At 41.6% G+C, this 62302-nt stretch overlaps 1 protein-coding gene and 1 non-coding gene across 2 annotated transcripts; one reads left to right on the top strand and one right to left on the bottom strand.

Moving 5' to 3' along the window:
• The first annotated feature begins 10625 nt into the window (after window positions 1-10625).
• Window positions 10626-60366, top strand: Gch1 (GTP cyclohydrolase 1). The gene is made up of 6 exons (XM_070033045.1): window positions 10626-11082; window positions 36308-36417; window positions 40597-40652; window positions 54856-54887; window positions 56824-56908; window positions 58380-60366. Exons 1-6 carry the CDS (start codon window positions 10740-10742, stop codon window positions 58504-58506), a joined length of 753 nt encoding a protein of 250 aa, XP_069889146.1. The 5' UTR covers window positions 10626-10739; the 3' UTR covers window positions 58507-60366.
• LOC138834719 (U6 spliceosomal RNA) lies at window positions 30701-30807 on the bottom strand. Its single transcript, XR_011374242.1, has one exon. It is a non-coding gene; the product is annotated as a U6 spliceosomal RNA (small nuclear RNA).
• Window positions 60367-62302: the final 1936 nt, after the last annotated feature.

The following is a 62302-nucleotide window of genomic DNA, read 5'->3' on the forward strand; positions in this document are numbered from 1 at the left end:
TATGTATATACATGGCCATTGTAGCTGTGAAAATTGAAAATGTTTAGTTCTCAGTGAAGTCCAGGCACATTGCCTCTCTAAATAAATTTGAAGATCTTTTAACAAAGGAAGAAGAGGTGAAAAGTATTGGAGTAGGCATCTAGCAGAGACTGCCAGAGACCAGCAGTGTATCTAGTACATGGCTTCATCTCGCTATATGATGAGGCATCATGGCTGACCATTACTCTGCAAAGAGCAAGTCACAGTCTTAGAAACATCAGATTATTACAGATTCACATGGATCTTCCTAGAAACTTCCGGGAACAAAGCTATTTCCATTTATATAGGATTTGTTCTCTGGTTATTTAACAAGTTAGCAAGATTTAAAGAATACTAAAACTGCTTCAGAGCCTCCTTCACTGTCATGAGTGATATTGCCATAAGCCAAACACTTGAACAGCTTTAACCAAGGCATCAGATAAACTACAATTACATTCAGGAATGAACGGCTTGATGTGTGACATTAAAATGCAGTTCCCTCGGCAACCGAGAGGGAGACACATTCAATAACAACAGAGTTTCCATGAATTGCTGAAATCTTACAGAATCTGCAGCACCTTTTATTCATTTTTCATTGACAGCTAAATTACCTCTTGAAAGCATCTGTTGACTAGAAAACAAATCCTCTACTCTGAGTAAACTAGACAGTCTCCCCAAATAGCAACCACCTAAAAGAGACTAGGGGAAGGGATATGCAGTGGAAATGTACAAATGGGCTGTATGGCCCAGCCATCAGACCCAGGTGGGCTGGAGATGACACTATAGACAGATACTGATTGATGTCCAGATCATCCTGCCCCAGGTGACAGAAGTTAGACCATCTTTCTTGGTGCATTGTGACATTTAACAACACTAGGAAAGCAGTATATGGATATTTAATAATAATGTTACTAATGAAGTGCATTTGTACCTTCTGAAGTATAATTCCTTATATCCACACTTTTACAAAGTGCATTAAAACAAACTCATAGTGCCTACAGTACAGTCTTACCTCACTCCTTACCATCATTACTGAGAATCTTGAAGCAAGTACATCCCACTAACTTACATAGTCATATCAGAAGAGTTTTAATTTCTGATCTTTGGTTCCTAAGAAAGAGTATATTAAAACTCTCTGCCTATATGCAGGCTCAATCTTAAGGAAAACATCAGCATTTAAATATTCATTTTTCCAAGAGGTTTTTTGGGGTTTTTTTTGGTTGTGGGGCCTGAACTCTGGGTCTGGGCTCTGTCCCTCAGCTCTTCAGCTCAAGGCTAGAACTCTATATTTGAGCCACAGTGCCACTTCTGGCTTTTTCTGCTTATGTGGTGCTGAGGAATTAAACCCAGGGCCTCATGCATGTAAGGCAAGCACTCTACCACTGAGCCACCTTCCCAGCCCCTCCAAAAGGTTTTTAAGAATTAAAACCTGGTAACTTTGAGAACTTGCTGCCAAACAGAGCTGAGAGCTTGGCACACAGAACCAGAGCTCACACAGCATCCCTTGGCCCCAGCCTTCCCACAGGGTGACTAGCTGCTGCACAGATTCTGAAAGAACGAGGGTCTGCAGGCAGAGCACCGGACTCCCTCAAATCTCCACCACTTGTGAAAACAGGGAGTTATTTGGTTCCCCACTCCCCACAATCAGGCACATTGGAAAAACACCACACGGGTAACTTGTTACCAACCCAAGGGCACAAATAGGGCAGCCTGTGCAGCAAGTGAGAGTTTAACTGGCCCACAGACTTAAAACAGCAGTGGCTTCCAATATGCAAGAAGGGAAGTTTCCAAGTTGGAAGCAGTGCCCAAGTGGACAGGAGGCTCTTAACCAATCCCTCCCTCAACTCATGTATAACACCAACACGCTTATGTGAGCTGTATGTGTTTATGTAGATGTTTATCTTTTAGGTCTAGAATCCACATGGGAGAATAAACATTCAGCCTTTGCCCTTCTAAACCTGACTTACTTTGTTTAACATGAGGTTCTCCAGTTCCATTCATTTCCTTAAAAATGACATCATTTCCTGCTTCTTCATCACTGAATAACACTTCATTGTGTGTATGCATCACATTTTCTTTTTCCATCCATCGGAAGGTATCTGAGCTGTTTCTACAGCTTGGCTATTATGAATAGCGAGGGATGAAAACGCATTAGTAAGTGACTCTATTATAGCTAGACTTACATTCCTCCAGGTATGCTCAAGAGTAGAGTTGCTGGAGTATATGGTAGTTCTGGTTTTGTTTTTATTTTGTTATTTTTGTATTGGCACTGGTGTTTGAATTCCAGAACTTGAAATCTTGCTTGTGTTTTTCACTTGTCTGGCATTTCAGCACTGGAGCCATTTTACAACCTCTGCTTCTGGCTTTTTGCTGGTTAGAGATAAGAGTCCCTCAGACTTTTCTGCCTCGGCTGGCTTTGAACCACTTGAGTGTGTGTGTGCACCCATGGCTTGAACTCAGGGTCTTAAATGATCTCATATGGCTTCCTTGCTCATGGCTAGACTCTACCACTTGACTCATGCCTCTAGCCCAGCATTTTGCTGGTTAATTGGAGATGGAGTCTTGTAGGCCTTTCTGCCTGGGGTTGCTTTGAACTATAATCCTATTATCTCAGCCTCTAGAGCATCTAGTAGTACAGACATGTCACTGATGTCCAGCTTTTACTAAACTGCTTCTAAAGGTATCGAATATTGCATATTCCACCAGAAGTATATTCTAGTTTCCACAGTGAATACTAACTTCTTCACTTCCTCATCAACCCTCCTTAGGCCGTTTTGAATGTAACTGTACTAATGGATATCAAATACTTTTCACTGGGGTTTTGACTTGAGCTTTCCTCATGGCTAATGATGTTGAACATTTATCATGTGCTTGTGGGCCAGAAACATTAATCTAAATCTTTTTCCAAAAAAAATTGGTTGTCAGTCTTTTTATTATTGAGTTGCAAAAGTGTTTCTTTACTTATGCTGTACTGAGGAGTTAAGCAAGGCCGTTCACTTACAAGGCCTATGCTCTACCACTGAGCCAGCCCCTGTAAAAAAATCTTCCTATGTTCTGAATTATAGTCGCTTTTCAAAAATATGATTTACAAGTGTTTTCTCTTATTCTGTGGGTGTTTCTTCCCATTTTACTGTTTGCTTTGTTTTTGAGACAGTGCCTCATTGTGTAGCCCAGCCTTGCCTTAATCTTGCAATCTTCTTGCCTTAATCTTGCAATCATCTTGCCTCTTGATTGCTGGGATTACAGGCATGCACACCACACCCATTTTCAAGTAGCTTCCATATCATCTTTGTCCTGCAGTTTTATTATCATGCTTTTCCTCATGTCAATAACTAAACTTTCAACAACGTCTACTTCATTCACTTTTTAATAATGCATTTCATAATAAGGATGGTGCTCAATGAATCACCTTCAATCTGATGTTCTTTTCAGTCCTAATATTTTATTATTTTGGCTTTTGTCTTGCTCTGTATCAAAAACCACTTGTGAGAACTTTTTTTTCTGTTACATGAGTTTCGTTTTCTCCTCGGTTGCCTTCTTTGCCTTCATGCAGCCTATATCAACAGTTTGAACATCCCTAATGGGATGTCAAGAATCCCTTGCCTTTGCTGTAGTTTGGGATTTGAGGGGCTTGTGTCTACATCCTTTGTTCTATGTGTGATTGTTAAGATTGGAACAGATTCAATCTGTGTAAGTTCTTCTCTTCATCATTAGATCCCTTTCTGCTCATTCTTCTGAGATATTATCAAAGATGCCCTACAAGGACCAGCAAGAGTTTGGTTTAAGTGTACACTTCCTCTGTGAAAGGCCTTAATGGTTTCCTTAAGCCCTTGAACTTTCCCTTCACGTGTTCTCCTACTTTCCCTCCAAAAGGTGCTTTACTCCTTCCTAGTTAGAAGAGAACAAAGTTTCATCTTGCTTCTCCCTCTTCTTGGTGGATTTACAAAGACACTTAGGATTAAACGAATTTTTTGTTGTTGTTGTTGTTGGTCATGGGGCTTGAACTCTGGGCCTGGGCGCTGTCCCTCAGCTCTTCAGCTCAAGGCAAGCGCTCTACCACTTGAGCTACAGTGCCACTTCTGTTTTCTGGTGGTTTATTGGAGATAGGAGTCTCACGGTCTTTCCTGCCCGGGCTGGCTTTGAACCGCGATCCTCAGATCTCAGCCTCCTGGGTAGCTAGGATTACAGGCGTGAGCCACCAGCGCCCGGCTTAAACGAATTTTTTTATTGTTATTAGAAAGGTGATGTACAGAGGGGTTACAGTTACATAAGTTTGCTAAAGGGTACATTTCTTCTTGGACAATGTCACCTCTTTCCTTGCTCTCTCCCAACACTTAAGACTCCCTAGTCCTGCTCCTGGGAGCTGAGGATTCTTGGACAATACCTGTGTGTTTCTCTACCTATGTCTAGAATCTCCTCCACACTGAATCTCTAATATACAATCTCCATTAAGTTCACCTAAACAAATTTCTGCCACCAGCTGCCAAATGTTAGTTTATCTGTGTGACAGATAGATGTGACTGTGTAAATTTTGATGGCCCTGGTGGCAATTGGCCTTTCATGGCTTATATCTCTCTCATCTGCCTCTTTGTTCTGCCACTACCCTAGAAAATGAGAGAATTACAAAACAATTTTCTTGTCTTTGTGGGGGAAGGAAACTCCCAGACTAGTGCAAGCTGAAAATGGGTCGCCTACTGGGTTAGAAATATTGATGTTGTTACAATTTCTAGATGCAAGTGCCCATGGTGTTTTGTGCTCATCAATTATGTGGAATTAACTTTATTCCTCCTTTTTTCTCTTGTATCTACTTATAAGCAACTCTGCCAACTGTCTATATTTTGCTATTAAACTGTTTATGTAATGTTGATGACTTGAAAGCTTCCTTATATTACGTGTGGGCATTTGCTGTTGCCAAATGAGGCCTGTTTTACCCTTTAATAATATGCCAATAACTAAAATAATATGTTTGGCAAAAGAGCTTACTCATGAATATCAAAGGTGAGGAGGTTTAAATCCCAAATTCATTTGGATAAAGATTAGGTTTAGGAGCATTTTGGGATAAGGAAACAAGGTGGTCTGAGGTGAGAGTGAAGTGATTGGAGATGAGGAGAAGTGAATCATTGGTGGTCTTCATGTATGTAATCAAACTTCACAGCTTTTCATAAAATGTATATTTGGCAAATGGTTAATAAGTACTCTGATGGTGGAGGTTTGGGTACTCTGATGTCAAATGTCACTTTCTACACACTCATACAGGCCGGGGGGAGGGGGTGGGTGTTGGTGGTTTTTGCCAGTTTGAGCTACCTCTAAGTAGCAACTTTAGGCAATTATTACCATTGTAACTCATACTTCAGAGTTTGCAATACTGCATTTCAGACTTTTCATTGCTGCATCCAAAATACCTGAGAGAACAATTTAAAGACAGAGTGATTTATTTTTTCAGAGGGTTCAGTTCATGGTCACGTGATCCTATGGTCTTGTTAGAACATCATGGTGGCAGGAATGTGTGGTAGAGCTTCTTCACCTCATGGTGGACAGGAAGCAGAAGTCTAGGAAGGGCCTGGGGATCAGATATCACCTTCAAAGGTGATTTACTTTCTCCAGGTAGGACCTACCCCCCAAAGTTTCCATCATCTTTCTAAGTAGCTTCAGAAGCTAGGGACCAAATGCTCCACATATGAGCCAGTGGGAATGTTGAAATCAAAGCAGATATTATCTATAGTAATGATAATGGCAGTATTTTGCTTAGCTACACCATCTCTAAAATTGATGATAAGAACAAATGACTAAAAACAAGTGAAGTAAAGGGTTTATTTAGGTTTACCTTGGTTCCATTGCCTTCATTTTCCAAGTAAATATATAGCAGGAATCTAGAGATTATAGTGGGAATTGACAATAAAAGCAAATAGACTCCAAGACATGGATGGTCACAAGAGGTTTGTCTTTGTTGTTGTTGTTTTTAATGTACTAAATGATTTATTTTTTCTTTTGTGTTTTTCCCCATATGTTTTATCCCCTGTTGTCACTGTATTTGATGTTGGTACCTTGGGTATTGTATATATGTTTATCTGGATTAGGGAAGGGAAGGGGAACAACAAAATGGAAAGTAAAGGACAAGGAAGAACCAATGCAACAGCAATACTCACCAGACAATATGTCAGAAATCATCTGTACAACTTGGGGAGGGGCTAAGGGGGAGGGAAAGAGGGAGAAAAATGAGTGAGGGGGTAACAAGTTAGACAAGAAATGTACTCACTGCCTTACTTATGTAACTGTAACCACCCTGTACATCACATTGACAATAATATTAAAATAAAAAAGCATTTGAAACAAAAAGTTCATTTTCAGAGAAAAAGTTTTATTAGAAACTTTCTTTGAGGAGTAAGCATATGTTCTCTTTTCTTTTCTTTTCTTTTTGTCAGTTGTGGGGCCTGAATCTGGGCCTGGGCACTATCCCTGGGCTAGTGCTTTACTACCTGAGCCACAATGCCACTTCCAGCTTTTTCTGCTTATGTGGTACTGAGGAATCGAACCCAGGGCCTCATGCATGCAAGGCAAGCACTCTACCACTGAGCTACCTTCCCAGCCCAAGAAACATTTTCTTTTTGTTGTTGTTGGTCATGAGGCTTGAAATCAGGGTCTGGGTGCTGTCCCTGAGCTTTTTCGCTTAAGGCTAATGCTACTACTTTGAGCCACAGCATCACTTCTGATTTTCTGGTGGTTAATTGGAAATAAGAATCTCACAGACTTTCCTGCCTGGGCTGGCTTTGAACTGCAGTTCTCAGATTTCCACCTCCTGAGTAGCTAGGATTACAGGTGTGAGCTATTGGTACCTGGCTCAAACAAATGGTTTTTAAAGGAAGGCAACAATGTTGCTACAAAATGTGTGTATGTAGCCGGGCGCTGGTGGCTCACACCTGTAATCCTAGCTACTCAGGAGGCTGAGATCTGAGGATCGCGGTTCAAAGCCAGCCCAGGCAGGAGAGACCGTGAGACTCCTATCTCCAATAAACCACCAGAAAACTGGAAGTGGCGCTGTCGCTCAAGTGGTAGAGTGCTCGCCTTGAGCTGAAGAACTGAGGGACAGCACCCAGGCCCAGAGTTCAAACCCCACAACCGACCAAAAAAAAAAACCAACAAAATGTGTGTATGTGTGTTTGTGTGTGTGTTTGCGTGTGAGCATGAGTGCTGGTTCTGGAGCTTGAACTCAAGGCCTGGGCATTGTCCATGAGCTTTTTATTTTATTTTATTATTTTTTTTTTTTTGGGTACAGTCGTGGGGCCTGAACTCTGGGCCTGAGCGTTGTTCCTCAGCTCTTCAGCTCAAGGCTAGCGCTCTACCACTTGAGCCACAGCACCACTTCTGGCTTTTTTTTCCTGCTTATGTGGTGCTGAAGAATCGAACCCAGGGCCTCATGCATGCAAGGCAAGCGCTGTACCACTGAGCCACCTTCCCAGCCCCTCCATGAGCTTTTTAATTCAAAGCTAGCACTCTACCACTTGAGCCACAGCTTCACTTCTGGCTTTTTGGTAGTTAATTGGAGATAAGAGTCTCACAGACTTTCCTGCCTGGGCTGTCTTTGAATCCTGGTCCTCAGATCTCAGCCTCTTGAGTAGCTAGGATTACAAACATAAGCTACTGGTACTCAGCTCCTTCATTTTTATTTTTATTGTTTTGTTTTTGGTAAAGCTAGAGTTTAAACTCAAGGCCTCACATGCATTTTACCACTAGAGCCACATTCTCAGCCCTTTTGCTTCAGTTATTTTTCAGAGAGGGTCATCTGTTTTTCCTGTGGCCAGCTTTGGTCATGATTCTCCTAGCCATACCTCCTATGTAGCTCAGATCATAGGCATGAACCTCCGTATCTGGCTTGTTGACTGAGAGGCCAACAAATCCAACTGATCTCTGTCTCCAAATACCATTACTTGCCCTTGATTTCTTCATTTTAAAAGTATCTCCCTTGCTATCTTTATTTTCATTTGCTAAATGTACAAAGCCATACCTTGAATGTTGTTTCCAGCTATGCTTGTAACAGTTTGAGACCGATGGTTAATTCTGATCAGTGAACCACTTGGTCAGAACAATTAGATGAAAGAGTATTATAGGTCTTGTCAATGGAGGAAAATAACAAATATTAGGAAAGTGGCACAGAACCTTGCAAAAGAATACTTATATTAATGTATGTAATTTTGTATCTCATGTGCATATTCATTTAATTAACTTTTAAAAAACACATTGACGGGCGCTGGTGGCTCACGCCTATAATCCTAGCTACTCAGGAGGCTGAGATCTGAGGATCGCGGTTCAAAGCCAGCCAGGGCAAGAAAGACCATGAAACTCCTATCTCCAATAAACCACCAGAAAACCGGAAGTGGCGCTGTAGCTCAAGTGGTAGAGCGCTCGCCTTGAGCTGAAGAGCTGAGGGACAGCGCCCAGGCCCAGAGTTCAAGCCCCACGACCGACAAAAAAAAAATAAAAATAAAAATAAAAAACACATTGACATTAATATGCTTCATATATATTGGTGCTGAGAATTAATACCAGGGATTGGAGGAGGCTTGGCTCACGTGGTAGAGTAACAGCCAATGAGTAAAAGCAAGCATCATATACTGAGTTTGAATCTGGTTTGAGACCAAAAACAACAACAACAACAAAAAACAGGCTTTGAACATAGGTAGGTACTCTATATTTCTTTTTTGTATGAAATTTGTTTCAGTTGTACTCAGGATTGAACTCCAGATCTTCCACATGCTAGCCCAGTGCCCTACCACTTGAGCCATCCCCCTAACTCAGCTAATTTCTTTTGTTTTAGACTTGTGGGGACTATGCTGCCAGATAATGTTCATATTTCTTTCCTGAATGTTTAAAACAGAGTTATGCATGGAGCAGATATCCAATAAATATGAATTACAAATTACAATGACAGAGCTGCTTTACTAGTTTAGAATAATTCCAGGAGCTTCTTTCTTCCCTGGCTTGTTTGATCTTAAGCCTATTACTACTTGTTTATGTCAGAACCCTCTGACATATAATATAATATTAATTTGCTACACATTTAAAAACACATTTAGAACTATTACATGATCCCTCAAGTGAGCAAAAATGCCTATTTTTTGTAATCTCAGAGAAAACAAAAGAGTATCACTAATTGAGTATAGTTGTACAATTTGTACTAACTCCTGGAGAAGGGAATGTCACACGTCACTTTAAATTGATTGAATCCTGAATTTCCACAAAACCCAAAGTTGGTTCCTTGTGAATCAGCTTTTCTAGGGTCAAAGTTCTGGCCAGCACAAACATCAGCATGTAAAAGACTCTGCTTGCTTTAGTGGAGAGGAAAGGCAAGGAGTAGTAGAGAAATAAACTGGCTGATGTAAGGTATAAGGGATTATTTCCCTAAAGAACCATCTTTCCTGGAAGCTGATCTAGAGGTGGTTTATGTAGTAGCGGAGTGGTCACAAACTGGGGCTCTTTTGTGCTTACCTGTGGAGGTTTGTGGCCCAAAGACATACATCAATCCTAATCCCTCATCAGGAGACAAGGGATTAGTTTCTCAGTTTTCCAAATCTGAAGAACAAGGATCATTATTTCCTTGACTATTCTTGTCATATTAGTTTTCTCCCATGCAGCTCCTTATATGGAGGGAGTAGTAGCTGCCCCCAGATATTCTTGTGACCACCAATAATGAAAGAAAACATTCTTTACCAGCTTTTTGTTAAAGACAAAGGTCACAAGCGGTTAACTAGGGAGTCAGGCCCACATGTATTAACAAATACTATCCTACACATTAGGGTTGCTTAATGTGACACAGGCCAGACAATGGCCAAATGACTCCCTATGGTATCAGGTTCTTTTATCTTTCTGCTTATGTGGTGCTGAGGAATCGAACCCAGGGTGTGTGTGTGAGTGTGTGTGTGTGTGTGTGTGTGTGTGTGTGTGTGTGTGTGTGTGTGTGTGTGTGCCAGTCCTGGGACTTGAACTCAGGGGCTGGGTGCTGTCCCTGAGCTTCTTTTGTTCAAGACTAGCTCTCTACCATATGCGTCTCACAGACTTTCCGGCTAGTTTTGAACTGTGATCTCAGCCTCGAGAGTAGCTAGGCGTGAGCCACCAGCGCCCCACTTCTCCTGCTTTTAAAACCCAGGAACTCACCTGGAGTCCTAGCTACTCAGGTGGCTGAGATCTGAGAACTGCCATTCAAAGTCAGCCCGGCTTTGACTGATTATCTTATCAGGGCTTTACAGGGTCCCTTCTCCAGCAAAGGTCATCTGTTTGCCCATCTTTCACGTGGCTTGGGATCAGGCACTTCATTTACAGTAAGAGAAGTGCGGTTCCAGGCCCCAGATGCCTTCCTCTTTTATTTTTGTTGTTTTTATCTGTTTAACTCGGTGCATCTCACAATAAGCTGAGCCCGCAGGTCTTCAGCCAAGGCCAGAGTTTAGGGGCCACCGCCGAGGGCGGGGCCAGGGGGCGGAGCGAGGGCCAGTGACGCAAAAGGCTCTGACCAATAAGAACACCCGCGGCGCCCGCGGCTCCGCGCGCCTATAAGTAGGCAGCGCTCCCAGGCTCGCCGGCTGGCGGCTGCTTGGCGCGTCCCGGCGGCTGGGCTGCCTACCCTAGAGGACTCGGGCCGTAGGTCTCTGTCGCCCGCGGTATCGCCAGCCAGATTCAGCCGCAGGCCTTGGAACGCCCCTGGGTGTCTCGCGAAGTGCAGCTCGAGGTCCATGGAGAAGGGCCCGGTACCGCAAGAGAAGCCGCGGGGCACCAGGTGCACCAATGGGTTCCGGGAGCGGGAGCCGTCGCGGCCTGGGTCCAGCCGGCCGCCGGCCGAGAGCTCCCCGCGGATCCCCGCCACCAAGAGTCCCCAGCCGGCCGACGACTGGAAGAGGGAGCGGCCCCGCAGCGAGGAGGATAACGAGCTGAACCTCCCCGGCCTGGCGGCCGCCTACTCGTCCATCCTGCGCTCGCTGGGCGAGGACCCCCAGCGGCAGGGGCTGCTCAAGACGCCCTGGAGGGCGGCCACCGCCATGCAGTTCTTCACCAAGGGCTACCAAGAGACCATCTCCGGTGGGTGCGCGGGCGCCGGGGAAGGGGAGGCGGCGGCGGGGAGCGCGGGGCGGGGCGCTCCAGGAAGTTTTCCCGAGTTGCTTCACTTTTGGCCGCGGGATCGAATGCTGTCACCTTGCGAACCCCGCCCTCGGCCCTGGCCCGCGCCGGGCCCAGGCAAGGTCCGAGGTGGCGGCGCGCGCTGCGGGCGCCCGTGGGGTGGGGGTGGGGGGCAGCCGCCTCCCCACCCGGAGATCAGCCGCAGCAGCTTTTCTATCTTGGTGTGTGTGTGTGGGGGGGTGCCCCCCTTCTCGCTCTAGGCACGTGCCATCTCCTCTAGAGGATGGGGTCGCATGGGTGGAATCACCCTGTCCCGTCCCTCCAGGTGGGCATCTGGGATCCCGTTCGCCCGAGCGCTTCCGGGACCCACCTTGGCCGTCCATACGTGAGCACCTGTTGGAGTGCCAGTTTCTGGGTCGGTGGGTTTTTCGGAGATCCCCTGATTTCTTTTACAGACCTAGGTGTGTGGGAGGTGTGTGTTGGTGAAGCCCAGCCTGTCCTAAGCCACCTGGTCGGGGACGGGTACTCTTGATCTGCCACGGGGCTGGGATCCTGGGGAGAGTTGTCATTCTTTTTTAATCCACCTGGTTAACTCTGGCTAGGAACTTCCCCCAAATTTGGCACCATTCCGGGCCTGGGCTTCCGTGGAGTTTGAGGTGTGGGGTTTCTTGGGCTAGTTTGCCTCCTAAAAACCACCTTCCTCTTCCTTTCTCCAAGGAAATAAAGCGACTCCCCGCCACTGCATCGGGAGTGGAGTCCAGGAGGCATGTTGGGCGGGCCTGGGATTCCTGCCCTCCGCCTCCCTTCCCTCAAATCTTCAGGATTGACCTAGTGCTGGGGGCAGCCAGCGTATTGGGCTTTCTCACTTAGCAGGTCGGCCGGCCGTGCGGGTGGTGGTGTGAAGGGGAAGTGGAAAAATGCCTGCTTGTCTGAGTAGTGTAGGTTGTTGGTGTTATTATTATTGTCTGTCATGGGGCTTGAAGTCAGGGTCTGGGTTCTGTCCCTGAGTTTTTATGCTCAAGGCTAGTGCTCTACCACTGTCTCATAGACTTTTCTTGTCTAGGCTGGCTTTGAACCACAATCCTCAGATCTCAGCCTCTGAGTAATTAGGATTACAGGAGTGAGCCACCAGCTCCTGGCAACAGCTTCTTCCTCTTCTTCCTCTTCTTCTTCTTCCTCTTCTTCCTCTTCTCCTTCTTCCTCCTCCTCCTCCTCCTCCTCCTCCTCCTCCTCCTCCTCCTCCTCCTCCTCCTCCTCCTCCTCCTCCTCCTCCTCCTCCTCCTCTTCTTCTTCTTCTTCTTCTTCTTCCTCCTCTTCTTCCTCTTCTTATTATTATTCTAATTCTTCTTCCTCTTCTTCTTCTTCCTCCTCTTCCTCCTCCTCCTCCTCCTCCTCCTCTTCTTCTTCTTCTTCTTCTTCCTCCTCCTCCTCCTCCTCCTCCTCCTCCTCCTCCTCCTCCTCCTCCTCCTCCTCCTCCTCCTCCTCCTCCTCCTCCTCCTCCTCCTCCTCCTCCTCCTCCTCCTCCTCCTCCTCCTCCTCCTCCTCCTCTTCTTCTTCTTCTTCTTCTTCTTCTTCTTCTTCTTCTTCTTCTTCTTCTTCTTCTTCTTCTTCTTCTTCTTCTTCCTAAATTGTGCACCTGGGTGACCTTTCTTTCTTTGGCTGAAGAAGAAACCTACTGCTTTCTCCTAGAAAAACAATGCTGCTTTGAAAGCTGCCTCCCCAGCCTGTCCCTGTCATTTCCCTGAAAGAATGTGGAGCAACTCAGAACACATCCTGAAAAGAATAAAGTCATTTCTGCCCAGTTTTCCCCACCCCCAAGGAAGGGTGGGAAATTAGAGTGTGGGAAGGGTGGGGTCCCCAAAGGAAATGATACTACCACATCTAAAGCCAAGATATGGACCTCTCATTTTGTTTTGGGTTCTGTTGGTTTTTACTCCTGGATGGCAAAGTTTGGGGAGGAGGGTCTCAGAAATCAATTTCAAGATGCAAAGACTGAAGAACAACCATTTGGTTTTCTGGGAGTTCAACTTTGGGGAAAGTTGGTTAGTGTACTGTTTCAGGATGTTCTGAGGAAGGATTTTTTTTTCTTTTTAGTGCAGGTACTGGGGTTTGAATTCAGGACCTGGGCATTGTCCTTTAGGTTCTTTTTTTTTTTTTTTTTTTTTTGGTCGGTCGTGAGGCTTGAACTCTGGGCCTGGGCGTTGTCCCTCAGCTCTTCAGCTCAAGGCGAGCGCTCTACCACTTGAGCTACAGCGCCACTTCTGGTTTTCTGGTGGTTTATTGGAGATAGGAGTCTCACAGTCTCTCCTGCCCGGGCTGGCTTTGAACCGCGATCCTCAGATCTCAGCCTCCTGAGTAGCTAGGATTACAGGCGTGAGCCACCAGCGCCCGGCTTGTCCTTTAGGTTCTTACTCAAAGTTATCGCTGTACCACTTGAGCCATAGCTCCATTTCTGGCCGTTTGGTAGTCAATTGGAGATAAGAGTCTCAGATTTTCCTGGTTTCAAACCTCGGGTGTCAGATCCCAGCTTCCTGAGTAGCTTGGATTACAAATGTGAAGCACTGGCACCCAACAGAAAGGATCTTACTGGGGCTTTGATCAATCTGTCTGCCTCCTGCAAACACAGAAGGTGGTTTTCTCTGTGGTGTTGCTCAAGAAAGTGATAATCTTTCTATAACCTAGCATGGGTCTCACTGCCCCAAGGGGGAGGGGTTTCTTGCCCTGACACTGGTCACAGAATTATTTACTGATGTGCCTGTTTATTTGAGAAATGGTTAACAGAAGCTTGTCTCATGAGCCAAGATTCAGCTAAAGAGGACTAGGGACTCAAAAGGACCTCATTTCACCTTAGAAAACATTTTAAATTGTTAATTTATTAATAAGAAGTTCACAGGTATAGAGACAGAAAGAAGATTAGTTTCTGTCCACTGGGAAAAGGGTGGAATGGGGAATGGATATGAAGTTTCCAATTGCACACTTCAGAATGGTGAAAATGAAGTCTTTTTTTTTTTTTTTTTTTTTTTGGTTAGTCATGGGGCTTGAACTCTGGGCCTGGGCACTGTCCCTCAGCTCTTCAGCTCAAGGCTAGCGCTCTACCACTTGAGCCACAGTGCCACTTCTGGTTTTCTGGTGGTTTATTGGAGTTAGGAGTCTCGTGGAGTTTCCTGCTTGAACTGGCTTTGAACGGTGATCCTCAGATCTCAGCCTCCTGAGTATCTTGGATTACAGGCGTGAGCTACCGGCACTCAGCAGTGAAGTCTTTTTATGGGTATTTTACCATAGCAAAAAGTTTGCAGATCCTTTAAGATTAAGATTGATAGCTATTAACTGAATTGTTTAATATACTAAGTGCTTTATGTGAATCATCTTGTGTAATCCTCAACTTTGAGGTAAGCACTATTTCCTTATCTCCTGAAAGGATATGGAGGGAGCAGGGTGGACAGCTTCAATGTCACAGGCAGCATATCTGCTCAGCTCTTAGGTACTTCCTTCCTTAGCATGAAACACAGTGAGATGGATCCATGTATCCTACCTACCAAGTATTTCTGTGAGCTGGATCACTAGCATTAAAAACAAAAAGTAGCACCGGGCCATGGTGGCTCATGCCTGTAATCCTAGCTACTCAGGAGGCTGAGATCTGAGGATCGAGGTTCAAAGCCAGCCCGGGCAGGAGAGACCATGAGACTCCTATCTCCAATAAACCACCAGAAAACCGGAAGTGGCTCTGTAGCTCAAGTGGTAGAGCGCTTGTCTTGAGCTGAAGAGCTGAGGGACAGCGCCCAGGCCCAGAGTTCAAGCCCCATGACCGACAAAAAAAAACAAAAAAACAAAAAGTGGTTATTCTTAGCACATGCAAAAATTAATCCTTTCCTACCCACCCTTCCCCATTTCCTTTCCATCTTCTTCATAACAGAATCTCGCCCATCAGAAAGTTAAGTGCTTGGAAATGTAGCCTGGGATGATTTCTATAATTTTCTTCATAGGGCTGGTAGCCTTTAGATTGTGAATCACTGTCTGCTTACTCTGGTGAAATATGATGTCACTGAGGAAGGTCTGTTGATTTAGCCAAGGAAATCTCCCTGTGTTGTTTTCCTGGGCTTGCTTCTTCCAAGGAACTCCACTGATGATGGTTTGGTGAGAGAGGCCTGGTTTTTGGTCTTCTTTCCTGCCTTAACTTCACTTAATGACCTTAGGAAAGTGGCTTAACTTCTCTGGGCTTCAATTGCTCCTTTGTAAAGTTAGTTTAGATTCCAAAGGAGGAAAAGCAAATATGTAGTAGAAAGGGGCTTCCCCTTCTGTGGTATGGCCATGACAGACATTACTAATTAATCTCTACTTTCCTGTGGCTGGAACAGATCTTACTAATTAAACCAACTAAACCTTAGAATCAGCTGGTCTCACATTGGTTTCAGTACTGCTGCTCAAGTGAATTAATGATGTAGTAACTCTTTGGTGATGTAAGAAATAGGAATTTTGACAAAGGGTGATCAAACGCAGTAGTGGTACTCATTAGACTCTGTGTGGAAAATTAACTATACAATTTGTGGATAGGAATGGGAAAGAAAAACTGGGAGAGAGTGAGGAGGGGGTGACATTGTTCAAAAAGAAATGTACACTTTACCTTACTTTACCTCAGTACCACATAAACAGAAAAAGCCAGAAGTAGCACTGTGGCTCAAGTGATAGAGTACTAGCCTTGAGCAAAAGAAGCTTAAGGACAGTGCCCAGGCCCTGAGTTCAAGCCCCAGGACTGGAAAAAGGGAAAAAAAAGTGGAGCAGAATGGATTAGATCACTTTATCACATGTGAAGACATTGTGAGAATGTTTTAAGAAACTTCTATGTAGGATTGTGTGTGAGTATATATGTGTGTGTGTGTGTTCATGTTCATGGGTATATGTACCTTTCTTCTTTTTTTAAATTGTGAAAATACTGTACAGAGGGGTTACAATTACATGGGCAAGATAATGAGTACATTTCTTATCAAGCATTGTAGCCTCCTCCTTTGTTTCCCCTTCCCATCCCACCCTCCCCCTCCCCCCAACCCTCCTCTCCTCCCCCCACCAAAGTTGTAAAGTTCGTTTTCAACATAATGACTTGTACGTCTTATTGTTGCAATGGGTCCACCTGTATCCCTAGTTCAACGGTTTGTTTTTTCCCTTCCCCTCCACAAATTATACCAACATCAAATACAGTGAAAGCAGGGGTGATACCGTGGGGCAGGGACATACAAAGCAACAAAGAAATAATCTTATAAATGTGTTAGAAGTACCTTTCTTCTTGAAGGTTACAGTCAAAACTTTGAAAGCCTCAATAGGGGGGTCATGTTTAAAAGGTTCATATTGGTTTTTATTTTTTAGATGCATAATTAAAAAGAGGACAGTGAGGGAACAGGAAAAACTATGCAGAAATGGATCTGAAGTGGTAGTAGTCCTTGTCTTGGATGGGAGAGAGAAGGAAGGCTTCTGGGAGTCAGTGACACATCTTTACATCTGTAGAAAATATGGAAGAGTGATAGGGAAAATCTGAACAATCCCAATTTTCAATTTATTTTGAAACATCAAGTCAATGACTACCATAGCTTGTTTCTAAATAGGAATAAACTTTGCAACTCATTGTTTTTTGGCAGTACTGGGATTGAAGTCAGGATTTAAAGCTTGCAACCCCTTTTGACTAGCTTATTTTCAAGGCAGAGTCTTGATTTATGTTTGATCTTCCTACTTGTGAGCACCACTGTGCCCAGCCATTGGGCGAGAAGCACCCAATGGTTGGTTGAAATGAATCTCAAGAACCTTTATGTCCAGGCTGGCCACAAACTATGATCCTCCAATCTCTTCCTAAGTAGCTAAGTTTCTTAGGGATAGGGAATATCTGGCTTGATGACTGTATAAATCATCTAGTTTGGTCCTGTCAGAGATTACCACAAGTAGCACTTAAAATTCAATAAGGAGCTTTTTTCATAGCAGTATCAATGCCAGCCAACATCAATACTCCAAATGGACATTGCTCATTCTAGGCAAGGTTTCTTACCTGTAAGTCATTTCTCCTGTCCCAGTAATCCTTTTTTTTTTCTTTTCTAGTACTGGGGCTTGAACTCAGTGCCTGTGCACTAACCTTAGCCTTTTCCCACTTAAGGCTGGTACTCTACCACTTGAGCCATAGTTCCACTACTGATTTTTTGGTATTTAATTGGAGATAAGAGTCTCATGGACATTTCTATCCCACTGGCTTTGAACCACTATTCTCTGGCTTGCTGCAGGTATGAAGCACCAAGTCCCTAGTCCACCTTACACTAATAATTACATTTACCACACTGTTTCTAGTAAGATCAAGTTAGAAGGTACTTGAGGTTTAGTACGTCAACATAATTTTGTTTGGAGGGGGGAACAATTTGACTCATTCCAGTACTAAATACTAAGACTTACTGGGAATTTTACTATAGTTTTGTTTTTTAAAAGAAGTATTGAAGGGGGCTGGGAACATGGCTCAGTGGTAAAGTGCTTGCTTTGCATGCATGAGGCCCTGGGTTTGATTCCTCAGCACCACATAAGCAAAAAGAAAAAAGCCAGAAGTGGTGCTGTGACTCAAGTGGTAGAGCACTAGCCTTGAGCTGAAGAGCTGAGGGACAGTGCTCAGGCCCAGAGTTCAGGCCCCACGACTGGACCCACTCCCACCCAAATAAAAAAAGACAAAAAAGAAGTATTGAGTGCTAGGTACTAAATGCTGAAAACAGAATGAACAAAGCTGAGTATGGTTTCTCTCTTTAATGGAACTTTAAACTTCTCAGAGGAAAGGGACATTAGAGAATCACAGGAAAGAGAAACGTGATGACAGAATCACAACTCAGTGAGAGCATTTAGCATAGGAACTTGATCTGCTGGGAGCTTGAGCTGAGTGAGGTCTGAATAACTAATATTCTAATTATTCAGTAGCTATTAGGTCACATTTTGATCTTTCTTGATCTTCTCAGCTGCCTTGTAGAGCAGCTAATGTTGCAGTTGTATAAACAAGGAAACTGAGGAACAGAAGAACTTCCTGCAAATACTTTCCTGAAAATAATGGAGTTGAAATGATGATCATGAGAGTTATCATGATCTCTGACTTCATGTTTCATTTGTCCATAATGTTTTATTAAGCTATTAGAATCTCCTCTTTTTTTTTTTTTTTTTTGCATTTTTCTGCTGTTTTCTTTACTCAGTTTTACAAAGTTCATATTCTGGCATCCTTCCTCTCCCCAGGACTCATTTGCAGGAGATCCTTTGTCATCTAAGTACAGCATTTTTGAGCCAGTCTGCAGTATTAAAATTCACCAGGAGAGGGCCAATGTCTAATCATTGGATTATATGAGAAATTCTTCATTCCAGGTGATATAAATGTTTTCTAGTCAGGTATAAGTTCTCCATCAAGTTTATGGTAATTAGGTTAGGGGATAATATAAACCAATCTTAACTTAGCATCATGTTAGGATTGCAAGTTTTCACTCTGTTGTACAAAGGTTCAAATGTGCCCAAAATACATAAAGAGCTTTTGGGTCCCCATTGTACAGCCTCAGTGGTAATTCCCCTAACCCTCGGGTCTGTCTGCTTTGTCTTTCCTACCCATAACCCTCCTCACAGAAATAAATCACATTGTCAATTACAGATTTTCCCACCAGTATTTTACCTATTTTATTTTATTTTTGCAGCTATTAGTGGTTGTCTAAATTTGGTATTTATTAGAAAGGCAAACTAATTATGTATCTTTAATTTTTAAGTTATTAGCTAGAGTTTTTGGTTTTGGTTTTGGTTTTGGTTTGTGCTGGCACCAAGGCTTGAACTCAGGGTCTTGGTGCTGTCCCTGAGCTTCTTTTGTTCAAAGCTAGCACTGTACTACTTGAGCCACAGTGCTAATTCTGGCTTTTTCTGAATAGTTTTATTGAAGATAAGAATCTCATAGACTTTCCTGCCTGGACTGGCTTTGAACCATGATCCTCAACTCTCAGCCTCCTGAGCAGCTATGATTACAGGCATGAGCCACCAGTGCCTGGAGCTAGCGTTCTTTAAAGAAGGTGTAAAAGGACTTTGGGCTGCTCTTGTAAGTCTTTGATAAGTTCTGAAGTATTTAAAGGCTTAAATTTTCTGCCTAGGCTAGGTTTGAACAATATTACTCAGATCTCAGCTTCCTGAGTAGCTAGGATTATAGGTGTGAACCACCAGTACCCAGACAGGTTGAAGATTTAAATTTGTGACAGTTGAAGCTGACAAAGTAACTGAATTCTTTTTTTTTTTTTTTTGGCTATATCTTCTTTTTTATGGCTATTATCTTCTTTTTTTTTTTTAATGTTTTTTATTGTGAAAATACTGTACAGAGGGGTTACAGTTACATGAGCAAGGTAATGAGTACATTTCTTATCAAGCATTGTTGCCTCCTCCTTTGTTTTTCCCCTATCATCCCTTCCCTCCCATCTCCACAACTACACCCCCCGACCTCACCTGCCCAAATTATAAAGTTCGTTTTTTGACATAGCATCTTGTACATTTCATTGTTGCAATGGGTTAACCTGTATCCCTATTTAAACAATTTGTTTTTTCTCCACTCCCCAAATTATACCAACATCAAATACAGTGAAAACAAAGGTTATACCATGGGAGAAGGAGTAGCTGAATTCTTCAAAGGTGGAATTCAATGGAGATGAAGAGTGCCCTAAACTATAGATGTTTACATTTAGTTAGAAAGGGTGACAGAAAAACGCAAGGACAGTCTTAGAGGGAGGCACCAGAGTCAGGAGATCCAAGAGTATAAATGTTGGAGGGAAAGCTGGGCGCTGATGGCTCATGCCTGTAATCCTAGCTACTCAGGAGGCTAAGACCTGAGGATCCAGGTTCAAAGCCAGCCCGGGCAGGAAAGTCTGTGAGACCCTTATCTCCAATAAACCACTAGAAAACCAGAAGTGGCTCTGTGGCTCAAGCAGTAGAGTGCTTGCCTTGAGCTGAAGAGCGCAGGGACAGTGCCCAAGCCCAGAGTTCAAGCCCCACAACCCATAAAAAAAAAAAAAAAAAAAGTTGGAGGGGAACAGTTTTGAAAGGAAGATGTCTTCAACTAGAGTGCTTTGGTTCTAAAAATCTCTGAGAAAATCCATCTTGTCAGTCTTTCATCCTTGGGCTTATCCTCTGTGGTTGTGAAGTCATGAAGGAGGCAGGATTGTCCTGTCCAGGGTCTGTGGAGGGCAGGGCCTGGAGAGGGAGTGTGCAGGGAAAACCAGTGAAACAGCATATACTCTGCTACCCTACTGGGACTCCCTTCTGCATTCAGCTCCAAAGATGCCTCTTCCATTGAGCAGCCCTTCTCCAAAGGAAAACCACTAACGTCCAGTCTAAAATGTTGCATCCATCCCATTGGATGTAGTCCTTTGGCTATTCTATAGTCTATTCATTCTTCTCTAGCTTTATTATTAGTTGTGGATATCTTACTCCTGGATATAAGACATCTGGTGTTCAAAAATAGGAGAAAAAACTAGGTAGTTATTACCTATTTTAAACTATTTTTAATACTTAGTTTTAAGAATGAAAAATTATAATGATATTTATAGAATATATAGTGGTATTATGATGCACATATTGTATGGGATGATTAATCAGGCTCTCAGAAAAGAAATCTCAAGACATTGTAGACTTGAGCCAAATAACCTGGTTTTGAAAACCTCAAAACTATCAACTGTGTGAGTTATTCACTGTGCCTCCGTTATATATTTATAATGTACACTATCCCACAGGGCTATTGTGAGGATTCAATGGGCTAATATGTCTATTGAATGCTAAGGAAGCTGGCGTTACTTCACTGAGCACAGTGTTTTCAAGGTTCATCCATAGTAACATAATTTAACTAGACAAAAACCTGTGTCATTCTTTGATTTAGTAACTTATTCCGTATTCTTTTTGGGCGGGGGGGTGGGGGGGAGAAGAGTGGTGCTGGTTCTGGGGCTTGCACTCAGGGCCTGGGCCTGGGCTCTTTTGCTCAAGCCTAGCAATCTACTCCTGGAGCCACAGCTCTACTTCTGGCTTTTTGGTGGTTAATTGGAGATAGGAGTCTCATGGACTTTCCTGCCCAGACTGGCTTTGAACCATAATCTTCAAATCTCAGCTTCCTTACCATTGGTGATTTTATATATATATTGTGCTATATTTCCTTATTTAAAAAAATCTTTAGGACTGATATGTTGACACACACACATGGTGTGTGTGTGTGTGTGTGTGTGTGTGTGTGTGTGTGTGTGTGTGTGTGTATCAAACACCAACTCTGTGAAGTACCATGAGTTTGAGTTTAAGGGGAAGCAAGGCTAATTGGTCTGGTCTTTGCCCTCAGGGAACCCATGGTGCATTCTTGCAGGGACCAGACACCAAGTTCCTGGAAGGAGAACCAAAAGGGATTCCATATGGTCAGAAAGAAAATACGTACTACTGGCAGAGAGACTAGAAAGTATACATTACCATGGAGTAGATTTGAGCTGAATCTGGAAAAAACAATTTATTAAAAAATAATAAGCCAGATAACAAAGGCTCACACCTATAATCCTATCTACTCAGGAGGCTGAGATTTGAGGACTGAGGTTCAAAGGCAGCCCAGGAGAGTCCTTAAGAGTCTCCATTTAACCAGCAAAACACTGGAAGTGTAGATGTGGCTCAAGTGGCAGAGTGCAAGCTCTGAGTGAAAATCTAAGTGAGAGTACCAGGTCCTGAGTTCAACACATAGTACTCAGAAAAGTTAGTGAGATTCCAATGCAACCAACAAGATATGGTGGCATGTGATGGAAAATGGTGTTGGTCATTTGAGTTCACATTCTGCCATTTCTTTATCTTGATCCCTTCATCCATCAGCATATGTACAGTGTAACGCCTATAAGCCCATCTATGAAAAGAGGCCCTAGTTAGGTTAGATAGGGTCTCATGTTTTGGCTGGCCTCAAACCTCAACGTTCTTACCATTTCCTCACATAAAGCAGTTCAGTATTTCAATTTAGTGCATTGGTAATTCTGAAGTTCCTTGTGTGTCTCATTTTCCCCTTCTACTGAGACCTTGGGAAGCTTCCTGCTCTCCTCTACTTATCTGGACTTTAAATTCTCTGGAGCTCTTTAGGTAAGCACCCTGGTTTAGTAGAGGAAATTGGCTGTTGCTGAGTTGTGGGTTGAGTTCTTTGGTGGTCTGTTAGTCCTAATGTTTCAGCTTCCCCAGGAGCACATAATTCTTGCTGTGAAGTGTGGTAAACTTTAGGTAACATGTTTTAGTTTTTACTTGTTCTAAGTAGGAATCAGAGGCCTGACAGAGGCCAGTGGAAAGCATCCCAAACAAGAATTGCTCAGTAACATAGTTTAAAACACCTATCTTTATAGTTAACGGACCTGTGGTATGATGACCATTAGCAGCAGTGAAGGACTCTATGTGCTGGAGTTAAATGAGAAGAGGCTGTTTGCTAAGTGAAGGCATTGCCTTTCTCTTAGTTTACTTCAAGGTAGCACTGCTGTAGATCATACCTATAACTCACCACCACCCTTCGCATGTGCTGTCATGACTTCATGGGCACTGAGTAGGTGTGCCACTCAGATGGTCCCTCAGAAACTATCTGCCTTCAGCTATGGGAGCAGGAAGCTAAGAGCGCCTAGTTGGACTGACACCATAAACGCCCATGGGATTTTTGCGTTTTGTTTTCCTGACAGTACCCGGGCTTGAGCTCAGTGCATTGTACTTGCTCACCTTTCTTGTTCACAGCGGGGGCTTTACCACTTGAACCTTGCCTCTAGTTCAGTTTTATATTAGTTGATTGGTGATAGGTTTGCGTGTACTTTTTTGCCCCAAGCCATGATCCTCAGTTCTTAGGCTGTTGGAATAGCTACCTATGCTAATTTTAATTTCATGCTAGTATGTCTTTTTTCCCCTTTATTATTATTATTTTGGTCAGTCATGGAGTGTGAACTCTGGGCTTGGGCACTGTCCTTAAGCTCTTCAGCTCAAGGCAGGTGCTCTACCACTTGAGCCACAGTATCACTTTCAGTTTTCTGGTGGTTAGAGATAAGAGTCTCATGGACTTTCCTGCCTGGGCTGTTTTTGAACCACCATCCTCAGATCTCAGCCTCCAGAGTAGCTAGGATTACAGGCACCTAGCTATTTTTTTTTTTTTTAAGGGATGAAATGGTTTGTAAGAGAGAGATGCAAGTCCTTGAACTTCTTCTTTGGTGTGGTAGAAATTCTGTTCATTGATTCTAAGATCCATTTGGTGTTTAGTGGATCAAGAAAAGTCCCTCTTGCAAAATACCAAAAGCACCTAGCCTAAGCTAATCATAGCATCCCTGCTAACTAGTGTGTGAGCCCAGACAAGTCACTCTGGTTCTGTCTTCAGGGAGCACAGCTGGTCTTGAGAGGGTTTGCAGTGCTGTGGGCAGGTTGATTTCCAGCAGATGAGGGCACAGCAAATACCTCAGGGTCCTTTCAGTGCCTGGGGTGCTGTTTTCCCTGGAAATGGCCACTGAGTGGAAACCGTTTCTATAGTAACAGGAATCTTTTCTTATGATGCAGATGTTCTGAAAAGATTCTTCACCTTCAGGGTTGGTGGGCTTGGAATCTGTAGGCCTTTGATTAGATGAAGCCTTTATTTAGACTTCTCTCTGTTCCTTGCTGGAATGCTCCAGTCACTTCTACCAGGCCATAACCAAGTGCTAGCTTTACTAGCACTTGAGATTTCAGTCTATTGATAAGGGCTTTCTATCAACTGGAAAAGCAATTGTTAAATTCATTGGGTAAGACGGAATACTCAGGATCATACTTTAAAATTCTTCATTCTTATTTTTTGTGGTATAAAATTTCCAAACATAAAAATGGACAAAATAGTATAATGGACACATATATATGCACCACCTAGACAAAATTGTATAGTGGCACATATTCCTACAACCTAAATACAAATGAACATGTTGGGGCTGGGAAGGTGGCTCAGTGGTAGAGTGCTTGCCTTGCATGCATGAGGCCCTGAGTTCGATTCCTCAGCACCACATAAGCAAAAAGAAAAAAGCCGGAAGTGGCACTGTGGCTCAAGTGGTAGAGCGCTAGCCTTGAGCTGAAGAGCTGAGGGACAGTGCCCAGGCCAAGAGTTCAGGCCCCACGACCAGACCCAAAAAAAAAAAAAAAAAAAAAGTATCTCAGCCCGGGCTGGGAAGGTGGCTCAGTGGTAGAGCGCTTGCCTTGCATGCCTGAGGCCCTGGGTTTGATTCCTCAGCACCACATAAGCAAAAACAAAAACAAAAACAAAAACAAATGAACATGTTGCCGTATTGACGCAGTCTGTTCTTTTACAGGTAGTAAAGCAGAGACATGTATTTAGAGGTAAACTGTTACTCTGAAGAATGCTTATCTTTTGGGGAACCAGGGGAGGGCAAGGTCTCACTGTGTAGCTCAGACTGTACCCACCTGGTTTGTTTTGCCTCTTAACTTACTCCAAGCTTATTAAAATGCCTAATCTATGTGCATATTTCTTCAGTTGTCCCAAATGGCTTTTACTAATGATTTTTAACTGTTCCTGTTCTCCTTACCCATAACACTTCCCCATCAGAGATGGAAAATTATTTCACCTTTATGATGTCAAATTTCTTTTCTTGTTTCCTTTGTTTCTCTTCCCTCATAGGACATGGAAGTGAAGTCTAAAGATTGGTTTAAACTCAAGGGGAATACTTTCAGTACAAATGCTATAAACCTCCAATGATGTCACAACCAGGAGACACTCATTTGAGCTTGAAGATTTAAAGACTTGTAGTTGGTGTTAAGAGCAATTAATTCTCTCTCCCTCCTCCTCCCTCTCCAACTCTCTCTCCCTCATCCTCTCCCTCCTTTTCCCTCCTCCTCTTTCTTTCCCCCCTCCCTGCTTCTCTGTTCCTCCTTTATTTTTCCTAGTGCTGGGGCTCACACTCAGGGCTTCATGTTCTTGCTTGTCTTTTTCACTCAAGGCTTTTCACTTGAGCCACAGCTCCACTTCCAGCTTTTTAGTGGTTAATTGGATATTAGAGTCTCACTGACTTCTGAGTCTCACTGACTCACTGCCTGGGCTGGCTTCAAATCTCAATCCTCAGATCTCAGCCTCCTAAATAGTTAGGGTTACAAGTATGTACCACTAGTGCCTGACGAAGAGCAATTCTTTCTTTCTTTTTTCTTCCTTCCTTTCTTTCTTCCTTCCTTCCTTCCTTTCTTTCTTTCTTTCTTTCTTTCTTTTCTTTCTTTCTTTCTTTCTTTCTTTCTTTCTTTCTTTCTTTCTTTCCTTTCTTCCTTCCTTTCTTCCTTCCTTCCTTCCTTCCTTCCTTTCTTTCTTTCTTTCTTTCTTTCTTTCTTTCTTTCTTTCTTTCTTTCTTTCTTTCTTTCTTTCTTTCTCTCTCTCTCTCTTTCTCTCTCTCTCTTTCTCTCTTTCTCTCTCCCTCCCTCCCTCCCTCCCTCCCTCCCTTCCTTCCTTCCTTTCTCCCTTTCTCCCCCCTCCCTCCCATCCTATCTTCCTTTCTTTTTTTTTTCTTTCTTCCTAAGATAGGCATCTCTAGAGAAGTTCCTTTTTAAAAAAATCCTCCTTATTGGTTTGAAGATTTATTGGGATTCTTTTTTTTTTTTTCATAAAACTGTTCCTGTTTGATTTTTTTTTAAGTAAAGGTCAAAGTAGAATGACATTACTGAACTTTCCTTTACAGAAACTGGATAGCTAGTTGGTAAAACAGTGTTTTATAACTGTATATCCTCCCCAGACTCTGGCTGACCATAGGTCTTAGCTCTCTCTCTCTCTCTCTCTCTCTTTGATCTGCCCTCCTGAGTTGACAGATAGCTTTCATCCTGTCTTCAGCCTCCATCACTACTTTGCTTTTCTGTGTAAGAATTGGATTTGCTTTCCTCTCTTCCTCTGCTGTCATTGGACCTTGTCACCCCATGGCTGACCTCACTTGCTGTAGGGCTCTCCTGCTTGGGTCCATAGTTCCAGAAGGTCAGGTTTGCTCCTGGTGGCTGCAGACCAGGACTCTGGCCCAGAGGCAGAAGACTGAGGTCAGAATCTCTGCTTTGCTAGCTAACTTGCTAGCTATTCTTGGGCAAGTACTGTGTTTCTAAATGACAGTGTTACAGACACTGTAACATGAGCATGGTAACTTTTTTAATTAATGCAAAGTGTATCAGAGTCTAGGAGAGGTCATGAACTATGTGCAAAACTTAATTTGAAAAGGGCTCTAAAACAGAAGGGAAAGTAGTTTGTGCCCCAGGCAGCAACCAGACCCACTTGAGTGGGTGGGTAGTCTACTTTGTGTTGTTCCCAATGATTGGATCACAAATCTTAATCATCTCCTCCTCCTCCTCCTCCTCCTCCTCCTCCCCCCCCTCCCCCTCCCTTCTCCTTCCCCTCCCCCTCCTCTTCCTCCTTCTTCAATGGTACTGGAGTTTGAACTCGGGGCCTAGCATTGCCTAGACAGTTCCCCCCTCCACCCTCAAGGACTTACCATCTTCTGTCTTGGTGATGATATGAGGGTTCATAGTAGTTGTCAGCAGTTCCCCTTGCTAACCAGCAAATTGAGGCAAGCAGTTGGTCTGTTTTCAGTCCTTAGGCAAAATCCTATGCTCTCATCTCAATATTACAAAAATTCCGAGTTTGTTTGCTGGTTTGTTTATTTACTTATGCTGGGACTTGAACCTAGGGCCTTGTGAATGCTAGGCAAGCAATTCACCACTTGGCTATGCCTCAGCTCCTCTTCATTTTTTTTTTTTTAATGGCAGTACTGGGGTTTAAACTTAGGGCCTTGTGCTTGCTAAACAGGCACTGTACAGCTAAACTACATTGCAATCCTTTTTGCTTTAGTTTCGTTCTGGATGGGGTCTTACATATATTTTCTGGCTCAGGCTGAACCACCATTCTCCTGTTTATGCTTCCTATACAGCTGAAACAATAAGTGCACCACCACAGATTGGAAGTACTGCGTCTTGAACTCAGGGCATATGCTAGGTAGGTGTTCTACCACTGAGACATACTTGTAGCTCTGTCGTTCACTGGCTACTTTTCACATATGGTCTTACTTCCTGCTGGGTGAAGACTTGGGCCATGATCTGCCTATTTTAATTTCTCCATAGTTTCTAGGATGATAAGCACACACCATAGCATTCAGTTTCTCTCCATTGAGGTAAAGTTGCATGGATTTTTCTCCTTCAGCTTGCCTAGAACTACTACTCTCTACCTCCTGGGTAGCTGGGATTACAAATGTAAGCCACCATACTTGACCTTCTTGGTTGTTTATTAATATATAATCTAGCCAGGTGCTGGTGGCTCACACCTATAATACTAGCTACTCATATAGCTGAGATCTGAAGATGACAGTTCAAAGTTAGCCCACCAGGAAAATACATGAGATTTTAAAATCTCCAGTTGACTACTGAAAAGCCGGAAGTGGGGCTGTAGCTTAAGTGGTAGAGTACTAGCCTTAAGTAGAAATGCTAAAGGACAATACCCTGGCCCCAACACTGGCAAAAAAAAAAAAAAAAAGACATAATCTTGAGCTTACAGCCACCCCTAGTGAGTATGATTTTCTCAGGGTGATTTGGGGAGCTATTTCTCTCTCTCTCTCTCTCTCTCTCTCTCTCTCTCTCTCTCTCTCTCTCTCTCTCTCTCTCTCTCTCTCATGTTTATGTATTATTTTTATTGTCAAGGTTGCAGTTACATAAGTAAGGTCATAAGTACATTTCTTGTCAAACTTGTTTACTTCCTCATTTTTCTCCCACTTTCCCTTCCCCATCACCCCCCAGGTTGTACAGATTATTTCCAACATAGTCTGGTAAGTATCGCTGTTGCAGATTCCCCCTTGTCCTTTGTCTCACCATTTTGTTGTTGCCCTTCCCTAATTCAGATAAACATATATACAATAACCAGCGTACCAAAATCAAATACAGTGACAACAAGGGATATACCATAAGGGGAAGAACACAAAAAATAAACAAAAAAAAATCACATAGAACATTTAAAAACAACAGTAAAGAAAAACCTTTTGTGTCCGTGTCTTTGAGTTCATTTAGCTTAGCATCATCTTATATGGTCATATATACGTAGCTATTGAGCTATTCTGCTCATCTGCTAAGATTATCCTAGACATATGCTAATTATTGCAAATAAGGAAAACCATGGGGGAAGCTATATATTTAAAAACTCTACCCAACTGGCCATATTTGGAGGCCTCTGCTTTGTTGGTTGATTCTCTTGGCCCTTAATCATTTGTCACTGATGGTGGTGGTTGGTACATCCTGCTGGTACTTACTTGGGTAGGATTGCAAGTGGTTCCTCAACACTGTCTGTATGAAATCTCATACAAAGCAAGTGAGAAAATTGAGAGTGAGTGACAGGTGATATGAATGAGCCTGTTTGTTGTTGGAAGCTTTTTAAAGCAAATGGATGGTTTCTTATATCAGTGTGTTCTTTCTTTAGAACTACTGTGAACAGGACCTTGTTATAACCATCTGTTTTGTAAGATTCACTTTTAACAGCTGGATTGTGAAAGATATACAAAATTATCCCATTAAAGAACTGAATTTGACAAGTGTCTGCCGTTTTTTTAAAGGATGACTCATTGAATACGCTTTGTTTTGCTCTCTTAGACACCCTTGAAGTCTCTAATTTTGATCAACAAGAAATACTCAGAGTAGCTCACCTTGACCTGAATGATGTTTGTTTGGCTTGATGACTTTTGAGAGTTGATCATGTAACCTATATGTTTAGCAGCCTGTAGTTTTATTTATGAATGAAGCCGAAGAGTTTGAAATTTTTTCCCACTTCAGAACAGAAATCCCCTGCTCACTGAATGCCACACATCTCAAGAAACTGGCTGTGGAGCTTGCGGGTAACTCTTGTCCTTTAGCATTGGTTTCACTGTCCCAGATCTGAGAGAAATGGGAAGCTGACAGTGACGTTAGGCTTCTCTCTCAAACCCATCCTCTAACCTGTGAGGATATTGAGGAGCAAATCATATGATCTGCACAAAGCTCATACTAGAACACAGGTCTCTGGGCTCCTCATTCGCTCTTCTACGTCACCATTCTATACTCTGATCTCCTGTGCATCTGATGTCAGGCTCCCTGAATGGCAGCTAAAGAATGGTGTGTGGGTGGAGAGATTATCTGTGCTGTAAATTTCCCATTACATTATTTCTATATCTTATAAATAAATGCAACGAACAGTATTATAATCAGGAACAGAGTGTTACTGAGCAATTTTCTTTATGGAACGTAAACCCTCACCAATTGGTGTAGAATTTATGGCTGGGCCAGCCAAGGATGGGAGTAACTCACCAGTAGTGCAGTTATTGATGAAACATGCCTGGAAACAGAATAGTCAAGAGCACATGTTTCAGTAACCTCAGGGGTGTGTGTGTGTGTGTGTGTGTGTGTGTGTGTGTGTGTGTGTGTGTGTGTGTGTGTGTGTGTGTGTGTGTGTGTGTGTGTGTAACCTCAGGGGTGTGTGTGTGTGTGTGTGTGTGTGTGTGTGTGTGTGTGTTGGTACTGGGGCTTGAACTCAGGGCCTTGGTCCTATACCTTACCTCTTTTGTTCAAGGCTGATGCTTTTCTACTTGAGTCACAACTCCTCTTCTGATATTTTGCAGTTAGTTGGAGATAAGAATATCATAGACTTTTCTGCTCAGGCTGACTTCAAACTACAATTTTTAGATCTCAGCCTCCTGAGTAACTAGGATTATAGGTATGAGCTTCTAGTGCCCAGCTTTCAGATATTTTTTTTTTTTTGGTCGGTAGTGGGACTTGAACTCTGGGCCTGGGCGCTGTCCCTCAGCTCTTCAGCTCAAGGCGAGCGCTCTACCACTTGAGCTACAGCGCCACTTCCGGTTTTCTTGTGGTTTATTGGAGATAGGAGTCTCACAGTCTCTCCTGCCCGGGCTGGCTTTGAACCGCGATCCTCAGATCTCAGCCTCCTGAGTAGCTAGGATTACAGGCGTGAGCCACCAGCGCCCGGCTCAGATATATTTTAATACCTTAAAAGAAATGTAAATTTATTTCTTTCCTTTTCTATTTTGTATGCTGGTTCTGGGGCTTGAACCCAGAGCTTTTGTGCTCGACTAGTGCTCTCTACCACTTGAGCCACAGGTCCACTTTTGACTATTTTGGAGCTAATTGGAGGTAAGAGTTTCATAGACTTTTTTTTGCCAGCACTGGCTTTGAACCATATTCCTAGGATTACAGGCATTAGCCACTGGCACCTGTCTTTTTAAAATATGCATGCACATGCATGCACACATACACACAAACACTCACACTCACACTCACACTCACACTTTGTTACTTGCTGATGTTATCTTCTTACCATAGAAGTAACAACTATATTGAAGTTAATCTCTTACACTTTTTTTGAGTGACATTTCTTTCTTTTTCTCCTTCCTTCCTTCCTTCCTTGCCACCCTCCCTCCCTCCGTCCGTCCGTCCGTCCGTCCGTCCCTCCCTCCTTCCCTCCTTCCTTCCCTCCTTCCTTCCTTCCTTCCTTCCTTCCTTCCTTCCTTCCTTCCTTCCTCTCTTCCTTCTTTCATGTTTATCTGTGTCCAGTGCTTCTTTTTTTTCCTTTATGGAATGCTTCACAAATTTACATGTCATCCTTGTGCAGGGGCCATGCTAATCTTCTCTGTATCGTTCCAATTTTAGTATATGTGCTGCCGAAGCGAGCATTCCAGTGCTTCTTGGTCAGAATGACTCCTTCCATCCTTCTCCCATCCCATTCCCTCTCCCAGACTCAACTTGATGTTTTCTATTTCCTGTACATTGAATAATTGTGTTTTTCTGTTCCCTTTATCATTCATCCTCCTCTTGCACTAACCCCCTCTTCAATCTCCTTTCAGCTTTCTTGCTATTCATTTTGTTAAACTGTTAATTTTTCACTCTTGTATGTACTGTGCTTTAATTAACTCATATATAAAGCATATGTCTTTGTGTATGTTTACATGGGAGGTTGTATTTTAGGTCCGAAATCCATGTATGAGATACATATAATTTCATTTTTTACATAGAATGTCTCTAACAAATGTGTAGCATTGTTTCTACTTGATTTAGGTGGATTATGCTCTACCTACATGATTTTCCAGGGATTTATTTATAAATGAGGCTTAGAATCACTCACTTTCATTGCTAGATCTTATTGTAGGGGGTAGCTGCATCCAAATGGAGTAATTCACAGCTAAGTCACCAGCTTTTGCAATTACCTATAAAGCGGTAGTGAGGCTTCTTACATTCTCTTCACCCTATGAGTTCCTTTATCTTCAAATCTGTTTTAAAGAAGTGAACTACAAGGTCAAGATGGACATATTAATTGGATAAACATAGGTGGATCTGTTTTTAACTCCAGCTTTGTGCATGGTACTCTAGGATATTCTGAAACTCCAACAGCCTTAAGATACAACAATTACCTTCCAGAAGCTTATATAACCCAAATGGGTCGGGAAAATAAGCTCAAGTAATCACAGTACTAAAAGGCACAAAGAAATAAGTGCTATATGCCAATAGAGGCAGCTCTGATGTTAGCTGGTACTAGAAGGGTTTGGACCAGTGATGTACTACTTTCTCCATCAGTTGGGCTTAGCTTCTCCTTGTAAGTAACTTGAGTCGGTTTAATTCCAGAAGTATATAGACTGCTCTCTCTCTCTCTCTCTCTCTCTCTCTCTCTCTCTCTCTCTCTCTCTCTCTCTCTCTCTCTCTCATTTGTAAAACCATTTTTAAGACCATAAGGGGTTCTACCTAGCAGGCTAACTTCCTGAGAGATGGCTGCTGTGCAGTGTTGTATGCTGTCATTGCTTAGTTATTGATGGCAGGAGAATGTTATCCCTTCAAACTGACATTGTTTGATGATGGTATAGACAAACCTTTAGCTGTGGGAGGCCACTACATTCTCCTTTGTGTTTATGACTAACAGTAAGAAACAGAATGCCACAAACCCTCGTTTCCAGGGTTACCTTCTTGCTGCTGATAACAAGCAGGAAATTAAAGCAATCTGTGATAGTGTTTTGTTCTTATTATCCAAAGATGGTAGCTTACAGATATGTTAGAGAAAAACGTAAGTAAATATAGCTGGGGAACTTTATTACTGAAGAAAAACAATGATTTGACTAGGCCAAGTTTATAGTGTGGGTTCAATTTAATGAAATAGGATATAGGCAACATATTAATGTTTTATTACCACACAAAGCATTGAATCATATGAGGATTTCGGGTTTATTCCTTTTGATTTTGAGTATGTAAATATTTGCATGAGTTCAAACTCAAAACTGCCTGATAGATTATATTAAGTGACAGCTCATTTCCATCCATATCCCTCTGCTCTGTTCTGCATGGCATGTGACGTTAAAACCTCTTCAGTTCTGTTGTCAAACAGGAAAAGAAGCCACTAGAAACACAGTGTCATCTTAATTTTATAAAATAGATACATGCCAAGTGCCAATGGTTCATGCCTATAATCCTTGCTAAAATCTGAGGATTTCAGTTCAAAGCCAGCTCAGGTTGGAAAGTCTGTGAGACTTATCTCCAATTAACTTCCAGAACACTGAGAAGTGCAGCTGTGGCTCAAAGTGGTAGAGCGCTAACCTTGAACACATAGAGGCTCAGGGACAGCACCCAGGCCCTGAGTTCAAGCCCCACAAACGACCAAAAAACCAAAACCAAACTACAGAATTTTCTGTTTTAGGTGGCTTCAACCCATGATCCTCAGATCTCAGCCTCTTGAGTAGCTAGGATTACAGGTGTGAGCCACCAGCACCTGGCTTAAAGATTATTTTTTAAAGTTCATTTTATATCTTTGGAAGGGTTGAGGGGAGGATAAGGAACTTGAGGATTTGGGGTGAAAAAGTGCAGCAGTGGAGCTTACTGGACATTGATGAAAGTGAAATATACAACTTGTGGGTGGAGACAGGAGGGAGGGACTATGAGAGAATGAGGGACCAGAAGACACTGCACAAAAGGCAGGGTTCTCATTACCTGACTCATGTAATTGTAATCCCTCTGTACCTCACCTCTATAATAACAATACAGTAAATTAGTACAAATTTTAAAAAGTTTTTATAAAGTTCATTTTATTAAGGTATAATTAACATTTAATGACGCTTACCAACTCTACGTGGACAATGTGCATTTTTAGCAACATGGCACTCCCAATAGAATGAAGACATGGGCCTTCTTTACTCAGCCTGCTTCTCCCACTTTTCTGATTCCTGGTGAAGCACCTGTGTACTTTCTGCCACGATGGTTTTACCTTTCCATGAAAAGGTACAATCATGTATCACTAGGAAATTTTATTGTGCAAATGTCAAATCGTACTCACATGAAGTAAGATTACTGTGACATTATTAGGAGATTTACTCTTACAGGTCCACTGTTGTATATGGGACCTGTGGTTGACTGAAATGTCGTTAACCTTTCCTGTGTATATGCGTATTTTGATTTTACTGTTGCATTTAGTTATTTCCTAGCCTCCTCTCCTACTGCATAGTTCTGTCATCCTTCCATGTCTTTCCATATCTTTGTTGCATTGGGTGAGGGGAGAGGGAAAGTAGGAGAAAAATGAGGGAAGGGGTAACAAGTTTGACAAGAAATGTACTTATTACCTTACTTATATAACTTATATAACTTACTTATATAACTTATATACTTTACTGTAACCCCTTGACAATAAAAAAATTTTTTAAGTACTTATTGAGACAGCATGGTGGCATATGTCTTAATCCCAGTTAGTTGGGGCAGGAGGATTATTAATTTGAGACCTGACTAGGAAACGATGAGACTTTGTTTCAAAACAAAACAAATACTTGTTGACTTATTTTGTAGAATATCCTTCAAATTTTCTGATGATTATAGCATAATTATAATTTGGGGGATTTCTTTTGCCAAAGGAGATAAATGTATCTGACATTTGATGATCCTCTTTCTTTCTTCAAGGAAAGAGAGAGAGAGTATTTCTTGTGTGGCTAAAGCTTTTAGTAAGGTGATACATGTAATGACATTATATTAAACTCTTGGAGAAATCCGGCATACTTCTGGGAACACTAAGGAGCTATTTTTGAACTTCTTTCAGAAATATGACCGAAGGTTAGGTCAGAATATTCAGAATAGAAAACTGCTATTGGAGAAAGAATATTTACTTAAAGAATGACAGTGAGCCTTTTTCTCCCCAGGTTTTACCAGCCACTCGTATCTGTGTTTATCTGAGTGTGTTGCAACCCCACACGTCCACTTTTGTGGACCACACTAATGAATTTTCTGCCGCACGATCAACTGCATCTCAGAATAGCCTGACTCAGGGGATCAGAACTGTGGTTGAGCTGATGACTCAGTATCTGCTGAGCCCCTATTTGAGGAGCATCAGGGCCACTGGAGGTCAGCCAGTGTGGGTGGACATTTGTACATCTTCTCTGTGACTCACCAAGCTGCCTTCCTTTCTGAGGGCAAAATAGCTGTGGGTGGCTGCAGAGCTGTATTCATCACCTCTCTCCTGTGTAGTCATACTGGGTAGATTGGGTATCCCCCAAATCCTTGAAATCATAGCGAGGTATCTTGCTATATCTTATCGGTCATGCTGTGTGGGCATCAGTACAGGGGTTTTTCCTCTCCCTCTCCCCCTCTCCCTCTCTCTCTCCCCTCCTCCATCTTTCCTTCCCTCTTTCTTTGGGGCTTGAAATTAGAGCGTGGGTGCTGTCCCTTAGCCTTTTTACTCAAGGCTGGTGCTCTATCAGTTGAATCGTAACTCTACTTCTGGCTTTTTTGGTGGCTAATTAGAAGTAAGCCTCAAAGATTTTTCTGATTGGGCTGAGAAGGTGGCTCAGTGGTAGAGCGCTTGCCTTGCATACATGAGGCCCTGGGTTCGATTCCTCAGCCCCACATAAGCAAAAAGTAAAAAGCCGGAAGTGGTGCTGTGGCTCAGGTGGTAGAGCGCTAGCCTTGAGCTGAAAAAGCTGAGGGACAGCGTCCAGGCCCAGAGTTCAGTCCCCACGACCGGACCAAAAAAAAAAAAAAAAAAAAAAAAAGATTTTTCTGATTGGGCTGGCTTTGAACAATAATCCTCAGATTGTAGTCTCATGAGTAGTGAGGATTATAGGCATGAGCCATTGGCACCTGCATGTATCAATTTTATAAAAGTAAGATGATAACTGTGTTTCTTTGTGGCTTCTTTAGTGCCACATGCCACTCACAGACAACACTGGGGAATTGGCTGCCATTAGTGCCACGCTATAGTAACATAGTACCATATTTCCTGCCTTTCCTAGGCAGCATTCAGGACAGGGCATTCTTCTAGTCTTCCCTTCTCCCCCATTATCTAATTAACATACTGTTTTGCAGATGAGTTTGTGATGTCCAGTAAGCACAATTTTAATCAAAGTTTTTTGTTTTTCATTTTTAAATGTCTGTTGTAAGCTGACCGTATGTACTAGGTTCATAGCTTATACAGCACACAGTCTCCCAAAACCTCCTCAGAGAAGCAAACACATGCAAACTATATGATTTATTTCCTTTTTTTTTGTGCCTACACTGAGGAAGTTTACAGGTGTAGGAAGCTATCTAGGGAGTTGATAATAGAGGTCAGGGGGGTTGGAGGCATGGCTCAGTTGGTTGAATGCTAGCAAGTGAGTGAAAGTAGCCACAGGTACTGTGTTTTAGTCTTGGTCTTGGATCTAGAAAAAAAAGAAAAGAAAAGAAAATAGAGATGTATAGTTCTGGACTGTGAAGGCAAGGAGTGAACAGCAACTTTTTTCCTCTTAGCTGGTGTTCTACATAGCCATTATAGAGGAACACAAAGTATGAGGAAATGTAAAAGATGGTGAGTCACCCATGTCTACCTACAGAAATAGCCACTTTTATTTTCCATAATTCCCCCTTCCAGCCTGCCTTCTTCTCTCGCCCATCTTCAGTCTTCCTGTCTTCTTTCTCATACTATAACCCTATTTGTAATTCTACATTTATTATGTCACATGTTGTCTCGAGGATTTGTTAAGAATGTAATTTAAAGAAAAAAGACTTTTGCTAACTTAATAGAAAAATTCAGTAGCTTTCATTTATATGTCTTAAATACTTCAGTGAGGATTCACCTTTTTAAACGCTTAGTGTCTTCTCCTATCTAATCATAGTATCCTTTTGACTTTGTGTTTTGTGTAAAATTGGCAATGTGACTAAGTCAAGCATCTGATTTCAGATGTCCTGAATGATGCAATATTTGATGAGGACCACGATGAGATGGTGATTGTGAAGGACATAGATATGTTTTCCATGTGTGAGCATCATCTGGTTCCGTTCGTTGGAAGGGTAAGACATTCCTTGTTGTTTCCTAACCATTTAAAAGGGCATATAAATGAAAGTTTTAACTTAGTATAATTCTATTTAAAAGTGTCAGCTACAAATTTCTATTTTTTTGGGGGGGTCCAGTTGTGGGGCTTGAACTCTGGGCCTGGGCACTGTCCCTCAGCTCTTCAGCTCAAGGCTAGCGCTCTACCAGTTGAGCCACAGTGCCACTTCCGGTTTTTTTCTTTTTGCTTATGTGGTGCTGAGGAATTGAACCCAGGGCCTCAGGCATGCAAGGCAAGCGCTCTACCACTGAGCCACCTTCCCAGCACACAAATTTCTAATATCCCAAACATTTAGAATTATATTGAAATATTTACTCTTTATCAGCCTGACTACTCTGATAACTCCAAGGTAAGAAGCAGAAATGAAAACAAAGCAACAGATGGCCTCCCAGGCATTTTTTTCCTATTAAATATCATGGTAAAAGGTGAAGAGAATGAGGTCAAGGTAGCATCTTTGGGGATGATGTTCTGAAAATCTTTGCCCTTCATTTTGAGTGAATAAAGGGTGATCTAAGGCATATGTATGACATGAGCAGTAGTGATTGCAAGATTTCTTGGGTCAGAGGTTAAGATATTAATTGATTGAATTTGCTTCTATTGCTTTCTATATTAGGAAAAATGAGTTGAGTGCAAACTAGATGGCACATTATTAACTTTGTAAGTGTAGTGAAATGTACCTTTGAAACATGTGGGTTTAGGACGAAGAGTTGTTTTCTTCTCCACCATTATATAAATTTTATTTTGGCTATTAGTAAATTTCAAACAAAAGACTTGCAAGACATAGTATTGTGAGTACCCATATACTCATAGTTTAATTGTATAAATATTCATATTTGCTTTAATTTGTGTTAGAGTTCTATTTTTTCATTAAAAGTAGAAGTCAAACATAGGAAAATACCCAAAGCACACAAAGATGTGTTTATTTTCACTGTTCTATGTTATTGCATTAAGTAGTGTATCACTGTTTATCTGTTCTTCTCCCAATGGACATTTGCGCTATCCTGGTTGGGGTATTGCAAACAACACTGGTATCACTTGTCTCGTGGTAAACATATGCATGTGTTTCTGTGAAGAACCTCTCTAGGTATGGGATTAAAAGATCCCAAGTTGGCTGGGCACTAGTGGCTCATACCTGTCTCCTACCTACTCAAGAGATTAAGGTCTGAGGATTGTGGTTCAAAGCTATCGGGAACAGGAAAGCAGTGAGACTATTATCTCCAATTAACCAGAAAACTGGAATTGGAACTGTGGTTCAAAGTGGTATAGTGCTAGCCTTGAGCAAAAGAGCCCAGGGACAGTGCCAGACCCCAAGTTCAAGCCCCATGACCGACAAAAGAAGCAGAAGCAGAAGAAATTCTACTACATTCACCTGTTTATACACCCAGCTATGTACTGGAGTTCTAACTCTTTCCCATTCTTGCACATTTCCAGCGTAAATTTTAATATTCAGCTGTAAGTATAGTGGTATCCCTTCTTTTTGTGTGTGTGTGGGGGGGTCCAGTCGTGGGGCCTGAACTCTGGGCCTGGGCGCTGTCCCTCAGCTCTTCAGCTCAAGGATAGCACTCTACCACTTGAGCCACAGCGCCACTTTTCTTTTTGCTTATGTGGTGCTGAGGAATCGAAACCAGGGCCTCATGCATGCCAGGCAAGCGCTCTACCACTGAGTCAACTTCCCAGCCCGTGGTATCCCTTCTTAAAGAAAACTTCTGTCATTGAAAAATTGTAACATATGTAACAATAAAATGGCTAATATAATAATCTCCCATGTTCGTACCAGCCAGCCTCAAGAGTTATCATTAGTACAGGGCTAGTCATGTTATTATATCTCTTTCCTCATTGCATTAGGCTGAAGTACATCCCAGATATAGTCCATAGTTTCTCCTTACTTAAAAGATAAGGATTCCTTCTCAAGAAAACTGAGTTTGAAAATAAATTAGAATTGTCATTCAACATATTAATATAAAATATTATACTACAGACGAGATTATTTTTAATCACTATTAGCCCTGAAATATTGACTGGCCAATAACAGCAATTAATATTAATAGCATCATCAGTTAATTGGTAATCAATACGAGTGAATCAACACATTCTCTAAAATATTTTTATCTACAGTAGCATGACCACAAACAAAATTAAAAGTAAATTCTAAGTAGCATCTAATAACATGTATTTTGAGTTCTCCAGTTACTGCAAACATTTTCCATGGATTTATAAAGAAGCTAGTTAGAAGTCACTTTGTATTTTTTTTTGGCATTTTGTGGTGTCTCCTGCATTACTGTTTTCTTCTAAAATAGCCCCTCCTCCCCCTATGGAAGATACTAGGCCTGTTATTCTGTGGCTTGCCTCACCTTCTGGATTTGTTCCTTCCAGCCTTTAGCTTTCCTAAAAACCTAGGTTTGATTTGAACCTTCACTATTTTAAGAATGACTATTTCTGACAGAAGCGTGCACAGGGGTGCCAAGGACTTCATAGTACTACAGAAGAGGCATCCACAGTTAATGAAGGAACTTTTGGGCTCATCTCCGACTTTTATTTGCTATAGGTGAAACAAATTCATCTTCTTTTTTCCAAGAGGATATGGAGAGTTAGTACCCTGGCCTGGCATGGGTTGGACCCAAAGCATTTAGTCCTGTACTTAGCCTCTGGCTATTGCATCCTCCTACCTACTGTGATAATTACCTCTGCATTCATGTTCTTACTAGCTTTGCTTTTTAGTGGTGATTTATTTATTTTTTAATGGTGATTTTCTAAAATGGACATTTAGATGTTTTAGGTCCTAAATAAAGACCCAAAATAGTATAAACTATAAGCATATTCTAGTTCTGCATAAATAAGCATGGCAATTTCAAGTGTATAGAAGAGTAACTTTTTTTTTGCTTTAAAGAATGCTTTATTTACTACATACATCCTTAGAACGTATTGTAAATGGAGCAAGATCTAAAAAGCTTTTCCAATACAAAGCAGCTACAGATAACTATTTATATAGTTTGTTATAGAAGAGTAACTTATCTTTGTAACACCCAGAATTCAGATGCTACTGTGTCTTTTCCTCCTGTCCTCTAGGAAGGTAATGAGGTAGAATTCTCAAGCTGTTAAAACATAGCCGTAATGGAAAAAAAATCATCTTTTGTTTGGGGACAAGAGGGAAAAACCAGGAGAGAGCAAGGGAAGGGGAGACATGGTTCAAAAAGAATTGTACTCATTGCTTGAATCATGTAACTGCAATACCTCTATATAGCCACTCTACAATAACAGCAAATAAAGAATTCACTAAATATTACATCAGTAAAATTATTAGTAAATATTATTATTGTTATCAGTAAATATTAGATAAATGAATGAAGACTGTTGGCAATCGTGATGAGGGAGATGTGACTGTAATTTTATATCTGGTTAATTGATTGCCTATAAATGACCCTTTACTTAATTAGCCTTTTCCAGAGAGCTTATGTTTTTCATTCTTCATATTTGGCTTAAAAGCAAGGTAACATCTACCTATTATTTAATGGTGCCTTTAAAGACTGTAGAAGTGACTTTGCCTTATAGTAGGTAGGTCATGTATAAAACTTGTCTCTTAGGGTGCATGTTCTGGCAGGTACAGCATTAGCTTGTGTTCATTGTCTTCCGTCAGGATGATGGAGCTCTCCCAGCTCTCCTTTAGAAATGGGGCAGCCAACAAAAAAGGATGTAGAGACCCTTGTGCAATAGCACTCTGCAGTGTGATTCCTAAGCACTGTGATGTGCAAAATGACAACATTTCTCTTTACAGTTTATGCCATTAAATAAGACTCTCCCTTCTTTCTTGAGAATTTCTTCCTGTCTGTAGAGAAAACACTTTCACATTCATATCAAGAATTTAACTTTATTAGGGAAATCACAGCAACACTTTAAATCTGTCATTTGATTAATAGACTCATCCATCTATAATGTCCTTTTGCCATCTTTATGTAATTTAAAAATACTTCTGTAATTGCTTCATTTTTCTGTCTGAATGCCTCTGAATGTTTTAAAGATACATTGTCATGGAGATGAATTTACATGTAAGAATAGCATAGTTTCCCTGTATTTCCTTATTTTGCCATCAAAGATGTGCTGTGCCTTTATTGAGCTCATTGTTTCTATTTCCTCTTTGAAGGTTCATATTGGTTATCTTCCCAACAAGCAAGTCCTTGGCCTCAGCAAACTTGCAAGGTAAGTATAACCACATGGTATATAAACAGGTGTATACAATTGCTCCTCTTTTTTTTTGTTGGTCATGAGGTTTGAAATCTGGGCCTGTGTGCTATCCCTGAGCTCTTCAGCTCAAGGTGAGCGCTCTACCACTTGAACCACAGCTCTACTTCAGGATTTCTGGTTAATTGGAGAGAAGAGTCTCACGGACTTTCCTGTCTGGGCTGGCTTTGAACTGTGATCCTCTGATCTCAGCCTCCTGAGTAGTTAGGATTATAGGCATGAGCCACGGGCACACAGCCAATGGCTCCTCTTTAGTGAGAGTTGTCTCACCAAGATTTCACTCTCCCTACAAGTGTGGCTGTAAATTGGAAGTAATTTTACAAGTAAACACATATAGGTTCCAAAGGCAATCAGACTTAGAATCTAAGGCCTCACACACAAATGCTCCTCTCTTCCCATTCACCACTGCCTTGTCCCCTTGCTCTCCCCTCTCATCTTTGATGTCTCAGCTTGTAGAGCCTTCCTATACTAAAGACATGAGGCTTGGGGCTGGGAAGGTGGCTCAGTGGTAGAGCGCTTGCCTTGCATGCCTGAGGCCCTGGGTTCGATTCCTCAGCACCACATAAGCAAAAAGAAAAAAGCTGGAAGTGGCGCTATGGCTCAAGTGGTAGAGTACTAGCCTTGAGCTGAAGAGCTGAGGGACAGCGCCCAGGCCCAGAGTTCAGGCCCCATGACTGGACCGCGCCCCCCCCCCCAAAAAAAAATAGACACGAGGCTTACCTCTAATAAAGGGGGTACTTAAAATAAGAGATGGAAGAGAGAACATAGGCAGGGGACTAATTGAAATACACAGTTTTCAGACTTGTTTTGTTTTAGAAGTTGAAAAGGCATGTGTTTATGGAGAACACTTTCAAATACATTATTGGAAATCCTTTAGTGTTTAAATAGAATGTCATAATGATAAAAATAAGACCAGAAGACTGGAATTGACCTCACACACAGAGCAGGGCGAAGTCCTATTAAGACTTGTCTTTTGTCTCCAAAAACAGATAATGCTCCTTGGTGAATTGTACACCACCTGAATACTTCAGCACATCTCTTCTATTCAAGGCTTCTTTCCACAGTGTGTCCTTAGCACATCTGTGAACTGAGCTGAGATTAGAAGCTTTCCACATGCACTGATAGCTCTCTTCACTGCATTCTCACTAGTGCTAGAAAGGGCATGTAACAAGAATGCATTTCCCAGTTCTAGATGTGTGGGGATTCTCTCCAGTGTGTGAATCCTTTCATCTCTGTGGAGGGAATAACAAAAGGCTTTCCCACATTGCTTACACACATAGGAGGTCTCTTCACTGAGTTCATTCACTGTGAGTTCATTTCAGTCTCTGAAAATCACACATAGAACTGAAGGCTTTCTCATATTGCTCACATCCATGGGCTTCTCTTCAGTGTGAGAGCTGGGATGTCTTAGAAACTGTAACCACTGAAGCCTTTCTCACATGCTTACTACACACATAAAGGTTTATGCTCAGCCTGAGTCCTCTATGCTTCACCTTTATATGGCCTTTCTTTGTGTTCCTGGTACGCATACTGACTGTGCATGGTGTGAACTCCAATGGGCACACTTAGGAATGAATGACTACTGCAGACTTCTGCAGCCATTGGCTTTCATGTGGTTTTAACTCAGAAGTTCTCTTGTTCACCTTAGGATCTGGAGACCAGTTGGAGATTTCTCCACACTGACTACAATGAGGAATGTGTCTTTATACTTCGCTTCTTAGCTTTCTCCTGGAATTTTTATAGCTACCTTCCATGTTCTGGTCTTCTGGATCTTTTCCATTTCCCAGGTGTTATGTGTTCTAGTGTCCTAAACAGGACTCCTGGAAGTCACAGAATGATGGAGAATGAACCATTTGTCTGGTCTATTGGTGATGCTTTCCATTGAGTTTAAAATTTTATTTGTTTATTGAGCCTTTTATTTCCAAGATTTCATGTTTTCCTTTTTCAGAACCTCTATCTGTGCTGAGTTATTCAGTTTCCCATCCTGATCTTGAATTGGTATCTTTATTTCTTTTGTATGAAGTCACTGATCCTTTTGATTTCTTTATCTGGATTTTAGCCATCTGCAGTATCTTTGGATAGTTACTGAAGAGTTGTGAAGTTCTGGGCATTCTTTTTTTTTTTTTTTTTTTTTTTGGTGGTGCTAGGGTTTTGAACTCAGAGCTATATGCTTGGTAAGCACACATGTTAGGGAGTCAAGCCTTGAGGACGCTCCAGCATTTAAAGGAATCATGCTGCCTTTTTATATTTATGGGTCTTATTGTTGTTGTTTGTTTTTTGTGTCAGTTCTGTAGTCAAACTTAGGGCCTGGATGGTATGCCTGTGCTTCTTTGCTCAAGGCTAAGATTCAACCACTTAAGCTATAGCTCCACTTTCAGCTGTTTGGTGGTTATCTGGAGATATATGTTTCATGGACTTTCCTGCCATGGCTGGCTTTGAACCTCAATCCTCAGTTCTTACCCTTAAGCAGCTAGAATTACAGCTGTTCAAGTGTGTACCACTGGCACCCAGCCATACTTATGTATTTTAAGTTGTTGTTTATTCATCTGTTGGAACAAATGTCTTTTTTGGTTTTATTCAAGAGTTCCTTTAGTAAGCAGACCACTTATATGGGCTCAATCCTTAGTACAAATCAGAGAAAAGAAAACAATGATCATAACAGCAACAATAAATATAAAAATACAAATAAAAATGAATTAGAGATATCACCAATAATCATAGGAAAAATATTAGAGATACTTTGCATATATGTATGAAAGTATCACAATGCACCTTGTTTTGTACAACTAATAAGTACTAAGAAAAATATTTTAGATAAAAAGAAAGCAAAAAATAATGTAGAATAAACTATGAAGTTAAATGTTAAAGCAACAGTAATGAATGAATGAAATAAAGGAAAAGACAAGGAAAGGGAAAAAATGAAGAGACAAGATTAAGTAAAAGAAATGAAAGAACAAGAAGGATGTGAGAAGAGATGAGAGCCAAGTACCAGTAGTTCACTCATGTAATCCTAGCTTCTTGGGAGGCTGAGATCTGAGGATCACAGTTTGAAGCCAGCCTGGGCAGGAAAGTCCATGAGACTCTTATCTCCAATTAACTACTCAGAAAAAGCCAGAAATATTGCTGTGGCTCAAGTGGTAGAGAACTAACCTTGCACAAAGAAGCTCAGAGACAGCCCTCAAGCTCTGAATTCAAGCCCCAAGACAGGCGCAGATATATGCGAGAAAGAGGGCTGGGAAGGAGGCTCAGTGGTAGAGTGCTAGCCTTGCGTGCATAAGGCCCTGGGTTCAATTCTTCAGCACCACATAAGCAGAAAAAGCCCGAAGTCGTGCTGTGGCTCAAGAGCACTAGCCTTGAGCTGAAGAGCTGAAGGATAGCGCCTAGGCCCAGAGTTCAGGCCCCACGATTGACAAAAGAAAAAAGAAAAAGAAAGAATTGAGAAAACTTTTTTCTAGGTCCTGTAGCATTATAATCCAGGGGGTGGGGAGGTGAACTTGGGGTGGGGAGTGTGTGTGGAAGTGAGTTATACCTGGAGTCCATCTTAGTTTCTACTGTTAAGGCTGATGCTGTATGCAGGTGGAGGGCTGGTCCAGGCTGGTCAAAGGACATTGTCACCTTCACGGCCACATTCATTTTATGTTTCCCTTCTTTGTATATCCAGAGCTGCTGCTTGCCCTGACAAACTTTATAGCCTATGGAACAGGGTCCTGCTGTCTCCAGAGGCTCCCCAGGTTGTGCACCCACATCCAAGCTGAGTTGTGTCCCCTGACTGCTTAAGAGAATGGGGAGGGGCCAAGGACTGTGGCACAGAATGCATGAGGCCCTAGGTTTGGTTCCTTGGTACCACAGACACAGTAAATAAATAAAATTAGTAAAAAGAAAAGGAAAAAATAACCTTTCATTAAAAAAAAAAAAGAGAAAAAGAAAACAGGGAAAACAAAAGGCACTGAGATCTGTGGAAGGCAAGAAGTAAGAGAGCCCAGAGCTCCTTCTGCTGGCCTCAGTGTGTTTAGATCTTACTGAGCACAAACCACCCTGTGGCAGAGAGGAAGCTGGGGAAATCCAGTGATCCACCAGACCTGGGCACAGAGCTCTCAGTTGTGCCTGGCAGCAAGCCAGGGAGGCAGCACTAGGGCCAAGTTAATGCTGCGGCTCAGGACAGGAGCCGGAGCCATCAGTCCCTGCAGAAATCCTCAGGTCATTGAGCTTGGAGCCACTGACCACCATACTTTCGTAGCTTGAGTTCCCAGTGATTTAAATTTATCAAGTCTGTGTCTGACTCGCCCTCTTCCTGGCTGCCATTCAGACACTGACAGAGGGTTTCTAGGCTCCTTAACTTATGACTGTTCTTTATTTTCAGATCCCGAAAGTAGCTCAATCTCAAACAATAGGTCCCCTCTCAAGATGGTACCTGGTTCTAACACTCCAAGATGTGGAGAGGTATGGAATAGATTTCGTCTTCAGTATTGGCCTTCGCCTGCCATGTAGGAGTTGCTAAGATCTTGTCAGTGTCATTCTGCTGGATTTTTTTCTTTCTTTTTTTTTTTTTTTTTTTTGCCAGTGGGCTTTGAACTAGGACCTATCACTTGATGGGTAGACTCTACTGCCAAGGAATGCTCCAACCCTTATCTTTGCATTGGTTATTTTGAGATAGGGTCTTTTTTTGTTGTTGTTTGTTTTGTTTTTGTTTTTGCTTAGGCCATGACTGGACCAGAATTTGCCTATTTTGTATGTTCTATCATAGCTTGGATGATAGGCATGAACTACCATGCCATGATTTTCTATTGAGATGGAGTCTTAAGATTTTTCCTCCTCCTGGCTGGTCTGGAACCATGATCCTCCTCATCTCATCCTCCTGCATAGCTGGGATGATGGCACATATCATTGTGTGTGGGTTTAGGCCTATGGATGACCTCAAATTATGATTCTTCTGATCTCAGCGTCTTAATTTACTGGGATTATAGGCATGAACCATCAGCACCAGACCTTGAATGGATTTAAGGCTTGCAAGAACTGTGGGCTTATTATTGCCAGTGTGTTATGACCAGGGCTTCCTGGCTTATCTGTGGTTTTCCTCCAACGGTGAAGTTGGAGTCACTTTTCTCAATGTTACCTTTCTGTACCATCATACTCTTCAGCTGTCCTGTCGCCTCTTTCCTAATTCCTAGTGAGTGCTCCTCCCCTCTCTCTCTTCAGAATGTAGTCTCTCCTTTGTTAGCCCAACTCTTCTTCTCTGTAGCTGCACATAAGGAAGTTTCTAGTCTTCCATTTTACTCTGGAGGTGCTGGTATCTGCTCTGAGTCTTGGTCTTATATGGACTTCCCTCTCTAGAAGTTGTACTGTGATGGCCATGACTAATACTTCATGGGAAATGGACTCTAGAATGATTCCGTGAGCTTGTGGAGTAAATGATAGCTTAAGGGTAGAAGGGAACCATCTTGGTTATTTCTTTTCCCAGTGAAAGGAAAAGATCTCAGGTAATTACACTTTTCTGAAACATTTCAAAGGAGTTGGTTATTAGCATGAAGATTTGTCCTTAAACTAATAGGATTAAGACTTGAGTATAAATGGAATGCCAGACTAAGGATTTTATCCAAGTGTTTATTTCATTTAAGAAGTAACAATATTTAGGGGATGGAGAGTAGTAAGAAATCTGTATGTCTTAGCAAAACTTCGCTGCTCACTTTAATCTTTTATATGAAGTTTGTTATATGCTTGCTTTTAAACGAATGACCTTTCTGTTCCAGCAAAGTCAAATATCAAACAGTAAAACCTTAAGTAGCAAGAAAATGCCAAAAGTGAGTTGATCTGTTTCAACTCAAGGAGAATTCAGAGTAAACTTAGTTTCAATGGAAATTCCTTTTGTCATTGCAAAGCTATCCGAAATATGTATGTTTTCTTGCCTTAGGACAAAATTATTGTTATTATTATTAATCATTATCATTATTTGACAATACTGGCAGTGGAATTTAAGGCCTCATGCTTGATAGGCAAGTACTGTACCACTTGAGCCATGCCTCACCCCCATTCCCAGTGTAATTCAACTTTGAATTTAACATTGTAGTATTCTGGGGTAGCTATGGCTAGCTTGAGCTTTGAACCCCAGCTGTGGAAGAACTCTATGGTATACCAGCTAACTGTGGTGGCTAGAGAAGATACAGTAGTACCCTTGAGGAGGGCACACACTAAGAGGTAGCAGATGCCACAGAAATTCCCACTATTAGGTACAAGTCCCTCTTTTTCATTCCTTAGCATAAGAAAACAAAAAATGAAAAGTTAACTTTAGCACTCCATCATGGAGTAGCCATGATATCAATGGCTTGGTAGAGTTGAAGAGATCCAGGGATGAAGGGATGAGTAGAATTTTAAATGAGGGAGAATTTCTTCTAGTATAGTTCTTGCCCAAGCAAAGGCAACTAAGAGAGTAAGAGCAAGGCAAATTGCAGTGGGTGAGGACTAGATTCATTGATGGAAGTAACAGATTTAGGAAAAGACACATGGGAGATGGTTAAAAAAAAGATAGATTAGATTGCAGAGGACACATTTTTTTTTTCAAAAAATTTCACAATTTTGATATTGTCAGAACATAATACATTAAGCAGTATATATCACATTATTGTTAATATAAAGTATATATATTCTTTCATAATATGTAGCATTTCTATAATACTGGGCTTCACTTTTTTAAATCTTGGCAAATAGGTAAGTGACACTGTTAGCTATTGTTTTTGTTTTGTTTTGTTTTCCGGTCGTGGGGCTTGAACTCTGGGCCTGAAGCTGTCCATGAGCTCCTCAACTCAAGGCAAGCGCTCTACCACTTAAGCCACAGTGCCACTTCCAGTTTTCTGGTTATTTATTGGAGATAAGAGTCTCATCCACTTTCCTGTTTGGACTGGCTTTGAACTGCGATCCTCAGATCTCAACCTCCTGAGTAGCTAGGATTGCAGGCATGAGCCACCGGTGCCAAGTCAGCTATTGTTTTTATTTGAATTTCTTTCTTTTTTTAATCCTGTTCTGGAATTAAAACTTATACATTCAAGGAAATCACTTCCATTGAACTATTCTTCCCGACAAACCTCAATTTCTATAATAGATTGAAGGTCAAGTTTTTCAGAATGTTCTTAATTTTCTATTGGGTTTATTGATTATTATTATTATTGTTTTTTTGTTTTTTAGGTTTTTTGTTTTTTTTTTTGTCAGTTGTGGGGCTTGAACTCTGGGCCTGGGCGCTGTCCGTCAGCTCTACAGCGCAAGGCTAGTGCTCTACCACTTGAGCCACAGCTCCATTTCCGGTTTTCTGGTGGTTAATTGGAGATAAGAGTCTCACAGACTTTCCTTCCAGGGCTGGCTTTGAACTGCCATCCTCAGATCTCAGCCTCCTCAGTAGCTAGGATTACAGGCGTGAGCCCCTGGCGCCCAGTGTTTTGTTTTGTTTTTTTAGTAACAAATTTTTGTAGAGCTGGAAAGATAAAAAGTACCACCAGAGGCTTCCATAGCTTCTGCCTTGCATGGGATCTCCTCTGGAGATAACATTTTGATTTTGATACCATTTTTATTTTAATTATTACACATATTAGTTGAACAAATTAATGGGCGACATTGTGACATTGTATATACGCTTACATCTTACACTGATTGCAACTCTTTAACCCCCTATTTCCTCTATCCTTCTACATTCTAGTCTTTTTTTTTTTTTTTTGCCAATCCTGGGGCTTGAACTCAGGGGCTGGGCTCTGTCTCTGAGCTTCTCTATGCTCGAGGCTAGCGCTGTACCACTTGAGCCACAGCACAACTTCTGGCTTTTTCTGAGTAGTTTATTAAAGATAAAAGAGTCATAAACTTCTGCCTGGGCTGGCTTTGAACCCTGATCCTCAGATCTCAGCCCTCCAAGTAGCTAGGATTACAGATGTGAACCACCGGTCTCCAGACATTCTAGTCTTTTTCCTTTTTTTTTTTCCCAGGGCTGAGGACCGAACCAGGGCCTTGCGCGCACCGGGCGGGTGCCCTTCCGCTGGGCTAAACCCCCAGCCCCTCTAGTCTTGTTTAAAACAATATTTTTTATTATCTTTAGGTAATTGCACAAGAGTTGCTGTTCACCAGATCAGCTATGAATACAGTGCATCTTGGCCAATGTCACCCCTTTCAACATTCTCACCCACTCCTCTCCCCTTTCCCTTACTTACCTTATATAGAATTTTTTTGCATACATTCCAGTCTTTTGTTTTTAGTTTCCACATATAAGAGAATGAATATATAATACATGCCCTTCCTTATCTGGCTTATTTCGCTTAACACATTGTTTTCCAGTTCTCCTCATTTTCCTGAAAATGACAAGCTTTCATTCTTTATGGCTGAATAATACTTCCATATATATATATATATATATATATGTATATATATGACACATTTTATTAATCCATTCACCTGTAGATGGGCACCTTGGCTGAATTTGGCTACTGTGAACAGTGCTGCCCTAAACATGGATGTGCAGATATCTCTGTTGTATGCTAACTTCATTTCCTTTGGGCAGAGCAGGATGATATAGTAGTTCTCCTTCTAGTTTTTTGAAGAACCTCCATGCTGGTTTCCATAGTAATTGTACTAATTTGCAATTCAGCCAGCGTCTCCAGTAAGCATCTCCAGTATCCCTCCCAACGTTTATTGCTGCTTGTTTTCCTGATGATGGCCAATCTGACTGGGGTGAGCTGGCATGTCAATGTAGTTTTGAGTTCCATTTTCCTGGTGGGTAAGGATATTATTTCTTATCTTGTAATCAGTGATTTGCACACATTCTCTGAATGTTAACATCTATATCAAGTTACCTGGAATTTTTTCCCAACCTGTCATTTGTCTTTTGATTTTGGTATATAGAATTGTTTTTGCCATAAAGAAATTCAAAACTTTTCTGAGGTTGCAGATTTATTTTTTGTCTGTTTAGAGGTATAATGCTTTATTTTACCACTTAAATCTTTGTTCCCCTGGGAAGCATTTTGGCCCAGGATTGCCGTTACCCATCACTGCTCTTGGCCCCTCACTGTCTTCTACAGCAGCCCCTTCTGTGTCCGTTCAGCTGGCTTGGTGCCCTTGCTGCCACTCTATGTTGGGTGGGTCTTCCTCCCAACTCCTCTGTTCCTCTAACTTTTTACAGTTTTTAAATTTGCTCTCGGGTGCTACTGAAATATTATTTTTCAATATGAATTTAACCATGAACTCTCTTTGTGGCACTCTATTTTTTTTTAATTTTATGTTTTCAAATACTAGGGTTTGAACTTGGGTCCTCATGCTTCCTAGGCTGGCACTCTATCCAGCTCTCCATGGCTTTTAAGATGAAGCTGAGATGCCTTAGAATTTTTATTTATTTTTATTTTTTATTTTTGTCGGTCATGGGGCTTGAACTCTGGGCCTGGGCACTGTCCCTCAGCTCTTCAGCTCAAGGCTAGCACTCTACCACTTCCTACAGTGCCACTTCCAGTTTTCTGGTGGTTTATTGCAGATAAGAGTTTCACGAACTTTCCTGCCTGGGCTGGCTTTGAACCGCAATCCTCAGATCTCAGCCTCCTCAGTAGCTAGGATTATAAGCATGAACCACCAGCGCCCTGCTCCTTAGAATATTTTTTAAACCCCTAAAGAATAGAAATCACAAGTATAAAAAGTTGGTCTTATATCACAGATTGCATCTAATTGAGATGGTACATTTTAATATCTAGGAATGAGAGGAAATATAATGAAAACCTTTTAAGTTCTGAGCACTGATGATTAACACCTAAGCCACCCAAGAGGCTGACTTCTAAAGGATTGTTGTTATTAGGAACAAGTTGGTCAGAAAAAGTCCAACAGACTACATCTTCAAAATAATCAGCAAAAAGGAGGACTGGAGATATGACTCAAGTGCTAGAGTTGCCCATGGAGCAAGAAAGGTGATCGAGAGTGTAAGACCCTGAGTTCAAGCCCTAGTCCCTTCAAACAAAATAAATACAACAAATAAAACTTTTATGAGTCTTAATGAGTAGGTTAAAAAATGTGAGGTGAGAAGAGAATGGGCCATAATCAATTTTCTAGACATGCTTTCTGACTTTTCAATTAACTGCTAATTTCAGTTATGATAATTATATAGAAGAAACTGAAAAGCTACCTGATTAATGTAAAGCTTCCTAGTCCTGACAACAAAGCCTGATAAAGCTAGCTAATACTATAGATGATAAATGTAGTAGTAAAAAGTTTATAAATGTAGTGAGAATTGTGAATGTCAGAAAAATGTAACAGGCTAGTAGAAGTACCGCTTCCAAACACAAAGAGAGGTTTATTCCAAAATGAATTGTTTCTATTAGAATTCACAGTGACTGATGCTGCAGTGTGATGATCTGTGCTGTCACACCATTGCTGATACCTGTCTTCCTCTCACCCACTGAGGAGAATAAGGCCACTCCAGGGAAGGGCCACAGGAACAGACTGCACAGGAGTGACAGCCTGGGCTCCATCTTCCTGTTCCTACCCTGCATCAGAGGAGGTGTTCACTTGTGATCCACAGGCACGAATCACAAGCCTGGGGTTCCAAAAGCCTTCCAAAAAGCCCAAGGCAACCGTTTAGTTAAAACGGCCCCTATGTGGGGGTCCTAGCAGAGATGAGTCTACTTTCTCTGGTACACTTTTATCCATGCTGTAAAGAATTCCCACAAATGGGGCTGGGAAGGTGGCTCAGTGGTAGAGTACTTGCCTTGCAAGCATGAGGCCCTGGGTTCGATTCCTCAGCACCACATAAACAGAAAAAGCCGGAAGTGGTGCTGTGGCTCCAGTGGTAGAGCGCTAGCCTTGAGCTGAAGAGCTGAGGGACAGCGCCCAGGCCCAGAGTTCAGGCCCCATGACCAGCAAAAGAAAAAAAAAGAAGAAGAAAAAGAATTCCCACAAATGCAGTTCCAAGGGATGCAAGCTTACCAAAAGGAAAAAAGGAAAGAAGCCACATGGACGAAGCGGGTAGAGGCTGGAGTTAGACAGAAGATGGAACACGTATGTAATATTACTGAAAATTCACTGGGTTCAGTGGCTCATACCTGTAATCCTAGCAACTTAGGAGGCTGAGATCTGAGGATCATGCTTCAAAGCCAGCTTAGGCAAGAAAGTCTATGGGACTCTTATTTCCAATAAACTACCCCCCAAAGTGGAGCTGTGGCTCAAGTGTAAAGCAAAAAAAGCCCAGGGCCAACACCTGAGTTCAAGCCTCAGCCCCTGTACAAAACTAAAAAAAAAAACCAACTACACAAGCAAACTGAAAGTTTGACAAAGGAATAAGAAACATCCAGTGTTAGCTAGGCAGGTTGGAAAAGGGAGCAACTATAGCTTCTAGAAATAAAAGGTATGATGAATGAAGCCAAAGTCTTGTATGCTCACTAAGTAGCAGATTAGCAGCAGATGAAAATACAGTGAACTGGAGGAAAGGTCAGAGGAAACTGTACAAAATGCAACGCAGAGACAGGCATAACATATGAATGAGAATTTAGGAGCTGGAAGACCAAGAGGGTCTGCTGTACCCTTAATTAGAATTCTGAGAGCTATGAGAGGTAATGGAGCAGATACAGTATGAGAGAACATAATGCCTAGAAAAGTCTCCAAAATATAGGCAAAATATCAGCCTGCAGATTCCAGAAGCCTCATAAATCCCAAATAAGCAGAGTAAACTGCAAAGTACACAGACTCAAAAGTCATAAAAGCAGCCATGGAGAAAAAAATATCAATTACCTTCCTGGTAACAGTGGTTAGACTTGAAATTTGGTTGCCAACAACAATATTGAAAGGCAGATAACCATCAGTGTTAAACTAGAACTCTATTCCCAACATAACACCTCTCCACAAATTATCTTTCAAGAATGAGAGCAATGGACAAGAAAGTACGTCCTCATCTCAGCAAGCAAGCTAGGAATACTGTAATTCCACTTGTGTAATAAGCTATACTTAGGAAAAGAGAATTTAGGGGCTGTCTTGGGCAAAAGCAAGACCTTTTCTGGAAAAACAACAACAAAAAACTAATGCAAAAAGCGTTGGAAGCGTTGGGAGGGGTGGCTCAAATGTTTGGAGTGTCTACCTACCAGGCATGAGGCCCTGAGCCAAAAGCCACCAAAAGAAATCGGGCAAAATAAATATTTATTTTTAACTCAAAAGAGTCATATAAATGCTGAAAATAAATGATAAATTTAATAATTTAATGATATATTTTATTCTAGTGATTGTTAATACTTTTGCTATAAATCCTTCAGCAACAATGAATCAAACCAATGGGCTCTCTCTCTCTCTCTCTCTTGTTCTTGTTAGTCATGGTCCTAGTCTCTGTCCCTGAGCTCTTTTTGCCCAAGGCTAGTGCTCTACCACTTGGAGCCACAGCTTCCCTTCTGGTTTTTGAGTGGTTAATTGGAGATAAGAGTCTTCTGGGGACTTTTCTGCTCCAGCTGGCTTCGAACTGTGATCCTCATAGCTCAGCCTCCTGAGTAGCGAGGGGTGAGCCACTGGCACTGGGCAAGGGATTGAGTTTTAAATCACTGTTTATTTACATTTCTGAATTATTCTGTTCTTTGTTGTATCCAATAAACATTTATATTGTAAATATAATTTTATAATAAATTTAAAAATATTTCTTCCTTAGAACTTAATCAAGCTAGGATTAAGAAATCCTAAGCTCTTGAACCGGGTGACATATCTACCACATAATGACACAGGCAAGTGTTCCACTATTAAGCTGTGTCCTAGCCCAAGGAATGATCTTAACATGAAAGCAGCTCTCTGTCAGAGTAGGTGGACCTTGTCCTGTTAATAAAATGTTAGAGAAATTCATATTGAAGTATGGACCAATACATGGATGTCCAATGTTACAATTGCTGTCTAATATAGAACATGGATTCTGCTTCAGAAAAAGTGAACATCAGGAGCTGGGAAGGTGGCTCAGTGGTAGAGCGCTTTCCTTGCATGCATGAGGCCCTGGGTTTGATTCCTCAGCACCACATAAACAAAAAAAGCCAGAAGTGACACTGTGGCTCAAGTGGTAGAGTGCTAGCCTTGAGCTGAAGAGCTGAGAGACAGCATCCAGGCCCAGAGTTCAGGCCCCATGACCGACAGAAAAAAACAACCAAAACTGAACATCAGAAAGAAATTCTTGTAAAATCAACCACATCTCCTACTGATATAACGTTAATCACCTGGGAAAACATCAGCAGGAACACATACACAGTCTGACCCAGTAAGAAATATGACATTTCTTCTATCTAGGAGCTTGAAAGCCACCCTCTCTCAAATTTTGTTCAAAATAAAATAATATGATTAACTCTGTCTATTTACCTACTGTGGACCTGAAGAATCAGATTGGCTTCTGCCCCCAGAGTTCCCCAGGTTGGTAAACAAGATGGTATACATGTTACTGAGTTGGTTGACTCTACTGTAGTTGATTCTGTCTGAGGGGTATACTATACTAAAGAAAGAGCCATAAAATGTGTCATAAGGAAAGTGACTTCAAACTGGGTCTAAATGCATGACTGTCAGGTCAGCTTTTAAAGCAAAGGTCCTTAGCATGAGTTGCCTTCTGTATTTAATCACTAAGAAAGGGGAGAATTCATTACTGGATATGTTGTGTTGTAAGATCAGGAGGATTTTATTTAGGAAGGGCAATCCTACTAAGCAAGCTCTTAATAAACAAATCTTGTGAAGAGATGCCTGAGGAAATCTAATCCATTCTAATTGGATTACCCTAATAGATTTAGTTGGTATAATAGATGATTTGATATTAATTAACCAATAGTCTTTTCTCATTTTTAGTTTGAACTTTAAGCTGTGATAAAACAATATGATTAATTAGAACACTTGGGACTTAGCCTGAAATTGATCACTTGTGAGCTTTAAAATTTGTTGCCTGCCTCTAATTGTGTTTTTGCTAAGTGGATGTTACACGTGGCAACCTGTGAGTTTTTTCCTTAGGGACACATGGAAACACCATTGTGCAGTGATTGATAGTCTCCTTAGACTGTGTATCCCTGTGGGGTTGTGTCGTCCTCTTCTTTTCCTACCAGTACCACTGCTGTTCACATCCTATTGCTTCAACGAAGTCCTTTTTGTCTTATGAGGGAGCATTCCAATTTCACTTTAAACAATGTATGATTAATATAACAAATTCTTTCTTTTCTAGGATTGTAGAAATCTACAGTAGAAGACTACAAGGTAAACTTTTGCGATCTTTATTTACAGAAAACAGTTTTTTTTTTCCTTATGGAAAAAGTATTTTGTGTACAAGTATAAAGCAAATATAATGAATAAAAGTATGTTACAAATATGATAAATATGATATAGAAATTAAAATATCCTAGGAAGAGAAAGTCTGTCTCAGCCTACAAAGAAATCCCTATTATATTGACATTTTCCTTTACCCTTCCAGGCATATATTACAGGGTTTTTTTTTTGTCGGTCGTGGAGCTTGAACTCTGGGCCTGAGTGCTGTCCCTGCGCTCTTCAGCTCAAGGCGAGCTCTCTACCACTTGAGCTACAGCTCCACTTCCAGTTTTCTGGTGGTTTATCAGAGATAAGAGTTTGGCTTTGAACCCATCCTCAGATCTCAGCCTCCTGAGTAGCTAGGATTACAGGCGTGAGCCACTGGCGCCTGGTGTATATTACTGTTTTTAAATCAGCTTAGTTATGTTAAATCTAGATAAGAATGGGTCTCCAGACCATTTTTTTTTTAATGCTGGTTATTTTTGAAGTAGGATTTCTTTTTCTGCTCAGGTGGCATCTGGACTTTGATCCATATTGTAGGCTTACCATTGTAACTGGATGACAAGTACACCACTACACCAGCTCTTGGTTGAGAAGGGGTGTTTCCATACTTTTTTCTGCCCAAGCTGGCCTCAAATGCAGTCTTCATAATCTTAACCTCTCAAACAGTGAGGATTACATGAGTGAACCACTGGTACCTGACTCAATGTTTTTGTTTTTGTTTTTTTTTTGTGGTCATGGGGCTTGAACTGTGGGCCTGGGCACTGTCCCTGAGCTCTTCAGCTCAAGGCTAGCACTCTGCTACCTTGAGCAACGGTGCCACTTCTGGTTTTCTGGTGGTTTAATGGAGATAAGAGTCTCATGGACTTTCCTACCCTGGCTGGCTTTGAATGGTGATCTTCAGATCTCAGCCTCCTTAGTGGCTAGGATTACAGGAGTGAGCCACCAGTGCCCTGCTTGACTCAGTGATTCTTAAAACAGTTTTTTTCCTCCCCTCCCCACATATATGTAACTATCTCATTCATTTTGGTGGCTCTTTAGAATTCTATTATAGGTACCATGGCTTGATTTTCTGATAGACATTTGAAAATTTTTTGCCAGTCTTATGGTTGCAATGCTTCAGTGAAGACCTTTGTATATATTCAAAGATAAATTGTTTTAGTCAGCACAAGGAATTGCATTGTTCATATGAAATCATTAGTTCTTAATAATTTAATAAATTATCCCTTTTGTTAATCTTCTTGCAATGGTTCATTTGTTCCACTCCAGCTCAGTTAAGATGCTATTAACCAGGGATCTGTTGGGTTTTACTGCACATGTAAGGGGTAGTTACTACTCCAGTCCCTTCCTTATAGAAAGGTTGGAGGGCCAGCGGTGCCTTGGGGGGCGGGCTCTTTAGTAACTCCAGGGTCAGTGAAGGAACTGAGCAGTAGCATCATGCGGCCTAGTCAGCAGACAACGCAAACTGGCAAAAGCTGGTATGTCTTGGCACCTAAGCCTCACAGAGGTCTGCTTTTTAAGATTGTCTGTTTTTATTTTGGTACCCTGTATCTTGTATATATGTTTATCTGATTTGGGGAATGGAAGGGAAATAACAAAATGGTGAGACAAAGGACAAAGGGTGAACCAATACAGCAGTGATATTCACAAGATACAATGTTGGAAATGAACTTTACAGTTTGTGGGGGGAGGGGAGCGAGGGGAGAGAAAGTAGAATAAAACAAGAGGGGATAACACTGTTGGACAAGAAATGTCAAACCCCTCTGTGACCCCTCTGTACATCACCTTTACAATAAAATTAAATTAAAAATATTTTAAGTATTCTAAGGGTAAAAAGCTTTCAGCTGTTTGTATCAGCTTTAAACTTTGATATGTATCACACCTGCAGTGCAAGAGCGCCTTACAAAACAAATCGCTGTTGCCATCACAGAAGCCTTGCAGCCTGCTGGAGTTGGGGTGGTGGTTGAAGCAACGTAAGTCCAAACCCTTCTTTGATAGTCTTGTAGTGCGCACAACCACTGATTCTGACTGTGGCACTCCTCCTTTCTCTAGGACCATGATGCCTCACAGTTTTTACTAATGCTCTCCATCTCTGAGCCTGAGTCTTTATCCCTCTTGCATCCACTGTAATGCTGATAGAGGAATCCAGGCACAGAGACAGGGTTTTGGTGAGCATTGTGGAGCGGCAGGAAGTCGTAAACTTAGTTGCAGAGATTTGAATATGTAGTATTTTATGTCGTGTCTTTCTTTCTTCATTAGCTTTTTCTTGGTCCAAGCAGCTTTTCTAATGCTTTCTGTCCTTCCTTCTTCCCTCCTTCCCTGTCTTCCTTTCCTTTCTCCCTCCCTTTCTTTTTTCATCCCTCTCTCCCTCCTTGCTCTTCCTTTTCCTCCTTCCCTCCCTCTTTCCCTTCCTTCCTCCCTAACTCCTTCTTCTAGTTTTTGTAATATCTGTCACACATTTTCAAAATAGAGAAACCTAAGAATTTATACAAAGGGCAACTAAAACACTTCTTTTTAAAGAGAAAAGTTTGTTTTAATGTTTAAAGTTTAGATTTTAATGGGTACATAAGCATGTAAAAGTCATCTGTCTGTATTGGGTGGGTATCCTGTGATAGTCTGATACATACATGCTGCGTAATGTCCACCAACATTTGTCATTTTTATGGGAAAAAATTCCAACTCCTTTCTTCTAGCTTATTGAAATAGGTAGCACATCATCTTTCTCTATATCCCTACTCCTCAATAGCACACTGAAACTTGTTCTATCTCATTGTAACTCAGTGCCCATTGACCAAACTCCTCATTCCTCTGTCTCCTGCACTCCACAGCACTGGAAACCATTTTACTCTCAACTTACATGAGGTCAATTTTTTTTATTTACATATGAGTGAGATTGTGTGTTGCTTATTTCACTCCACATAAAGAGGTCCAGCTGCAGATTCTTCTTTGGGTAACAATGGATTATGAGAATGACACCATGTCGGGGGAGGGGCAGCTGTCTTCCATTCAATGTGTAGAGTACCATGAACTCTGGGTAGGTTGTTTGTCTTCACCAGGTTGCTGAGACCCACTGGTCCCAATACCTGGATTAGGCCTGGAATGACCAGCATACTTGATTGTTTCTCTGAGTGCCTAAGCTAACATGGTGCCATCTTAGATCTGAAAATGGATCAAGTTGAGAATTCTGAATATCCTATGATCTAGAACTCATATATCTATATTAGACTCTTTCTGTTATTCTCACCTAGGAAGAAAACTCCATTATTCTTCTCTTGTTGGATATAGCAAGGCCTTAACTATTCCTAATTAGAAAAGCTAAAAGACTTTTTAAAAAGTTTCATAAAAAGTTTCCCTTGGTTCTGTGAACTGATATTATGAATCTTTGAGCTTTGCTTCACCTTTTAAAATCCAAGCTACTTAAGCCTTGGTTGTCTTGTCTTGTAGGCACATGTGTATGGTAATGCGGGGGGTGCAGAAGATGAACAGCAAAACTGTGACCAGCACGATGCTGGGTGTGTTCCGGGAAGACCCAAAGACTCGGGAAGAGTTTCTAACCCTGATCAGGACCTGAACGTCTGCCCTCTCTGTCTTCATTGTCTACATTCCATTTTCAACTGCTGTCAACGTGAACTTTACTTGTCACTGATTGTACTTAAAAATTATTTATAGAAAATTAAATAAAAATAATTACCAAAGGGGTGAGCCCTCTACATTCTTCTTGCCACCTTTTAGTGGCAATGTTAAACTGCCAATAATAAGTTCTGTGCACAAACCACTGTCATTCAGATAACCCTAAAGGTGCAGGCAAAGAGGTGAATCCATGGTTGATATTGTTTAATAATCTGAGTGATCAGCATGGGAGCATTGGGCGTGGGTGTGAACTGTGGGCCGCCATGCTGGTTTTTCCTCTTCCCACAGAAATAGTACCACATCCGAAGAGCTTAAGTAATGTATGTGTAGGTGGTGTATTGCTCCATGAATACAAAGTCCCACAGGCTCCGCTTTCACTGTGTTGATGAAACCTCCAGTGGCATTTTATTTTTTAATATTTTTATTAATCATTCCCTTGTAATGTTAGTCTCTGAGGGAAGGTGATAGAATCTCGGTATGTGTGTTTTTTCTTAAAACCTTATTGTAAGTTAAAAAGGCACATTTCTACCTTCTATCCTTTTAAAATTTGATTAGAGAGAGTCCCTGAAGTTGTTTACGAGTTTATTCTCATGTTATTCTACGGGGATTGAGACCTTTAACTCTCTGTGCCTTGATGAGAATATCACACCATTCACCATGTACTTTTTTCCTTGTTTTTTTTAAAAGAAAGCCATTATTTTAAGGCTTGGTACTGAATTGCAAGTAACTAGTTCTTATTGTTTCCACTTTAGAAGTCCCTTGGGAATTTACTTTGTGTGATCCACATAGAGGCCTTAAAGCAGGTTTCATTTTAATCCTATGAAATAGTTTTTAAAAAAAAATATTTTCAGAGGCTCTTGAGAGTATCCACCCCTCCAGCGTCTGTAGAATTCTAGCTTACATGGATCTGAAATGCTCAGAGTGAATTGATAGACACTGGCATTGGAGCTGTACACATTGCTTTGTGCCAGAGGCTCTGGGGAGCTCTGGTCTTGTTTCCCTTCTGCTTCGTGTGGCTGGTGGTGTTCAGGTGGTATAGATATTGCAGTCCAGTAACTTTTGCCTTATTAGTATTTATCTTAAAATTTCCTCCACTGGGGCAGTGTGGGCCAAATTAAAACAAAATATTCTTAAACTCCCTTACAAACACACAAAGAAGATTGTTGAATAAAGAAGTCTCTCATTCAATTGACAGAGTGCTCTTCAAATTTATCTCTGCCACTTAGATACCATTAAGCTTAATGATGGAGCAAGATGGCAGAGATGTTTGGTTTTGTTTCATCTCTACCACTTCTCTGGCCTTTTCTATATTTGGAGTTTCTAAAGTACAGTGCTAGTGGATTTTGAGTTTTTATTTAAATCTAACCTCGTAAAAATATTAGCCTGCTTAATAGTTAGACATTTCTAGGTAGAATTCTACATACTAAATTCATGTTTGCTTTTTAAAAGTAAAAATAAATATGAGACTTGAAGGACCAAAGAAATTATCTATAAATTAATCATCCTGAGATTATTTACATTCCTCTGTTCATCCATTTTCCAGAAGTATTCTTCTAAATGTCTGATATGTCTACAGTCTTGGTGAGAAATGCAAAGTAATGATTGTGTCTGTTTTTTTCTGGTCTGTAGTACTTCTAGTTTTCCTTCCCACATCCATGGCACTGAGTCCACTTGGGGCATTTTAAAAACATTGATGCATTTAAATGTATTGTTCAATTATGTTGTTTATTTGAATTTTATGTATCTGTATGTGTGTTCCTGAAGTTGGTTCTATTTAAATTATTAAAGTGGTATAACTTTGTTCTTGTGAAAGTTTCTTTTTTCAGCCACCATGTAACTATGTATCCATTCAATGATTTTGACTCTGTTTTATCTAGCAGAGATACCCATCACAAGGGCTTCTTGAATCACTTAGGCTGTTAGAAATTACATTTCAGTGGCAGCACACTATAACCTCATGGTCCTTTCTCTTGGGTGTTTGGTTGGGGAGTTACTGAGGTCAACCTTTTGTTGAAGGGAATCTGGAGTGAGGGTTTTTTTTTTTTTTCTTTTTTTCTTTTTGGTCGGTCATGGGGCCTAAACTCTGGACCTAGGCACTATCCCTCAGCTCTTCAGCTCAAGGCGAGAGCTCTACCACATGAGCCACAGCGCCACTTCCAGTTTTCTGGTGGTTTATTGGAGATAAGAGTCTCACAAGACTTTTCCTGCCTGGGCTGACTTTGAACCGGGATCCTCAGATTTCAGCCTCCTGAGTAGCTAGGATTACAGGTGTGAGTGACCAGCGCCCAGTTTGGAGTAAACGTCTTAATCTGCATGTCCTTTGTATCCCTCCATGCTCCTAATCCTCATTTACTGGTACCTCCAGCTTCTGGGTGTGGCGCTGACTCCTGTGTGGGAGCTGTTGAGGAAAGAAGATGGAGGGTGTGGGGAAGAGCACCTGGAGGAAGCGGACCAGAGTGGAAGGGGATTCCCATCACTGTTCTTGAAAGAGTCCACCCTGGGAAAAACCTCCAGTGAGGGGCAAAGGGTTCTTCCGGCCTTCTTTCTGCACTTAACTCAGTACCTTCAGTGCTTCTTGCATTCTCCCCCAAGACAACAGCTGTGGCCTTACTGAATGTCTGTGTAACCAAGTGTGGGGCACTAGAGTGGCCTTATGCTCCTTGTAGCACCCTGTAGCAGTTGGTAGAGAATCTATTCACTCCAGCTACAAATGCTTATTGTATTCATAAACTGCTTTGTTAAATGACAATTCCTTTGTACAACTACTTAAAGATGATAAAAAAGTTGAAAGAAAAAAACAGTCCTAAAAGCACAACTCACAGGTGTCCCATACTGAGTTACTTAGCCCAAGCTGATGCTCTCTCTTTTTTTTTTTCACCCAAGACTGCTTGTTAAAGAAGAATCTGTGTCAGTGCAGTGCCTAAAGATTCACCACAGTGACCACTGGTCTTCCAAAGAGCATGACAAGAAGAGGCTGTCTCAGTGAAGACATAGAAGTGGAGCTGTGGCTCAGGTGACCAGACTGCCAACCTTGAGTAAAATAACTAAAGGTCAGTGCCCTGAGTTAAAGTCCTAATGCATTCTCTCTCTTTCTTTCTCACCATACACACACACACACACACACACACACACACACACCACACACACACACACACACACACACACACACACACACACACACACATTACCCCATACCTCCCAGAGACACAATATATCTAAAATAAATTTTTTTACCAGTCGTGGGTCTTGAATTCAGGGCCTGGCTGGTATCTCTGAGAGTCTTTGTGCTTAAGGCTAGTGCTCTCCCATTTGAGGCATAGCACCACTTTTGTTTTTTTGTTTTTGTTTGTTTGTTTTCTGAGTAGTTTATTGGAGTCTTATGGACTTTCCTGCCTGTGCTGGCTTTGAACCATGATCCTCAGATCTCAGCCTCCTGAGTACCAAGGATTATAGGCATGGGCCACTGGTGCCGGCTTATTTTTAATTTTTATTATGCAAAACGAAACATAGAGCAAGATAACTAACATGAAGTGTGAAGCTTTGAGTTCAAACCTCAATATCACCACCACCAAAAAAAAAAAAAAGAAAGATAAAGAAATTTCTAGATTCTCTTTTCCATCCTACCTTATTCTTAGAGTTTATTTGGTCATTACTTTTGAGAAAGCCTGTGTTTACCCTACCACATGTCCACTGTGGAATGGCTGGCTATCTAAATGAACTGATTGAGCCCAGTTGGC

Source organism: Dipodomys merriami, unplaced genomic scaffold (genome assembly GCF_024711535.1).
Source record: "Dipodomys merriami isolate MVZ:Mamm:240054 unplaced genomic scaffold, mDipMer1.0.p SCAF_1, whole genome shotgun sequence".
Classification (NCBI taxonomy): domain Eukaryota; kingdom Metazoa; phylum Chordata; class Mammalia; order Rodentia; family Heteromyidae; genus Dipodomys; species Dipodomys merriami.

Coding starts and splice junctions, on each gene's coding strand:
- Gch1 (XM_070033045.1), top strand. CDS start 10,740: ATGGAGAAGGGCCCGGTACCGCAAGAGAAGCCGCGGGGCACCAGGTGC. Junction 36,418..40,596: donor TGGTTCCGTTCGTTGGAAGG/GTAAGACATTCC, acceptor TCCTCTTTGAAG/GTTCATATTGGTTATCTTCC. Junction 56,909..58,379: donor GGGGTGGTGGTTGAAGCAAC/GTAAGTCCAAAC, acceptor CTTGTCTTGTAG/GCACATGTGTATGGTAATGC.